Source organism: Schistocerca cancellata, chromosome 1 (genome assembly GCF_023864275.1).
Source record: "Schistocerca cancellata isolate TAMUIC-IGC-003103 chromosome 1, iqSchCanc2.1, whole genome shotgun sequence".
NCBI lineage: Eukaryota > Metazoa > Arthropoda > Insecta > Orthoptera > Acrididae > Schistocerca > Schistocerca cancellata.
In genome coordinates, this window is record NC_064626.1 from 232926848 (window position 1) to 232998936 (window position 72089).

A 72089-nucleotide genomic window follows, 5' to 3' on the forward strand; every position below is an offset into this window, starting at 1 on the left:
TGTTATGGATGTTTCTAGAAGGAACTGTAATTTATATATACTATGAAATTGGTGACAAAGGGATCACTTCGTCACTTGCACTGCATTGGCTCATTGGATCACTTCAGGACAGTCTCTGCTTTTAGGCTGCTAGAACAATGAAGTACTGTGCAATTAGTCTTTGTCTGAACAGTACGACATAGGAGATATGAAAATGTTTCTGTGTTATGTGAAAATGTTATTTGTGAAGAGTGAAGTAAAAATAAGAAGTGTTAATACCAAGAATCTGGAATCTTCAGTTTTTTCAGAGAGCAACCTGGACAATACTTGATTTCATCAGCTACTCTTGCAAGTTGATGCCAACTGCACGTTAAGTAAGAATATAGTGACTTTGCTTAGAACAACATCACATCTACTGCAAGACATGTGTGGAACACTAAATTACAGTAAAACTTTAATATGAATTATCTAAGGGGGACTTCACATAGTGAAGGGTGAACAGCTGTATCAAGCTTAGATAGTTATAAGTTTAGGGCGGGTGGGGGAGGGGGGAGGGGTCAGGGACGGACTACACATGTGTACAAAATCATATGTGAAGATGGGATAAAAGAGCTGTGAAAGGAGAGACTTGCAGCATGGAAAGGGAAGTGCTGCAAGGGCTGGGCTGGGCTGGGCTGGGCTGGGCTGGGCTGGGCTGGGCAAGTACATACTCGGACTCAGAAAAGAGAAGTGAGCCCACTGGGGGCCACAGAGAGCAAAAAGTATACATTTTATGAATAAAATTCTGTTGACTTCCTGTATTTCGGTTTTTAGGTTTTATTTCCAATACATATCAGAAATAGAATCTAAAAACCGAAATACAGGCAGAGCAGATCATTTCTGATGTGTACTGGTATCGGAAGTAAAATCTAAAAACCAAAATATAGACAACACTCAATGAACATCTGTTCTTAAAATATACTTGCATCATTGTTAAAAATGTGAAGAAAGTTGAGCATATATCCAAGCCTTCTGCTGTGAAGAGCAAAGTAGGACTTTTTTAAACAATTCTTACACTTGCTAAATGCTTCATTTCTTATGTATCTGTTGTTGTGTTTATCAGATTATGTGTGCCATCACCATTTGTTGCCTTTGTTCTTCCAATCTGAAGTGAATTTCTTAAACTTTCTTTTATGTTACATACATAAGTTTACATGAATATCTTTCATTTTATTTGTTTTGCTTTCCCATGATGCATCTCTTCAGATAACTATAAATCACACTGCATGTGTCAGGAATCATTTTGATAATAACTGTGGGAACACAACTGCACTGAATTTAGGTTCTCTTACATTCTTCCAATGGCTAGAAACCATAATGTAGCTAACAGCCCCTCTTCACAGCTTACAGCCTCTCACATGACTGTATTTTTTTTTCAATTAAGATTGGCTTGACGATGTACAGCAGATCTGAAATGCACCTTTCATCCACTCCTAGATAATTATGGAAATCATCAGCTCCCAACTCTTAAGTTACACAGCATGGGTGAATCTCTTTCTTTGCATTAGTCAGCTCTTTGTGCACAGCTAATTTTTTGGCCTTGTTATCTCTAAAATAGCCACAGGAAAATGAAGTTTTTTTCTGCTTGTAAAACAAAGCATAATCTAGAAGAATATGACTTCAGTGAACGTAAGACAAAGAAAATACAACAAGGCACAAGGGCAGCAATGTAACTTGGTTGGGGCGTGTGTAGTCTACCACTACCACATAATTGGTTGGTCAGTTCACAACTTCATGTGTGAACAGGGGTAACTAAATAGAAGTGCAGATGACTCTCTCTCTCTCTCTCTCTCTCTCTCTCTCTCTGTGTGTGTGTGTGTGTGTGTGTGTGTGTGTGTGTGTGTGTGTGTGTGTGCGTGTGGGCGCGCACGCATGTGTCCATGTGCTTATTAATATCCAATAGTCTACATTCAATGTGCCTGTCTTTGTTATAATGTTATAATTTATATTTGTATGGAGCATACCACAGTTTTTTCCATTTGTATTTTCACAACCAGTTTATAATTAAAGATCTTTCATTAGTTTCAGTTACTTGCCAGTACACAGTAGACTGATCAAGCAGGCCTTGTAAGGAAAGGACTTTCGTGAGCATGAAGTGATGGGAATGAGGCAGCATGAAACTTTATGTGTATGGGTAGAGAGTGAATGGCACTCTAATATAACTCTAGTGTAACTATGTTTCTAACATGTTTATACATTCTGCATAATTTGACATGTTTAATATTTTGTAAAATTATCCTGAGACCAATAAATAGTACTACTACAACAATTATTATTATGATTTCATGCCTACAGAATGTTCTGATCATAATGCAGCAATTAGAGGGTATTCTATATTAAAAATTAATAGAGATATAGACCAGCATCTCAGACATACATAGTTGCCTGAAATTTATATGCCACTGTTTCGTGTTTGATGAGCTGAATAAGATAGGATGTGCAAGCTACTTAGATGCACTCTATCCATTGAAAGCATAATTATGGTGCAAAGACAGATTCATAACATGATTTGTTTTATGGAAGCTATTCAGTCATAGATAATATTCTTATTCCAGAAAAGGGCAATAAGAATGATTTGTGGTGTTATTTTGAAAATTTTCTGCAAAATGTGGCTCAAGCATTTCAAAATTCTACCTATGTCATCCTTGTACACACACACTATCATGTCATTTGTGGTTAATAAAATGATTAGCTGAAACAGAGCAGCCACAGTGACTCAATGAACGGAAAACAATATGCACTTCAATATAAGTTCTTTAACCATTGTGCAGAAAGTCTTGCATTGTTCTGCAGGTTTCATTTTCAATGGATTTCCAGCTGAATTAAGAAACTGGTGTAATAATCATCAGATTTTCAAATCTATGTTCGAAGACTTCAGTGTGGTACACTTCATTTTGTACAGGTGTTTCTTTCAGTAGTTTAGAGCTTCGTGCCATAACATTATTAGTGGTATATACAGCTATACATATTTTCCATTTTCATAACCTTCTTTAGGTTTTTAAATATTTAAGAGCTTTGAGTGAATTATGTAATATTGTTTCATGACCACATAGCTTTGGCGCACAAAGCCCCAAGGAACCTGATGAATAAACTAGCACCATATTCCAACAAGACAAAAATAGCACAGATAGCCTCTGAACTGAGAACATTTGTAAAGCCTTTAGTGACGGACAACATAATTCTACCAAGCAGGCAAAAGACGTCTGTAAGCAATCCTACACAGCCTAAGGTAGGAATGACGATGGGAACTTCAGATGATTAAAACAAGGGTGCATCAACATCCTCAAAAAGTATCTTAGGCTATACACACACGAAGCGAATATTCTGCAGAAGCTGCTGCTAACACACAGAGGTGGCAGAGAATTTAGCATATTGGACTTGCATTTGGAAGGACAACAGTTCAAATCCTTATTCTGCTATCACAGATTTAGGTTTTCTGTGATTTTCCTTAATTACATAAGGCAATTGCCAGGATGATTCCTCTAGAAGGGTACGACTGATTTCCTTTTCCATCCTTTCTTAATCCAAGCACTTGATCCGTCTCTAATGACCTCATTGTCAATGGGACAATAAACCCCAATCTTCCTTTTCCTTTTTCCTGCGCCAATAAGAAATCCAAAGCAATACAACTCTGTGTGTATTATGCTAATGGCTTTGCTTGCATAGCTGTCTATTAGCCTATCTGAATACTGAAATACAAGGGAGTTACGGTGTTACGAGACGGATACTGTGAACCTGGGCAGTTGTACGAAAGATTCCCATCTCCAGTACATTTATATTCTCTTTCCTTTTTCCTCGTAATAGTGTATAGCTATATAACTGCCACTGTTACAAAACTTTCACATGAATCAAATTCCTGCTCATTATGAAGACAATAAAAGTCTTGATAAATTGTCACAAGTTAAATAACAGTTTCCACAAAATTACTTGCCATAATGCCTATATGGGTTAGTGTGTGGGGGGACAGCATCTCATCCCAAAATCTTGGTTATGGTGACAAATTTACCTGTAATGGAGTCCAAGATCTGTTATGTTGGAAGGTGGTACAACATGGTTGTGAGTTGGTGCAACCAATGAATGTGAATACATCATAAAAGTTGTAACAGATCAATCTGTAATGTAGCCCAATTTGTACATTTGTTACATACTCAATGCAATTTTAAGTGTAGGTAAAAAAATTGAGAAGTATGAAACTTCCTTCCAGATTAAAGCAGTTTTAACCTGCCTTGAAGTTTCACATTAGCAAACACACTGCTGCAGAGAGAAAATTTCAGTTTGAAGTGCAAGGTAAATTCAGTAAATCTGTATCACATATGAGTATTCCGCAAAGGGAGATCAACAGTGACAGCCTCACTGGACTTATTAAAAACGATTCAACAGAGTTTTGAAGAGAGAGAGTGTGTGGCACTGACACTCTGTGACTTCAGCTGCATCTCACACAGAACACTAATAGCCAAGTTAAGATGCTATGGTGTTGGAGGTGTTGTTCTGTCAACACTCCAATCTTATTTGGAAAACCGAAAGCAGGTAGTATCAGTGCACGGAGAAACTTCTCTTGAACAAAAACTGGAACTTGGAGTGCCCCAATGATCAGTCTTAGTACCTCTCCTATTCCTCATATATGTCAATGATACGAGCTGTATTAGTCAAATGTTGCAGTTTGCAGATGACACTGCCCATATTGCCAAAGGACATACAGCCGCAGAAGCTCTTGGTGCATCAAATTTGATATCTGAAGAAATAAAAGCATGGTTCATCATAAATAAAATGAAGATCAATGAAGAAAAAAACCCACCATTTGATATGCAGTCCAACCAACATTGAAGAGCAATAAAACATGGAGACTGTCAGACTACTGGGCTTCAAGATTGACAGAAAATTCTCCATGAATGGTCACACTGCATATGTATGCACCAAACTTTCTCGTGTGATATACCTCCTGAGGAAGCTGAAGAGGGTAGTATCTGACCAGTTTCTCACAATAGTCTACCATGCACTCTTCTACAGTCACATTAGCAAAAGACTTGACCACTGTAAGCCTATTTTCACCAGGCTAGGCATAATGACTGTTTTTAACCATATAAAGAAAATCAAAGGAATTTTAGCACATAAGACAAGAAATACACAATCATGACACTCACTGTAAGAGGAACATTGAAGTGCCAAGGTGTCGCCTATCAAGCACACAAGACAGCTTTCCAACAGTCGCCCTAAAAATGTACAATCAACTGCCTCCAGAAGTGAAATCCCTGCCACATGAATTATTCCGGACAAAAATTGCTCAGGACTTGAAACAACATCCACTATATTCCTTGGAAGAGTTTTTCAACAGTGGTTCTAGTGAATGGACAAAATAATAAATATTGTTATGTTTTATATATAATTTTGCCTAAATTTAATCTTCTTTTTATGTTCTCAGTAAACTGCACATTTAATTTTGTGTTTTACTTAAAGTACATATTTTGCCAAAACGAAACTTTATGTGTGTGGTCTACATGGTTTTGTAAACATTTTGCTTTATGGTATTTCCATTTGCTGCTATGAAGTTTTACTTTCCTGTTTCATTATATTTTATTTTCTCTATGTTCTATATGTTTTGTGCACTGCATAAATATTTTCTTTTATTTGTAATATAAATTTTGTATATGGTGTTGTATAAATGTTAGTTGATAAACATTGCATTTGTGACGCAGTCTGTCCAGCCATGGCTGGTAAACGACGATGCAGATGGGACCGGGGGGCAATGTGGTGTGGTCCACATCTCAAATCTTAATTGTGGACAACAAAAACTGCTGTCAGTCTTATGTGAATAATATTTCTGGGATTCAAGTTTACTTAAAGGCTTATTTAAACAAAAGTGTGTTCTACATTGCCAATGGCGGATAGACTAGGAGTGGTAGTGACAGTATTTACTTTTGCAGCATTTTATTAGAGCTGTCATGTGATGCGGCAGACAGTTATGTCGTCGGTGACGAGAACAGCATGGGACCCATGGTGTCGGCACATTGTTTTCCATAGGAGCCGCAGAAGTGCTGCTAGTGATTTTAATAAATTGAGATATAATTCAAATAAGCGCCACACGCTTAAACGAAGCGCCACTTGCCACCATGCAATAACTTTTTTTTACGTTGTTTTGTTTTGATTGGTTGTCTAGGTTAGTGCCATCTTGCGTTCGGGAATCTAATATTACGTTCGTATTACAGTTTTTCCAGGAGTAGCTTATCGCTTGCAGAAATTCATGCTTTCAGCTGACTGCATCAGAGAACTAGTTCACAAGACACTAACAGATCAATCGCGATATCGCTTCAGCAGGGTAAATATGCGATTCGACCATAAAACAATTACGGAATCTCCACCAAGCCTTTCCTAACCACAAACAATAAAGGGCACAACTTTTGATTCCATTTAGTCATACACAAATTTTACTTATCCTAGTGTCATTCAGCTGCCTCGTGATGCATCAGGCAACGCTAATTTTAATTCCTTTTCATCGACAACTGGACCGCTTACGGCCGAGATGAGAAATTCATTGCGGTTGAGTGCCAGTGGCTGGCAATTGGTATTCGCGTTAGTTTCATTTTCGCTAGTACTAGTACATAGGCAAATGTTGGATGTCCAGTATTGGCCCTTAAATATACCCAGCTTCGTTTAACCTATCGTAAATGAAAAATTCGGGTTTTAGCACTGAAACACGCTGCAACAGAACTGACAACTGCGCACGTCATTTCTGCTAACGCTTCATAGTTAAGACGTTTCCATGTTGCTTGCCAGACAAGAAAAAAATATTCCTATTCAAGGCGTTATTAGTTTGCGCGATGATACATCGATCCTTAAACTGGTTGGCTGATTTGGAAGAGGGGACCAAACAGCGAGTTCATCGGTCACTAAACTGGTTGAAACAACAATGACACTGTATAAATCTTCACTCTTCTTCTCGATACGTTGGTGATATCAGTTTTAGCAGAAAGATGTTGCCATGGATACAACCAAATATAGAAAGAGTTACCGTACGGTGTCTTCGAAACAGTTCTTCTGTTTCCATTCCTCCAAACCCAAGAGACAGTTCACTCCATCCCACCTCTGTGGCGGCGTTCTTTCTCTTGATCCTTTGATCTTATAATTACTAAGTTTGATGCGTCTCCAATAACTTTGACCCTTAACCTATTTTCCACAGGTTGGTGGCTCGATTTCCAACGAAGTGTCTTGAATCAATTTCTTCTGGAGAAACCCTCAATTACCGAAATAGTAAGTTAAGAGCACTATGTAAAAAGCAATAATTGTTACTACAGCGCAACCAATTTCGCGTTTAAACTGTGGAATTCATGCCAGGTCCTCGCTGTTGTCAAATAAAACACAGAAAAGACGACAATATACAATTTTAAAAACAGCGAGACCACACGCAGTACAGTAGGAGCTGATTTTGAGCAGCTGTCAAATATTTCCTGAAGCTAGCTTAGGACGGAATAAAAGGTGTGTCCCGTACCTTGGCTTCCAAATTATCTCAAACGGCTCCCAACACGACGAAGGGTATCGAAATATGGTTTCAAAACAGGATTAAATTAAATATACTAGTGCCTTTATCTTCAACTATTTCCAAAAAATTCATTTCCAAACTCCCGCGGATTCTAACGTTGTACACAACCTCGCACCACCAAAGACGTTTATCATTTCATGCAGAACAATAAAACAACTCGGACTTCGGGCGCGCGAGAGAGACCTTAATCTGTAACAGTAAATTTACTATTATAGGACAGGAAAGTCTTTTAAACCTGGACAAAATACGAAAATTTAATTGACTATAGCGTCTACACCTTTTATTAGTTTGACTGACAAAGAGAGTAGCATTCCTTGTATGTTGGCTGACCTGGGACTGTAGTTTATGCGCTATCTAGACCTTTCACCGCGGAGCTGTACGTAAACAGTAGGAAAATTTTGACAAAAGAACCAAAATATTTCTTTCGATCGTCTAGTGCTGTGTAAATACATAAAGCCCATCCCATAATGGTATGATTTTAGGAAATATAATCGTAAGAAACAGTATACATTAGTTTATATTTTGTAGGTTAGTGTAAATTACTGAATCATGTGCTATTATTAAAGGGTGAAGATTGCGGACGGAAAAATATTGACAACTGCCATTGATAGTTCGGTGTAGCTTTTTGCTGCACCCTTACTTATTTATCATGTTCTTACAAACTTTTTTGTGTAAAAGATAAAATTTTTCGCCGTGTTTCTGCAGTAGAAAATATTTCTATTTCAGGATGTATTTTTAATGATCAGGAGAAAAAAGCTCACAATTTTTACAGATGCAAAGGATACAACGTCAGTTCACGAACTTAAGAAAATAATTGAAGGTAAGTTACAGATCTAATCATCTTGTACATGTTACTTGTCTCGATTACTGTAAACTTGGATTAGACGCTCCCTGATAACAAGCCACTCAAACGTTGTTGACTGATTTGTGTTATACCTCTATTTATAAAAGGCAAAAGGAAGAAACTACCGTATATCGTGCAGGAATCATAAAATCAAGGAGAAAGAACTAAAGATCAGCATTGAACATCTTCCTTTTCTGTAGGAAAAGACAAAAAAATTTTTATGGGGATGTGTGTTTTAAATCTTTCCATTGGAGATGTTGATTTTCATATTTGCATGTAATTTAATAGCTGTGATGTTTAATATGGAATGCGTAGCAGGGTAACAACTACATTACTCACTCTGTAATTTTTTTGACAATATTATGAAAAGGAGTTTTTTTGCTACACTGAACATATATTCCAGAGTAATAATAAAATCTGTCTACTGTATTTGCAATAGTTTATTTTATTAGCTATTGTACATTTTAAAGCAGAGCTTTATCTTATAGTCGTAAACTGACTATCGAAAGATCTGTATTTGTGAGCCAGTTCGATACAAATATATATCTGATACTGATGGTATAGCCAACCATTTGATAATGTCATATCTAACAAACAAACAAAAAAATGCAGAAAGTTGTACTTAATAATTCTGCAAATATAGTCTGGAAATATAATTCTGACTTGTCAGAAATCACGTATGGGGTTTCCTGAAGTCTCAATCTTAGGCTCACTGTTGTTGCTCTTATATGTAAATGATCTTCCGTCTAATATACAACTAACAGAATTAGTTTTTTGTGGCATATGGCACTAGGATTGAGAATAATCTAAACGTATATACAGAAACAGAAGAAATGGAAAACTAGATCTTAAAATTATCATTGACTGGTTTTCCACAAATGGTCTCACCCTCAATTTTAAAAAGTCACAATATATTCAGTTCTGCACATCTAGGGGCACTACATAAATGATAAGTGTAAATTGTGATGAGGAAATTATGAATAGGGTGGAGATTTCAAAATTCTAAGAGTCTTAGCAACCAAGTAGTGCGTGAGTATTTAAGTGTCAAGATGCTGAGAGCACATCTCGCCTTTTTTTAGACTTTGGCTGTTCAGGTTGATCCATTTCTGACTACATTTCCATCAGTTGCCCCTTAGCTCCTTTTGTCCATATTTCCCTTCAGTCTATGTCAGTGAATGAATGAGATCTTTTAAAATCCAAAGTTTTGTTGAAACAAACTAGTTTCAAATTAGATCTGAATGACAGCATAAACCTGTTGCCACCATAGATAGAGGATAATGAGTATATAATAAAAAAAACGTTGTGGGTCAGTGTGACATATCAAAGAAAGATATCCTGGCAGCCCGGAATGAGTGCCTCACATTTATGAACAGTATCCAAAATTCTGCCATATTCTTCTCACTACCTTAAATCGCTTTGGTGGTCATGAGGCGGATGCTGTTGCCCATAAGTTCCTAAATCTTTCAGAGATCAGGCCAGTAAAGGAAATCCTTGATGGGATCGTGATCCCATCAGTCAGTTCCGGAGGATGGTCACTGGGCTTGGGATAAGAGCACTTATAAAGAAATTTATCAAACATGCTGCTTACATTGTCTTCCATGCCAATGTCAGCCTTGAAAAGAGGTTTTTCTGACCATCCCAGCCAAAAATTTTCACATAGTACTTCATACTGTTCACAGTACAGTCAGTGTTGCTGAAGGTGTCTGATCTGTAACCTTCACTAAGCAGTTAATACACAGCTTCCAGAAACATGTGGTAGTTACAGTGAAAAAGTAGCAGAGAAAAGTGCAGCTTAGAAATCCTCATTAGCAAGTGATAAAAGGATGAAAGAGAGTTGAGGAAAGCTAATGGACCTACAAAAAAAACAGATCCCATGAAAAACGTTGACAGAGATTTCTCAGATCGAAGTAGTAGTTCTATCACAAAAAACTATGCGCTTGTGACTCCAATTAATGTTCTTGTATGTGTTCTTATCAAATTCGTCCTTCCATAATTGTTTTGTAAAAATGTATTTGAATTTTATCCTGTAGTCTCTGTGGATCTTTTTGTGAAAATTGTATTTTTTACTGAAGTAGATGATGCTTCATTTTAAGCATTTTTGCAAATTTTGTCACAAAATCAATCAAAATAGATAAGGAAAAAACCCACAATATGATCCCGGAAAAAAAAAGTCCAGGGAAACCAGGAAAACACAGGGAATTTTTAGAGTGTCCCAGGGCATCCTGGAATGACACCAAAGTGGCTCACCTATCTTGGACTGTGGGTTGTTTTCACTGACTCAAAATGGAGGTACACACGGTGTGTTTGTGTTGTAGCTATGGTAATTGCTATTAATTTGCAGGTCCCCAAGATTATCTCTTGTCATTAACTCTCATTTATATATGTGTAGTACTATAATGTAAGCACACACAACTTTTTTAACTCATTAAACTTTGGTTACACAATAAATCATTTAAATCTAAAGGTCATAAATTCAACTGAATACATAGGAATTACAATTATGAGTTACTTAAATTGGAAAGAACATATAAAAAATATTGTGCGGAAGGCAAACCAAAGACTGCATTTCATTGGCAGAACACTTAGGAGATGCAACAGATCTACTAAAGAGACTGCCTACTCTATGCTTGTCTGTCCTCTTTTGGAGCACTGCTGCATGGTGTGGGATCCATACCAGATAGGATTAACAGAGTACATTGAAAAAGTCGAGAAAGTTCAAAGAAGAGCAACATGTTTTGTATTATCGAGAAATAGGGAAGGGAATGTTATGGAAACAATACAGGATTTGGGATGGACATCATTAAGGCAAAGCTGTTTCTTGTTGTGACGGGATCTTCTCATGAAGTTTCAGTCACCCACTTTCTCCTCCAATTGCAAAAACATTTTGTTGATGCCGACCTATGTAGGGAAAAATGATTATCATCATATCATCATAAAATAAGGGAAATCAGAGCTTGCACGGAAAGATATAGGTGTTTGTTTTTTCCGTGCACTGTTCGATATTGGAATAATAGAGAATTATTGTGAAGGTGGTTCAATGAATCCTCTGCCATGCACTTAAGTGTGATTTGCAGAGTATCCATGTGGATATAGAAATAGGGACTTGCAGTGATCCCTTGTAAAGTTGTGGGACACGATTTGAATGGCACTTTTCTGTGTTTAATTTGAGTATTAGTTTTATCCCAGAAAGCTATTCCATAATGAGTATAGTCATCTCATAGATATTACAAAACTAATTTTAAGTAGCACAGTGCTGTAGACCACAGGGATTTGCATATTAAGGAGATCTCCTCCATCTAACAAATAAAAATAAATGTTTTGCTGCATGTCATCCCATGTGGAATCAATGGCAAAGAAATAACTAATTGACAATGGAGGCACTTGACGCAACATGCTGTCCTATTTGCATGCCATTGTTGGAGTGTTGTGGCAGAGATTAAGTCTGAGTAAACTGGGGGTGGCATATTTCCATGTAGTAGTTGTGTAGTACATATATACTTCTGACCTGCCATTATATACAGCTTATTACCTTCATGTATGATTTCCTTTCCCAGTTAAGAGAACTGAACAGCACATAGTCCCTTTTACATATCAGTCATGAACTCACCATGAACTTGCACTAGATTCCTTGTCAGATCAATTTCAAGGTTTGGAAAGCTTTCTGTTCCTGAGCAATCCTTTGAGATGATGGACAGGTTGCTCTTGCCTATGCAGTAACTGTTTCATTGCTCTCATTAGTCAGGTAGCAAAATGTCTTCATCTGGGAAAACCCTAAGTTATTTTTATTAGCTAATCAGGACATACTGTTCTCTGCTAGGGAAATGCCTAACAAGTGAGCTTCTCTTCTAAAAAGGAATTTTGTTTTTATTTTTGAATTCTGAAGAACGTGTAAACTACTACCTTGGGGCATAATAACGTCAGATCACAAACTGTGGACCTTGGGTGTGGGGTGGATGCATACTTCACTGATACAGGTAAACCATAGATGTAACCATGTCAGAAGAGTATCTATGGAGAGAACAGACTAACATAGTGGTTCCTGAAGGGGTGCAGCCTTCTCAGTAGTTGCAGGGACAAATGTCTGGAAGATTCCCAGGGCCTTGTAACACCAGCCAAAACTGCCTCGCTGTGTTGGTACTGCGAACAGCTGACAGCAAGGGGAAACTGTAACTATTATATATTTCCTGAGAACATATAGCTCTACTGTATGGTTTAATGATAGCATTCTCATGGGTAGAAGATTCTGGACATGAAATACTTCTGCCATTTGGATCTCTAAGCAGGGACTACTTGAGAGGATGTCAACAAGAAAAACAAAACGGGCATTCTGTGAGCTGGAGCATGGAATTGTGCATCCCTTAATGGTGGTGATAAAAGAGAATTTAAAAAGGGAAATGGGTAAGTTGAAGTTGAATATAGTGGAAATTGTGAAGAGCAGTAGTAGGAACTACTAGATATCTAGTCAAGTGAGTGCAGAAATGTCGCCATGAAATCTAATAGTGGTAATGCAAGAGTAAGTGTAACATTGACGAAGAAAATATGAATGTAGGTAATACTATGAACACTGTAGTGACTGCATTATTGTAGCCAAGCTAAATACAAAGTCAACATCCACCACAGAGTTAAAAAGTTCGATAGTCCACTAACTTTGCAGATAGTGAAGAGTTAGAAGAAAGGAATTACTCAAATAGTTAAGAGAGATGCAAATTTAATTATGATGATGGACTGGAATTTGATAGTACAACAAATAAAAATAATAGAACAACTTGAATTGTTGAAATGGAATGAAAGCGGAAGCTATCTGTTAGAATTGTGCAGTGAGCACCATGTAAGCATTGCTAATACTTGTTTTAAAAGTCATGAAGGATTATTTTATTTGCGGGAGAGACCTCAAGACATCAGGTTTAAGGTAGTATTATGAAAAGGATAGTTGCTATTCACATTATAACAGAGGTACTGAGTTGCAGATAGGCACAACAAAAAGACTGTCAGAAAGACCTTGTTGGCCGAAAGCTACTTTCTGACAGTTTTTTTTTTTTTTTTTTTTTTGCCTATCTGCGACTCAGCATCTCCACAATATGGTGAGTATCACATTCCATTCCAGATATTCAAGGTTTAAGATAGACTGCATAACAATAAGGCAGATGTATTGAAACCAGATTTTAAACTGCTAAACATTTTCTTGGGCAGTGTGGAGTGACTACAATTTCTTGGTTATGAGCAGCAGATTAAAACTGTAGAAACTGCAGAAAGGTAGGGAATAGGAGCTAGAAGAAACTAAAAGAACCAGAAGTTTTTGAGAGTTGCAAAGGGGCTGTTGTTGTTGTTGTGGTCTTCAGTCCTGAGACTGGTTTGATGCAGCTCTCCATGCTACTCTATCCTGTGCAAGCTTCTTCATCTCCCAGTACCTACTGCAACCTACATCCTTCTGAATCTGCTTAGTGTATTGATCTCTTGGTCTCCCTCTACGATTTTTACCCTCCACACTGCCCTCCAATGCTAAATTTGTGATCCCTCGATGCCTCAGAACATGTCCTACCAACCGATCCCTTCTTCTAGTCAAGTTGTGCCACAAACTTCTCTTCTCCCCAATCCTATTCAATACCTCCTCATTAGTTACCTGATCTACCCACCTTATCTTCAGCATTCTTCTGTAGCACCACATTTCGAAAGCTTCTATTCTCTTCTTGTCCAAACTAGTTATCGTCCATGTCTCACTTCCATACATGGCTACACTCCATACAAATACTTTCAGAAACGACTTCCTGACACCTAAATCTATATTCGATGTTAACAAATTTCTCTTCTTGAGAAACGCTTTCCTTGCCATTGCCAGTCTACATTTTATATCCTCTCTACTTCGACCATCATCGGTTATTTTACTCCCTAAATAGCAAAACTCCTTTACTACTTTAAGTGTCTCATTTCCTAATCTAATTCCCTCAGCATCACCCGACTTAATTTGACTACATTCCATTATCCTCGTTTTGCTTTTGTTGATGTTCATCTTATATCCTCCTTTCAAGACACTGTCCATTCCGTTCAACTGCTCTTCCAAGTCCTTTGCTGACTCTGACAGAATTACAATGTCATCAGCGAACCTCAAAGTTTTTACTTCTTCTCCATGAATTTTAATACCTAATCCGAATTTTTCTTTTGTTTCCTTTACTGCTTGCTCAATATACAGATTGAATAACATCGGGGAGAGGCTACAACCCTGTCTCACTCCTTTCCCAATCACTGCTTCCCTTTCATGCCCCTCGACTCTTATAACTGCCATCTGGTTTCTGTACAAATTGTAAATAGCCTTTCGCTCCCTGTATTTTACCCCTGCCACCTTCAGAATTTGAAAGAGAGTATTCCAGTCAACATTGTCAAAAGCTTTCTCTAAGTCTACAAATGCTAGAAACGTAGGTTTGCCTTTTCTTAATCTTTCTTCCAAGATAAGTCGTAAGGTCAGTATTGCCTCACGTGTTCCAACATTTCTACGGAATCCAAACTGATCTTCCCCGAGGTCGGCTTCTACCAGTTTTTCCATTCGTCTGTAAAGAATTCGCGTTAGTATTTTGCAGCTGTGACTTATTAAACTGATAGTTCGGTAACTTTCACATCTGTCAACACCTGCTTTCTTTGGGATTGGAATTATTATATTCTTCTTAAAGTCTGAGGGTATTTCGCCTGTCTCATACATCGTGCTCACCAGATGGTAGAGTTTTGTCATGACTGGCTCTCCTGAGGCCATCAGTAGTTCTAATGGAATGTTGTCTACTCCCGGGGCCTTGTTTTGACTCAGGTCTTTCAGTGCTCTGTCAAACTCTTCACGCAGTATCTTATCTCCCATTTCATCTTCATCTACATCCTCTTCCATTTCCATAATATTGTCCTCAAGTACATCACCCTTGTATAAATCCTCAAAGGGGCTTTTGGGCAGAAATTTACTGAAATGGTAAAACAACACAATAGAAGATGAATGGGTAAGTTTGTGAGGTGAAATAATAAAGTGACATGAGGATCAAATAGGCAAAAACCCAATGTATGGCAGGAATCCTGGACAAGATACAAGATATTGAATTAAATAAAGAAACCTCAAAAAATTAAGTGCAAAATGGCAAAGCAGGAATGACTAGAGAACAAATCCATAGATGTAGAAGTGTAAATTAGACTTTTGGGGAGAAAAAAAACAAAAAAAAAAAAAACTTTATGAATATCACCAGCTCGTATGACGAGCTAGCAAATAATAAAAGAGAGAAGGCTTAAAAGTGGAAGGAATACATAAGGGACCTATACAAGAGAAACGAAACATGAAAACAATATCATGGAAACGGAAAATTAAATAGTTGACAAGGAAATCAGAGATACAAGACTGCAAAAAGAATTTGAAGAACACTGAAAGCTTGCCTAATTAAAAACAGGGCCACTGGAGTAGATGACAGTCACACAGAAATATTGCAATCCTTGAAGAACAAGCCCTGAAAAAATTTTTCCATTTGTTATGCAAGATGGGTGAGACAGACGAAATACCCTCTGTCTTCAAGGAGAATGCTTTTATGTATGCCATTTGCTCCTAGCAAGACAGCTTGATACGTACATAGATGTGATTTAGTTTGTGTAAATTGTCAAATCATGTGCAAGATGTAACAATGAAAACAATCAATTTTTGGCAAAATAATTGGATTGGATGTATAAAAAATCTACTCGCCGAGCGGTGGCAGAACACACACATAAAAGAGGGTTGTAATCAGGCAAGCTTTCAGAGCCAGTGGCTCCTTCTTCAGGCAGAATCTCCACAATATTCTTGACAGACTCTACACTCCTTTTGCACCCATTTCCCTACCCTATGGCTCCTACCGCCGTGATCACCGCTGCAAGACTTGCCCTATGCATCCTCCAACAACACCTATAGCAGCCCTGTGACTGGCAAAACATATACTATCAAAGGGAGAGCCACCTGTGAGACAACATGTCATATACCAGCTGTTACGTGAACACTGTTTTGCCTTTTGCATCGGCATGACTACCACCAAATTATCAATTAGGGTGAATGGGCATGGGCAGATGATGTATACTCACCACATATGCCATCTGGATTCTTCCCCCAGACAACAGCTTCTTAGAACTCCACAGGTGGGAACTAGCACTCCATCATTTCCTTGGTTCTCGCCACCCACCTGGCCTTAATTTACATTAATTTCTTCTCTCTCATAATTTCTTCACAGTAACTACCCTTTTCTTCACTCTTTCATTGTCTTACCTGTCTATTTTTCACCATCCCCTCCCACCTCTGTTGCATACAAAGCACGTAGCTTTTCACTCTTATTAACTCATGCATAATGTTTAAGCAGTAATCTCTGTTTTGCATATTGCCCTGCCTTCTAGCATTAAGCTCTCAGGTTTTCAAATCTCGTCCGATGCAGTCCCCAACAATCAGTCTTCCCTTCTCATCCCGTACGGCAAGTCTCCCCTTACTTGCAGTTCTGGGTGACTTTCCTGAAATCCACCCCTTTTCCTTGACCTATCCAGGCCTTTTGCTTCACCTGTCTTCCTTCCCCTTCCGTGATCTGAACTGTTCAAGGCAGGGTTCAACATCAGGTTTGCTGTTGCCCTAAACCTGCATTTTATCATGCTGTTTTGGTGAGGGACCTACTTTCCTTCACACATAATGTCATTTGGAAATATCACTTTCCAGCCAAATCCCAAAACCATTCCGACAGCAAATCTGACATCTAACCCTGCTTTGAACAGTTCAGAGCATGATCCCAACTTTGTCCACCACCACTACTTCAAAATCATCCCTTATTAGCCTTCCAAGAATTTCTCACATCCAGCATTGCTTCACAACCCTTCCTCATGGTCTGTACCACATGACTCTAACCTGTCCTCTGCATAACTCCAGGCTCTACATTCTCTAAAAGCTGATGACTCCATCTTTATTCTCCCAGCAGACAAAGGATCTACTGCTGTAGTACATGACTGAAAGGAGTATGCTGGTGAAGGTCTACACCAGCTGTCTGACATCTCTACATACAGCTTCTGCCATCAAGATCCCATCCCTCTGATTCAAACTGACCTGCAGTCCCTCCTTATGGCCCCTCACAAGGACTAACTCCTCGATCCCTAGAATTCTCTCCCCACCCAAAGAATGCACCTCCACCTTTTACCTTCTTCCTAAGATCCACAAACCCAACCATCCTGACCATGCTGTAGTTGCTGGCTTCAAAGCACCCACCGAACGTATATCTGCCTTAATTGATCAGCGCCTGCAACCTGTAGTACGAAGACCTCCCTTCTATAACAAAGATACCAACCATACCCTAAATCACCTGAAATCCGTGCTCGTCCCAATCCACCACACTCCTTGCTTGTCACCATTGATGCCATCTTGCTCTGTACCAACATCCCCCACATACATAGCCTGTCTGCTGCTGAACATTTCCTCATCAGCACCCACCTAATTACAAACCTATGACATACTTACTACTCACCTTAATCAACTTTATATATACTATTTCACCTTTGAGGGGCAGACATACAAACAGGTCAGGGGTACGGCATGGGAACCAAGATGGTTCCTTCCTATGCCAACCTCTTCATAGGTCACTTGGAGGGGGCTTTCCTGGGCTTCATAAGTCTTCAACCCCTGGACTCGAGGTGAGACTGACCTGTTAAGATTCCTGGATTCTCTGAATAACTTCTCCCAATTAAATTTCACATGGTCCTATTCCAAATCCCATGCCACTTTCCTTGATGTTGATCTTGTCCTCACTGAAGGCCAGCTACATACTTCCATCCAAATTAAACCTACCAACGAACAACAGTACTTACGTTTTGACACTTGCCATCCTTTCTATGTCAAACGTTCCCTCCCATACAGCCTTGAAATTTGAAGCAAACATGTTTGTTTGGATGCAAATGCTTTACTGCAATACACCACAATTCTCAGCTCAGCCTTCATTTCACATAATTACCCCACCAGCCTAGTTCAAAAGCAGATTTCCTAGGCCATCACATCTAATCCTGATACTGCTGATCCCTCCAATAAACAGCTTCGGAGCACACCAATGGTGACGCAGTATTATCCTGATCTGGAATCTATTAATCAGCTACTTTGACAGGGCCATGACTTCATAAAATCTTACCCTGAAATGAGATCCATTCTGTCTGAAATCTTGCCCACCATACCTAGAATAGCTTTTCATCGCCCTCCCAATCTCAACAATATTCTTGTAAGACCCTAGGCTCCTTTTGCACCCACCTGTCTACCTTATAGCTCCTACCCATGTGACCATCCCTGCTGTAAGACTTGCCCTATGCATCCTCCTACAACACCTATAGCAGCCCTGTGACTGGCAAAACATATACTATCAAAGGGAGAGCCACCTGTGAGACGACACGTCATGTACCATGTAAACATGGTTTGGTCTTTTACGTCGGCATCACTACCACCAAATTATCAGTTAGGATGAATGGGCATAGGAAGAGGGTATATGCTGGCAACACACAATATCCTGTTGCAGAACATGCTCTATAATGTGACAGTCTTGACCTTGGTGCCTTTTTCACCACACACACAATCTGGATTCTTACCCCAGACAACAGTTTCTCTGAACTTCACAGGTGGGAACTAGCACTACATCATGTCTTTGGTTCTTGCCACCCACTTGGCCTTAATTTGTGTTAATTTCTTCTGTCTCATCATTTCTTCCCAGTAACTACTCTGGTCTTCAGTTCGTTTTAGTTTTCTGCATCTTTCATTGTCTTACCCGTCAATTTTTCACCACCGCCCTCCCACCTTTGTTGCATACAAAGCACTTAGTTTTTCACTCTTAGTAACTCATGCAAGACGTTTGAGCAGTAATCTCTGTCTTGCATATTACCCTGCCTTCCACCATTAGGCTCTCAGGTTTTCAAATCTCGTCCGATGCAGTCCCCAACAATCAGGCTTTCCTTCTCTTCCTGTGCAGTAGGTCTCCCCTGACCTGCAGTTCTGGGGGACTTTCCCAAGATCTACCCCTTTTCCTAGACCTCTCCAGTCATTTTCCTTCACCCCTCATCCTTCTCCTTCACCCCTTCTGCCTGAAGAAGGAGCCATTGGCTCCAAAAGGTTGCCTAATTACAACACTCATTAATGTGTGTGTTCTGCCACTGCTTTGTGAGCAGATCTTTCTTGTGCAAGATGTACACTTTTGGACATGTCATGGCATTATGCTCCTATGAAGAAGGTATTGACATGACACCTGCTAAAGCAGTACTAAACTTCTGAAGATGTCAGATTAATTTATCAAAAATTGTAAAGTAAAATAAAAATATTTTTGTTACTGATGACTGAATTTTATTCTGAAATATGTACTACAGTTGCTTGAAATGACAGCTATGAATAAAATAAGTATGTAAGAATTCAAATTCCAGAAAAGATAGGTCTGAAAGATATGAGTACTTCTGAACCAACACTTTAATAAGTCATGATTCCAAAGTACTGACACAATTTATGTGCAGAAGAATGGAAAAACTTATGTAAATCAACCTCAGGGAAGATCAATTTGGACTTCAAAGAAATTTAGAAACACACGAGGCAGTATTAACCCTACAACTTATCCTCAAAGGGAGATTGAAGAAAGTCAATTCTATGTTTACAGTAATAGAAGATTTAGAGAAAGCTTTTGATAGTGTTGACTGGACTCCATTCTTTGAAATTATACATGTAGCATGGATAAAATGTTGGAAATAAAAGCTTGTCTAAACTCATACAGCAATCAGACTGCAGTTAGAAGTGTTGGATGACATGAAAAGTAAGCAATAATTGAGAAGAGACTAAAAAAGTGTTTTAGCCTATACTTGAGGTTACCAATCTGTACATTCAGCAAACTTTGTAGAAAACCAAAGAGAAATCTGGCATGGGCAGGCATCCATTGTCTCCTCCACCTCCCACTGATATCGCTCTTTCTGTGGTTCGTGCCCATGGACGTGTGCTAGCGACATCTCTACTGTTAGTGTGCCTGCCCCCCCCCCCCCCCCCTCCCTGCCAGCCCCCCAAAGTCTGCTCATTGTGGGATATTGCCTTGCATTTTTTAATCTTCTTCATACTGAGCTAAGCAAATAACATAGTATACCTAGAGGGGCACCAGAGTACCCCAAAGCAAAATATAATCATGTACAATGACACAGTAATAGAAGAAGAATAGTCTTCTACTATAACAATGTAATGACAAAAAAAATCGTTCAAGTGTGTTGGTAACTAATCATGTTAATTATTAATTTTTTCTTTCTTTTTGCCAAATGTGTATCTATTGGTAATTACAGATATTTGAGTTCGAATCAACACAATTTTTGCATGATTTCTCTGTTTTCATGACTGCATGTTCACTCTGCACAAAAGAATAACCCTCACCACATGTTGTTTTACACTTCTGGTCTTATTTCCTAGGACACAGTTTACAATGCCCAACACTGGCAGTCTCTTGTAGAAGTTCCATTGAACTTTATTGCTGTGTCTCTGGGCTCATCTTCACCAAACAATAATTCCTTCATTATTGTTCATGTGTTTGTGAGCATTCCATTCTGCTTCTGCATTCTTTGCCCCAGATGAGGATTTAGAAGTTCTGTCCTAGGTCTAACAAACATTTTCTCTTTCAGTTCTGTGTAAGAGCCTTCCAGTCGGGATTTTTTGTCATCCATATAACGTACGTGCTTATGACTGCTGTATCAGCTGTGTTCAAGAATAGCAAAAATGGTCATCACTTGCTATTCCTATTACATGTATACTCATTTACCATTTAGTTCAGTGCATCAACAGAACCGTTGGTGTTGTATTGTAGTGTAGAATAATATCGGGTCTGAACTGTTCCTTTTCTGTGCCTCAGTTGTCATCATAATGTTCAGAACTCGGAGGATTACTGCCTTGTTCTTTTGGTACATATGATACTATGGTTAGATTTTCTTTTAGTGCAAACATAGATGAAAATGTGGTTTTAGTGGTATTGGTCAAAGTTCAGATGGGATTTTGAGGTTCTTTTTTCTAAGAGCACCAGTCAGAGTTAGCCCTTTTTTCAAAAGCTCCTATGCAAATGAAACATCCATAAAAAAGCTGTCAGTTGTAATACCATATCCACATCCTAAAGGAGATGCAAGGTCCATTACAACTCTAGCACCTTGATTCTTTTCCATAGATCATTCTTTTGCTGTGTATACCTACAGGTTGAAAGCATATGAAGATTCAACATTGTAAAGGGCCAAATTTTTTTATGTGATATCTAACTGATTTGAACTTCACGTAAACCCTAAATGGGCATTTCCACAAAAAAGCTACCAATTGGTCGTCCTCTATCAAATGACTGCTTGAATAATAGTGTACACAGCATTCATGTCCAGAAGTTGTAGATATTTCTCTAAATGCAGAAAATTTGTCCATTTGTCTCTGTTTCTCTCCAGTAATCATGCCATCGAATCTGATGTAAAAGAAGTTCAGAAAATCTTTTTATCGAAAATTAAAGTATTAATATTTTTCTTTGGTACATGGTGTCCATGGACCATAACACAAAAAGTGGTTCTCTTTTTAGCTTTCAGTGTGCCATTGTCACAAGAAGCGCTATGAAACTGAACTGTTCTGTAGTATTTATTGGGAACAATTTATGTTTGGATGAAGGGTGAGTTACATTCTGTAAACTCTCTGATCTTTGGTTTGTGCATTTAACAACTTTGTTCACTATTTTAGGCGTAAAGCACAATGAGTGTCTCCATAGTTAAAGACACACTTCTGGAAATCATTGTGAAATGCTGAATTTAGACAAAACTCCTGTTTCTAACAACTGCTTGGTAGTTTGTACATTGATCATCATATCATTCAGTTTGTGCTGGTAGGTAAAGCTGTCTCTGGCATTTGAAGCTCCATAATTTGTACAATGTGCATTTATATTTGCTTGTTTTCTTCACACACAGAATACCTAGTGGGACACAACAGGACCCCAGTCAACATTTTAATTATTATTTATTATATAGATAAATATATTCAAAAAAATTCAACATTGCTAATGTTTAGTGGGGACAGTTAAACATCATCACAAACTATTTGAAACAGCTAACAGCTACGAATAATAAAATAGTTACGTTGGGGCCTTGCAGTACCCCGCTTGGTATGCAGAAGGTTAATCAGACAAAGCATGGCTTCCGAGGTCATAGTAAAGATGTAGCCATTATCATGATAAAGCACCAGTTCCCTTTCTAGTATCTCAGTAGGTTATTTAGTGATACAGTCCCAGAAATTAAGCGACTCTGTCAGAACCTTAGTTAGGTCGTAATCCATTCTCTGTTATTCTGATGGACAATATTCAGCAACTGTCAACTTGTTAGGGGCCCGTGATGTTCTTGGCAGCAGTGTTCAGCAGTACATGCCTTCTAACCTGTATATATCATGCCACATTGGCAGGATATCCGATAAGACTCCAGGTTTCCGTAGTCCAAAGTTGTCCTTGAAACTATCAGGCAGTGACCGTGTTTTGACTAGTGAGTAGTAGACTGTCTTCACTTTGTGTTTCTGGAGAATTCATTCGATCCTTCCGGATAAATGCAGCACAAAATGGAACAAACTTAACGACCACATCCTGCTTAGATTCTTTTTTTTCTCCCTCCAGTTGTACAGTCAGTGAAGGTTGTAAACGTCTGTGCATTTGCCACTCCTTGAGTCATTCTTCTGGAACACCAACCTCAGAAGTTCAAGTTCTGGGTTGAGACTCGTATTGTCGGAGAGAATGCAATCCCTACGTACCAATGGTTTGAGCGCCCCATCCTTCTGCCTTGGGTGGTTGTAACTGTGTACATATACGTATAGGCTGCTATGCATCTTCTTACAGTAAATTCTGTGGTCCAGCATGCTGTCTGCTCTTCTCTTTACTAGGACATCCAGAGAGGGGAGCACATCATCCATTTCAACTTCCACGGTAAATTTGCTGTTCTTATGTATGGAATTGAGGCATATGAGGAAATCATTCACCTTGTCTCTTCCATGTGGCTATAATATGAATGTGTCATCAACATAATGGAAAAAAAACAGGTAGGTTTCCATTGGGCTGATTCCAGGGCTTCCTCCTCAAAAAATTCCATATATATGTTCGCAACAACTGGTGAACCTTTTCAGGTATGTCTTGGCATCCACATACTTAGTCTTATACCCACATGGAAGTGTCAAGCTGAATACAGTAATTTCCAGATACATTATGAATTCCATACACCAAACCTCCATTTTACTATGGAAGTTGAGGACGACGACATGCTCCCCTTCCTGGATGTGCCTGTGGAGGGAAGAGTTGACAGCACTGTGGGATACAGCTTGTACTGTAAGAAGATGCACATTGACCTGTACTTGCACGCACCCAGCTGCCACCACCCAGCACAGAGGTATGAGGTGCTGAAAACATTGCATCCTCTCTGACAATGAGTCAGCCAAGGACTTGAACTTCCAAGAATGGTCTTCCAGAAGAATGACTAGATGGAGTGGCAAATTCGGAGAACTCTACATTCTACACTGACTGTGCAGCTAGCAGAAACAGAACTGCAGGAGGATGTGACTATTGTATTTATTCTCCAGAAACATTAAGTGAAGACAGTCTTCTGCCCTCCAGGGAATACACACACACTGGTAATGTCAAGGACAACCTTGGACTGTGGTAATCTGGGGGTCTTGTCAGATACCCTACTAATGTTGTTTGACATACATAGGTCAGATCATTGTAGAGTACATCAACAGCACAGCAGACTGCAACAGCCTAACAAGTAAACAGTCACAGAACATTGCCATTGGAATTACACAGAATGGATTGCAACCATACAAAGGTTCTGACAAAAACATCTAACTTCTGGAATTGTCATTAAGGAATCTATTGAGATTAAAGTATGGGAACCTCTGATCAATCATGATAGTGGCTACATCCTTAGTAAGGCCTGCGGACCTGGATTTGGTTTGATTTAGAAGCAGAAGAAGGGGAGATGCTACAACAAATCAACTTCAATGGCAGACACAGCAACAGAACAGCAGCATGGAGGGGGGAAGAGGAGCGCTGCTTCAGCTCCTAAGCAGTCAGTTCATCAACGCACCTGGCAATATGTTCACTTGTTCCATATTGTGCTCATTGGCCACTGATATTTGGCCATTCACCCATGTACTGTTTAGTCTTTAAAACTTTGGTGTTTGCAGGTGGCATTGTAATTCTGTTAAACACAGCAAATTACTTGGGAGATCAGTTGTCTCGAAAAGAGGTTATAATATGAACATAAATGAAAGTAAAACAAAGGTAACGGATTGTAGTCACATTAAATCAGACAATGCTGAGGATATGTTAAGAAATAAGTCATCAAAAGTAGTGAATAGTAGCAAAATAACTGATGATGAGCAAAGTAGAGATGATATAAATAAGGCTGAAAATAGCAAGAAAAACATTTCTGAACAAGCAAAAATTCTCAACATTTAATATAAATGGTTAGGAAATTTTTCTGAAGGTATTTGTTTGAAGTACGCCTTGTATAGATTTGAAATGTGGATGATAAACAATATAGTCAAAAGGGACATAGAAGCTTTTGAAACATGATGGTACAGAAAAATGCTGAAGGTTATGTGGACATATCAGAAAGCTAAAGAAAAGGTTCTGAATCAAATTGATGATATTAAGTGTCTGGCACTATTTGACTTAATGGAGAAATTGCCTGATAGGAGGTGTTGAGAAATCTTCCGCCTGGTAATGGAGAGAAGTATGGTGGTTAAAATTGTAGAGGGAGCTCATGGCTTGACTGCAGTAACCAGGTTCTTCTGGATGAAGGTTGCAGTGGTTTCATGGAGATGAAGGGTCTTGCACAGGATAGACTAGTTTGGAGAGCTGCATCAAATGAGGCTTCAGACTTGAAAGAAAACAAAATCCTATGGCAGCAAATTTCTGACAGTAGAATTGACAGTCAGATAGTTAAGTATGATATTAGATACAACACATACAAATTTCCAATAACTGCTGTTGTGCACTCTCTAAAGAACACAACAATTGTCTGCCATTACTGTGGACAGAAGGTTTCATGTAGGTGTTATGCACAAATGAAGCTCACCCACAAGGGACCCTTTCCCTTATCACAGACTGTCTCGCCAATTGACAGAGACCCAAAGGGAAGCATTTGGTGGAGGGAAACTACATAGGATATGTAGCAGACAGCATTTCCAACCACTCAGTTCTACTTAGCTAGCGCTAGTAAGGGAAATCCAAAGAGGGCCCTGATTGCAAAACAGTTTACGAAGTCAACCCTGTTCTAGTCTGAGTTTCTGCTGTGTTTCTCATTTTGTCCTCCCCCTCTTCACCCTCTCAATAATTCTGATGTGTTCTCATATACTCCAAGTGAGGTACCTTGTTTCAGTCTAGGTCTTTCGGTATTCTGTTAAATTCTTCTCACAATGTCACTTCTGCCTCTTCATCTTCTCCCATTTCGTCTTCCATTTCCACGATATTGTCATGAAATTTGTTTCCTTTGTATAGTCCTTGTTTATGTACTCTCATCTTTCAGCCTTCCCTTATTTTCTTAGTGTTAGCTTGCTATTTGAGCTCTCAATATTCATATAACTGCTTCTCTTTTCTCCAAAGATTTCTCTAATTTTCCTGTAGGTTAAAATGCCACCCTTAAATGTGTGAAAGGAGGGAAGCATTTTAATTACCACTGATGCTGACTGAGAATAAAATATACAGTTTCTGTAGTTCTATCTATAAATGGAAGTGGTATTAGTGAATTCTCAATCATACCATTGGGGCAACTTAATATTTTGGGTCTCTGCTATTCACAAATGCGAAGATGAGTGAAAACTAGAAAATCTCAATCACAGTTAATAAAAGTTCACGTAATAGCTTAGCTGCTTCATATGACGAGACATTCAACTTTGATATCCTCGGAGCTTCATGAATTCCTATTACATATACTTAGCTTCAACCTATTGTTTGCTCTTTTCAAATTCTCTGGACATAGCATTCCGAGATTGAATCCATGTTGTTGTTGTTGTTGTTCCCAATGAGAACATTCTCCTGAGGAGTCCTAGCCCAGAGATCATATTTCTTTCCCCCCCCCCCCCCCCCCCCCTCTCTCTAGAATATTTTACGTATGGGGATACCATTGTCGTTAGATTGCACACTAGAGTTGCATGTCCTCAAAAAATATAATGACTGTCATTTCCCGTTGCTTTTGGCCATTGGCAGTATTAACATAGCAAGCTCTTCTGCAGACTGGTTCGCAGTAGAGCTTCTGTGAAGTGTGGATGGTAGGAGACGAGGTACTGGCAGAATTGAAGCTTTGAGGGTGGGTCATGAGTCGTGCTTGAGTAGCTCAGATGGTAGAGCACTTGCCCGCGAAAGGCAAAGATCCCAAGTTTGAGTCTCGGTCCAGCACACAGTTTTAATCTGCCAGGAAGTTTCATATCAGTGCACACACTGCTGCAGAGTGAAAAATCTCATTCTGGAATTTTTCGGGTGTTTAGACCTGGAATGTGTTGCAGCAAAGTTTGTTCCAAAATTGTTGAATTTTGACCAAAAACATCACATAGACATTGCTCAGGGATTGCCAAGTGAAGTTGACAATGATCCAGAACTTCTAAAGAAGGTTATAACAGTGGCAAAATGTGGGTGTATGGGAATGGTGTCAAAACTAAGGCCCAATCATCCCAATGGAAACTGCCTGAAAAGCCAATACTAAATAAAATTGGACAAGTTCAATCACATGTGAAGGTTTGTCACAGGTTCTTTTTTTTTTTTTTTTCGATACAGCAGTATGAGTTCCTGCGTAATTGTGCCAAAACCACTCACGGAAATTGGATCATAATAATGCTCCTGCTCACCCTTCAATGCATGGTCGTGATTTTTTGGCAAAAAACAAAATCGTTTTGTTGCTTCAACCAGCGTGTTCACGGGACATGGCCCCCTGCGACTTGTTTCTATTCCCGAGGTTGAAGAAAACCATGAAAATATGTCGTTTTACCACCATTGATGAAATAAAAACAGAATCAGTGAAGGAGCTAAACACCATAAAGAAAAGTGAGTTCCAGAAGTGCTTCCAAGATTGGAAAAAGTGCTGTGTTATATCTGAGAGGGATTACTTCAAGGAAAACAAAAAAATCATGTTACTCTTTATCACTCCTCGTAATTAGTCCAGTCAATCATATATTGTTATCTGTTTGCAATTTCTCCCTAATTTATAGTAACAAATTGTAATATTGCTCTACCATGAAAAACTTGATTTTATAGTAATCAAATGTTTAAAAAGTTGTGTTAATGTATAAGATCTCTTCAAGGTTAACATTTAATTGACATAGAGAAGAACTGTTGAAAGTAGTATGTACCTTTGAGCAGAAAAAAGAGAAAGACATGTCTTAAGAAACAATCTTGATCATGTTGAGCACCACAGGTGATTGACATTAATATTAATGAGTAATGAAAACCACCTCAGCTCATTATTACACATTTATTGTTGTACAACCAATTTCACTCTTAGTTTCTCAGCAGAGTGTTTGTGATTATCATCTTCGGATTTTGTCTTTAACATTGTATATTACAACCAGACCATCTATAATAATAAAGAACAACCCCCTTCAGTCACAAATTGTGATTTTTATTAAAGTGTACGATGCATTCCAAGCAATGGGGACTTATCTTCAGGTGCTTTGTTAAAGCACCTGAAGATGAGCCCTCAGGGCTCAAAATTCATTGTGCATTTTACTAAAATCACAATTTGTGGCCTAAGGCAGTTGTTATTCATTATTATGAAAGCAATATAGTCATGGAAGAAACACTACAAACAATGGATAAAATTATGATGATTTGTATCAAGATTTTTGGCACATCTCAGCAACCTGAAGGTATTGTAAGAGCAAAGTTAGTCATAATGAAATAGATTTGCAGTTATACAGCTGAGGTGATTTTCATTCATATTACCTCTATTAAGTTTTCCAGACATATGGTAAAAATGAAATAGATCATAACAAAATAAATGTGTAATAATACAGCTGAGGTGAGTTTCAGTAGTCATAAAATTACATCTTTTTAAGTTTTCCAAATTTACAGCTCCTCCACATAAAACATATATTACCACAGTTTTGCAATATGATGTGACACATTTTACATAATTAAAGTGGTATAGGTCCCACTGCAATAATTTTCGTGCTCCTTCATCTCGGTTCCTTTATATCGCTTTCTCATACTATTTTGAAATACTGTGCATTATTGTTACATACACACACACACACACACACACACACACACACACACACACAATTAAGGTAATGCTGTGTGTGAGTAATAGATATGTTTGGTGGAGGAGAGGAGAGTCCTGGTGTGTCCACCTGATCCTCACCCTTTCGTGTCTGGATCATCATGGTGAATCCTATATTTACCACCCATGGTAGGACAGCTTAAAAACTGATTTCAGTTGTCCTTACATATGATAATTTTCATTTCAGTGTGATGCCAAAGTAGCGAAGTTCTTGTAGTGAAGTTCTTGTAGTGGATGATGGACTTGAACATGCCAACCACATGTTTCACTTAGACATCAGTTCATTTCCCTCATAACTTCAAAGGTTGAATATGCATCCTCAGAGTGATACTGTGCCATTACTCAACCTACATAAACTTCTTGTTCACACTTACACTATTTTTTCTCTATAACCTTTGCACTATGAGTTATGTCTGTGTGCATCCCCAAAGAGTAAAATCTACTCTGTGCACCAATCTATCACTTCCTACTACAGTCCTGTGACAAGGTACCTTTCACCCTACTAAGGATACAGATACCTTTAAGAATACTTTATTTTCCTATTATTTCCATTGCAAAGACTATGAAATTCTTTTGGACAAGGCAATCAACCAGGTGTTCACCAGATGGTAACTGCCAAAGTGTGACATGTATAAGTGTCGCCCAGTTACAGAACTTGCAGGTCATCAGAAAATTATGAATTTAACATCTGTTTTGCAGTCTGAACCATTTCCCTCCAACCCTATATCTGACTTATCTGAACACCACAGATGAGAACTGTTTCTTCAACAGATCGTGTGGTGGGGGGGGGGGGGGGGGGGGAGGGGGGGGTGCTGCTGTCATATCTCCGGACATAAATGCCACTGATTCCTGCCTTGCTTCTGCTCCCTTTCTACCCTTCTACCCCAGAATTGCCTCCCTTCCATATGGTTTCTTTTCCATTTTTATTTCTCCCCATTATTAGCTTTGAACATCATAAACATGTCACTAATAGAGGCAGTACAATGGTTGAAACACCATGCTCAGGTTTGAGAGTACCAGGTTTCAGATTCCTGGCTAAGTAGCATGTTTGGGTCATCTTTGTCACTCCAGGCCAGTGCTGGGATAGTTCACTAGATAGATGATAACCTCTTTCTTCCTCTGATCTCCATCTCTGTTCGTAATGACCTCTGCATCAATAAGTTGGTAAACTCTTAGTTTCCCTCCATCCTTTTCTCAAATTTTATGTACAGTAGAGCGTCGATTATCCGAAGTAATTGGGGGAGATGGGTGTTCGGAAAACTGGTTTGTTCGGATAATCGAATTGTACATGTTTATTTGCCAAAAAGAAGTACTGTACAGTAAATTCATTCATAAAAACAGCCATCTCTTTTAGTATTACAAAGTAACATACAAAGGCAACTTCAGCAGGACTATATAGTATGTGGCACAGTTTATTAAGCAAAAATATATACATATTACATACGCATTGTACATACAAAATTAACGTTTAAAAAATCCTTTATTTTGGTCTGTCTAAGCAAGCCTACACGCTTACGAGCAGCTAAGTCAAGTTCACTTCTTCACGCAGCAGCACACAAGTGGTCGTAACAGAGAACAGAAGGTGACTGCACCGTGAGAAGCTCTTCTTGGGGGCGCGCTCCTTCAAACTGCGAGGAGCGGCACGCCTCAACTCTAAGCTGGCGCAGCTGTTGCTGTGAGCAGCTTTGATACTGCCGCTACTTCTACTGCCAGTGCCAGGCCGACAGAAGTGTGCCGATTGTTGAAACACAGCGACTGGCGGCTTGGCTGGTCAGCAGCACCCTGTGAAGGCCCCATTAGAAGCAATGTTCCGCCAGCGGTGGCCCAGTGCAGCGGCTACTGTGGGAAACTTGGTTTGGGAGTGAGGGGGATGATGGACGGTAGGGTGGGAGAGTAACAGGTGCGAGCGAGTACACAGTTTGGTTAAGCGGTCGTTCGGTTGACCGATGTTTGGATAATCGACGCTCTACTGTATTCTAATTTTATTTACCATTTTTTCTTTGCCTTTCATAAGTAACGTTCTCTTTCTCCTCGATACCTCCTTCTGCCCCCCCCCCCCCCCCCCTCTCTCTCTCTCTCTCTGATTTCTGCTGGTTGTATTCTTTACATTTACCATTCCTCTCCCTTAGTGCAAAATTAACCAAACATTCAGCATTCATTCATCTCTAGAAACTGCTCCTATATTTTGAACCCTCCTCCCCCCGAAAGCTTAAGTAAAACCTTTTTTATGTGTGTGTTCTCCTGCCACTGCTGTTTTTTTATCTATACAATTACTGTATATTGACAATTTAACATTGTATGACACACCAGGAGCCTGACCTTCCCTACCCTTGTATGTAATGCTCTTGCATACTGTGCCATCCAAGTCTGACTCACAACTTGCTGTCGCAACTTGCATTCTGCCAAGTAGCTGTTTCTTGCTTTCCAAACTTCCAGGAACCTAGAACTCGTGTGAGAAAGGATGTTGTAAAGAAAGAGTTAAACACTACCTTGAGTGTATTAGGAATAAATGTTTCACTATGCACAGACTGAGATGGTGCAGTGGTAAGAGACTGAACTCACATTTCGGTGGGTCCACCAAGTCGTTAACCTTTTCTTCCCACCAGTCACATAATTTTGTTATTTATAACCAGACAGGTGTTAATACTGAAGTTAGGAGGAGCTCTATCATCCATCAACGGTTTGTGAAAATTTAAGGTCTGATCACATTGAAACAATGCCTTATCTGCGAACAGCACAGTTTTACTAAATAAGGGTTTACACCAAACTGAATAAACCATTTGCATTAATGCAGGAAAATCATCTGCTAATAGTGCTTGCATGTGTTAAACAGTAAAGGTATGTACTGTAACACTGTTATGTAACATTAACCAGGCAGCTGTGTCGTCAACTGCATGAAAAATTGTCTTTTCCAGTTGCCATTGCCCTCACCATTCTAGGTCCCCACAAGTCACAGGTTGCAGCCTTAAATATCCCATTACATAAGACAACTATTTATTACTTCAAACATCTTTCCATTGGGGCACCTTACTCTAGAAAACTCTTCCAGTATAAACACAGAGTGGCAAGGAAGTTACCATATGCTGATGTTTTCATTAAATGGATGTCTTTGGACTCTGGCTATGTGTACACTTTGGTTGCACTCACTGGAAGCAACATTGAGGATGAACAGTAGCAGTTAGTTTCATTGAGGATGAACACTAGCTAACAGTTTTGTGCTCATCTATCTTGTAACGAGTGCTTAAACAGCTGATGGTAGATGTTAGAAAGGAAGTGAGTCTCATGTCAACACGAACAGTGATGCAAGTTGTGTGTCGATGTTACCTCTGGTGAAATGGAACACAAAACAATGGCTGGAACCAGAGAATTACAACATCATGTGCTATAAAGATTTGTAGAAAATTAGTTTTGACACGGAAATAAAGCATTTTTCAGCCCATTTCTATATAACATATAGTTGCTTCATGTCCATATGTTAATCTGTAAATAGCCCACATGTGACCCCTGAGTGGTGCTAAGCAAGAAGCAGCATTGGTTGGTAGACAGCCCTCATGTTCTAGCACAACACATCACTGTGGCTCCTATCATCAACAATAGTTCTTTAAGAACGAAAGATGTAGATTTTTGGACCAAATACTAGAATTTTACAGGTTAACCTATAGAGTATTAGCAGATCTAAATCCCAATATTTATCAAAACTTTACCTGAAAAATAATGTTGATACGATCACTATCCAATAAACTCATGCAAATGATAACCCTCTCCAGCCAAGGGATAAAATACCAGTATATGACCCCCTTGGTGCCACATATCACCCAACCTATGGGGTCATCACATGTGTGCACAATACAACAGAGAAAACTTTCTTAATCTCAATTGGAATATCTAACAGTATCCACAAACGTGTTATAAAAATTGCAGATTTACATATGGTAAACATATACAAACCTCCATCAGTTCAATGGCCATCTCAAGCCCTTCACGCACACACCTCAGCTAGGTGTTTACACGTTTACTTCAACAGCCACCATGAGCAATGGAAGTATAAATCCAATGACTGCAGTGAGAAGCCTTAATTTCATAGTTAGAACAACACAATGTTTACCTAATTTATGATACCAAGGACTGATCAACCTGTAGATCAGCTACATGGAGGCAAGAGTACAATCCTGATGTATATTTTATATTTTCAAACAACCACCTCCAGCCATTAACAATCACATGGACAGTTCTGCCTTGACATTCCACTCCATCAGCACTGCCCAGTAATACTGGAAGCAGGCATGCAAATGTCATTGGTAAATGTCATTCCCCACGCACGCTGGAATTTTCAGAAAGCAGACTGGTCTTACGTCTCTAAAACCTTGATGAGCTCTTGAGATGGGTTCCTCCCTTGAGCAATAACTATGGAAGATTTGTGGGTTCCATATAAATTAACCAAGGAAGTTTGTTCTTGGAGAATACTGGAAGGGGTACATCACTGAATCGTCTGAGTGCAATAAGGAACTGTAGGAGGAATTCCTCTCAACTGGAAAGAAAAAGTAGCAGATGTACTGCTGCATAGTCTTGACACTACACATTGCCAGAAATGGCTGGATGTTGTTGAAAACCTTGACTCCAAATAATAAAGCAGGGAAGCTTGGTCTCTGTTTTGTAACTTGGGAGGTGGAAACTTAGTAACATGCAACAACCACCTCTTAAAACCAAATACAGTTGGAAGTGGGTTTATAGGTAACTTTTTTTTTTATAATTTTCTTGAATAACTTAAAAACTGCAGCTTCTAGTGAATATGTTGTTCAGTGCAAAACTAAACTGCATTAAATTAGTACATAGAAGATCCTATTCGTTTTTCCTCTAGGACTCATAATTTCCATGTTCAGGGAAGGGAGAAATCACAGGTTATTAGAAATATTACTCTAACAGTATAAAATCAGTGTTTGTTTTTAAATTAAGTAGGTTAAAAACACGTGTATACCACTTCCAAGTGCAGTAAAGGCACATAAAGGGGTGAATTGTGTTCTGGGTGTGCTAAACAAAACATTGGTAGTGGGAGATGTGTGGGCTAGAAGAATGAGGGAAGATAGGTCACTAGAGTGTGGTCATGCACTTCCCTCCATAGGTCGCAAACTGAAATTTGAACAGGTGATTCCCCAGTCTGTGTACCCCACTGTATCACAAGAAGCAACTAGAGAATGTTTCACAAAGTTATATGAGCCCTCCATAATGCACCAATCGCTGGTGACAAAGTGCACAGATATGCCTGGGTTGCATTTATTTTGCGCAAAATATGTTAACACTACGTGGAATGTAGGTATGAGCTACTAATGACACCAACACAGGTAAGCATATGGACAGAATCTCTCTAAATATCTGCACACTGTTCTACACTATTAGAGAAGAAATGGTTTCCTAGTCATCCTGTACAGCAACTATAGTGTTCCTCTGGGAAAGGCAACTTCCCCCACCACAAGCTCTGCTAGCTTTTTAGTTTACAGACAGACTACACCTCCCCAGCATTTCCTGTCTAGTTCACTTATGTGACTAGATGAAAGAACTTCACTGAGCTTGTACTGAGATTAATAAGTGAGTACTTAATTGCAGTTGTTAAGTGAACTATTGTGCAGAAAATCTCAAACTGTCAGCTGTGTACAACACTGAAAAGCCTTTTCCAAATAAACCTTACTGTCAATATGTATTCAACAATGTCATTTTCATTACTTCCACTATCCCTGTCTGGAATACTTTTCACAGCATGAGAGGTATCAAATGCATCACCCCAGCCTCAGCTCTCACAGATTCCAAAGAGGTCTTCCTCTGTAACAGAAGTGGGTTACCTAGGTGTTATAGAAGTTAAGATAGTTCAACATAAGTCAAGCAGTGCATTACAGCAGATTACTGTACTAGACTTGAACATGATCAGTCCCATTCCATCAGACATATTCACACCCATCCTGGAAGATATACTGTTGATATATGGTAAGTGGCTCCACTCGGTACAGTCCACTCTGTAAATTTCTGAATGGAAAAGATTTATTCAGTGTACCAGTAACACAGTTAATGGTGAAATAAATGCAGTAACTTTTTGGACATTCATTAATTCATCATCAAGTGATTACAACACATTTACATGGCCTTATAATATGCTGTCAACTATAGGCAGCAAGGTGTCACATTCACCCTCCAGTCTCTTTCCCAGCAACATCACATAGATTACTGACATCACATGTACAAAGTAAACATACAGAAACACATTGTACATAGTAGTTCACTTAAAAACTGCAAATAAATACTCACTTGATAAACTGAAAATAACTTCACTATATAAACACAAGTTATTTTGTCTGCTTGCATAAGAGAACTAGACAGGAAGTGCTAGGAAGGTAAAGTCTGTCTAAACTGAAAAGTGAGCAGCACTCATGGTATGGAAAGTTGCCTTTGCCAGAACAACACCACAGCTGCTGTACAGGATGACTAAGAATCAATTTCTGCTCTAGCAGTGCAGAACAATGTGCAGAGATTTGTGTAGATTCTGGTCATATGCATTAGTAACTCATATATAGATCCTTGCAGTGTTAATACATTCTGTGGAAAATAAACTCTCCCTGAGCAAGTCTTCACACTGTGTTGCCAGTGATTCGTGAGGTGAGCTGTAGAGGCCCCGTATAATATCCTATAGCTGCTTCTTGGGACACAGTGGAGTACATAGAGCTGGGAATCATCTGCTGAAATTTCATTTAGCAGATCTATGAAGGAGGAAAGTGCATGAGCACAATCTGGCGATCTCCCTTCCCTCATTCTTCAACCCTCCAGTCTCCCTCCTCCAACGTGTTACTCCACCAAAGCACAATTAACCCGTTAATATGGCTCTACTGCACTTAGAAGTGGTACACATATTTAATATTTGTTTTTAATGCACTTTGTTTAAAGATAAACATTAATTTTATACTGTTAGGAAATATTTTTAATAATCTGTGATTTTTCCATCCCATGAACATGGAAACTATTATTCCTAGAGAAAAAATGAATAGGACCATTTTTGTTGGAAATTTAACATAGTTTAATTTTGTACTATGGTACATTTTCAAAGAATCTGTGGTTTTAGAGTTATACAAGAAAAATATTAAAAAGTGATTTTTAAATCCACCCCCACCCCAACACTCACATCCCACCAGTAAAGATTTTTTAGTATGTTGTTCAGGGCACTCTCGCCTAGCACTGTGCAAAAATTTGTAACTACGTGATTTTTTCCCCCTAGTCACTCTTCACTGTTCTTATTTGGCTGGGCTAAATGGTGCATGGTAGAGAGTAATATGGTATATTTAAAATGGCTGTTCAGCTAAAAATCACAGTACATTGATGGGCAATGGCACTCATAGTGAGGTTTTCCAGGAAAAATATTCTTTCTCTGTAATTAAATAGCAAGGTATCAATTTAAAAATTATAAAATTGTTGTGAAGTCTTAATGTTTTTCAATTAGTATTGTTCAAATGAGCTCAAAATGAGAACTGGTGACAACACGACAGACTCAGAAGAAAATAAGGGAAGTTACCAGAGAGTATAGCCAGTGCTTTACAACAGTTCCAAGTTCAAGAATTTTGCTATTGATCAAGGTGGAGGGAAGAGAAATTGCTTCAATTTTGCGTGGTTGTTCATATGTGTAATACTTCAGACTTTCATTTCTTTTCTGTCTGTATGCAGCAAAAACGATGCAAGAAATTGATTTCCTATGTTTGAACTAGCAATCCTTAAAGACCTTGTTATGATGAATTTGTAAATGCAGCTATGCTTGCATTGAGAGGAGGAGGAAAAAATAACAAGTGAAAATAATTGAACAAAAATTCCACACATGATAATCCAAGTTAAAAGCAGACACAGCTCAATTATTGAGGGAAATAAAGAGGCTTTGTGTTCCCAAAAGGTATTAGAGAAAAATGAGGTTACTCTTATTTAAAATATTTTGTTGCTCCTCTAGAATTAGGGAATTTCACTAAAACACGCCAAAATGGGGAACAGTACCAGAATACTAAGCAGTGATCAAAATACTAAGCAGTGATTAGGCTTCACTGCAATGAGTGATGTGAATATTTGCATTGCATAGCAAATTAACTGTAATATATTAACACGTTCACTGTCCTCGGCGCACCAGCGCACCCAGCCGATACTCGTGCACATGCCGTGGATGCACTGGTGTGGCGAGTGAATCAGATGTTGCGAGGCATCACGGTTTAGTCGGGTACAGCTGTTCAGTGTGGTTTATTGTGCAGGCACTCTAAGAACTTATTGTTTTCAATTTTTACAGGCGCAGTTAGCATTTTTTCCCTACAGTATTTCTCTGTTGTGAGACTGAAAATGGAAAACAATCGTGACACGGTGGGCCCTTCAGAACCTATGAAACGTAAAATACGGGACACAATAAACGTACAAAAACTAATGGATGCGGAATTATTACGAATATTAGAAGAAAGTGATTCGGAAACAGAATTGGCCAGTGGAGAGGACAGGTGGGAATCCAGTGAAGAGTCTGACAGAGACAAGTTTGCTTTAGATGAGACTGTAGAAATGGCTGTAAATCCAAGCGACAGGGAAAGAGGATGGGTGGGAATCCAGTGAATAGTCTGACAGAGCCGAGTTTGCTTTAGATGAGACTGTAGAAATGGCTGTAAATACAAGTGACAGGGAAAGGGCAGAAGAAGTGGTAACGTAGCTGATACAAGTGTTGCATGGGAAAGTGAGCCAGTTGGAATGGTAAATTCCCTTTTATAAAAAATGAGGGACTGCTAATTCAACCAATGGGAAACACTCCCTTAGATTATTTTCGTCTTTTGATGATGGACGAATTTCTATTGAAAGTTGTAGAAGGAACAAATTGAAACGCAATTGAATTATTCCCTTTTGTGGGAACCGAAGAACAATCACACATAAATTGTTGGAAAGATGTGACTATTGACGAATTGTTAGTGTTCTTGGGAGTTTTCTTGCACATGGGAAATGTAAAGATGAGGAAGTTGCAGGACTATTGGAAAAAGAACCTTTTATTTCACATGAAAGGAATTGCCGATGGTATTTCACGAAATTGTTTTCTTCTAATACTACGTGAATTGCATTTTTCTGAAAATCCAAACAGGGCGAACCAAAACCATCCGACAGGTTGTATAAAATACGTCCAGTTATCAATTTTTTCAATGAAAGGATGTGCCAAATGTACTACCATGGACGGTAACTGTCACTGGACGAATCAATGATCCTTTGGCGTGGAAGATTACTTTTCCGCCAATACATAAAAAATAAAAAGCACAAATATGGCATAAAGCTATATATTTTGACAACTCCCACTGGAATGGTCCTAAAATTCACGGTATACACTGGCATGCTGGACGATTTAGGAGGAAGAGACCATGCGCAAGAAATTGTTCTTCATTTACTGGGTGAAAAGTTGAATGCTGGTCACCACTTGTACATGGACAATTACTATAATAGCTTCGCATTTGCAAAGTTGCTCCTGGATAAGAAGAGTCACTGCACGGGAACTCTGAGGGCGAATAGGAAGGATACACCCAAAAAATACAGAAGGCAAAATTAAGAAAAGGTGAAGCCGTTGCCAGATTTGCGGAAGGAGCTATTATAGGTAAGTGGCGTGAGAGGGAGGTTTGGTACATTTCTAATGCATTAAAAATGTAATGGTTGAGGTTGAAAACAAAAGAAAGGAGAAGAAATCTAAGCCAAGGGCCATTGTAAACTACAATAAATTTATGTTGGGAGTTGATCGGCACAATCAGATGTTATCATATTACCTCTCGGAATGAAAAACCATACGCTGGTACAAGAAACTTTTTATCCAGGTTATGGAAATGATGCTGACAAAGGCACATGCCCTACACAAAAAATATTCTGGCACTAAAATGCCCCTCCAAGAATCCAGACTCAGTATTATAAGAGCACCATTGCCACAAAAGCAGGTAGAACAGCCAGTCAGAAATCCCCAACATGTTGTGGTAAAACGAGAATCAACTGGAAAATCAAAAACACCGAGAAAAAAGTCCAGATTATGCGCCAGCCGAGGATAACGAACAGACACGATTTACAAGTGCCCAGATTGCCCAAATAAAGCAGGGTATTCTAGAATGAAATTTTCACTCTACAGCGGAGTGAGCGCTGATATGAAACTTCCTGGCAGATTAAAACGGTGTGCCGGACTGAGACTCGAACTCGGGACCTTTGCCTTTCGCGGGCAAGTGCTCTAGCAACAGAGCTACCCAAGCACGACTCACAGCCCGTCCTCACAGCTTTAGTTCCGCCAGTACCTCGTCTCCTACCTTCCAAACTTCACAGAAGCTCTCCTGCGAACGCGAAAGGCAAGGGTCCCGAGTTCGAGTCTCGGTCCGGCACACAGTTTTAATCTGCCAGGAAGTTTCAACGCAGGGTATTGTTTGAATTGTTGTGTTATTCACCACCTCTAAAGGCAGATAGCACTTTCGTTGTTCTTTCATTTTTCGACAGTTATATGTAGGTACTATTCTTGAAATTTGTATTTATTTTATTTGTTTGAGTGTAATCGGTAAATTCTTGGTTGTATCTTTTCTGAGATTTGACATACATTGTATTTCAGAAGTTTCTTCAAGATCTTGTGTTTGGTTTTGATTGCTGTTTCTATTATTTTTTTGTTCAATAAATATGTCATTTGTCAGTAGGATGTTTTGCTTTATTTTTTAATATAAAATAAAAAAGTAGTACTCTAAACTGTCACAATTTTCAGGAATAATTAACGAGATGCACTAGCGCGTCCATGGTGTTAAGGACATCCAGAAACCCTTTCCATATCAAATTGTGGGGGTTATGTCATTAATATTGTTGATTACTTGTATAATTTAAAAAAAATGGAAATATATTCTTTGCAATGCCTTGTAATAATGAATATGATAAAATAATTTTGTTATGACAGTGTAATACTATAATAACAAAACAATCATTTATTCCAAGTTTAGTAGTGACTAGTGCAAAACAACTGAACTGGTAAATTATCATCTGAGTTTGCTAAAAATGGAAAAGAATAAATTCCTGAGAAGTGTAAAAACCTGGCATGATAATAGCCTTCAATACAATGAATTTTAATGTAATAGATACAGATGGTCACTTCAAAGTCACACCAGTACTCAAATAATGATGTGCTGCAATTCACGTTAATTGGGTATAAAGATTTAAATAATTAATAATTTCTATGTAGAAAATATGTTCCTGTACTTCATGTCTTCCGTGTATCATCATATTCCATTTTGTCTGATACTTCTGCAAGTTGCACATACTGCAGCAGGTTCATGGCAACAGAGGAGTAATTTTTGCTACACCACAATAACCTGCGCAGTTAACATTAGTGTTTTGTAGATATAAGTTTTGCAAACATTGTGACATTTTCTTCGTTCCAGGAATTATTAAAGTACCACCTGGTAATCAACAGTTATTTAATAAAGATAATCAGATAATGGAAGATGATAAAATGTTACAAGATTATGGGCTTACTTCAAGTGTAGCGAAAGCTCAGAGTCCGGCAGCTGTGGGACTAGCTCTGAGGTGAGTAGCAAAATTAAACTCTGTGTCTTCGAGGTTGAAAGTCAGCATTGTTGCCCTCTAACTGTAACTAGCTATAATCCTGTACTTACAATGCCTAGGCATACTGTTGCTTTTTTTTCTGCTTGCTCTGATCAACTCACGCAGTTCACCACATATCGAAGGCTAAACTGGCAGTTTAATAACTCACAGTTCCAAGCATTTTGTGTTTGGGAAACATTTAATAGGTAATATACTGAAACAGGTAGGTTCTGTCAGCAATACTTGTGCCATTTAGAGGCCAAACTGACTAACTCAAGTGCAATAGAAACTGGAAAAAAAAAAGATTAAAGTAAAATGCAGATTGAAAATTCAGCTTTAACTCAAATTTATTTTCATCATAATATTACTATTCTAATTATAATTTTGTGTGATGTATAAATTTTATGGTAAAACAACACAGATTACCATTGAAACATAGAACACTGTAACATTTGTATTTTTTCACAAGTTAGTCACACTGTCAGCTGAAAAAATTCACTTTTTATTTCACTTTTACTCCCAATGTTTCAAATTATCTTAATAAATGACCTCACACTTCCCCGACACTTGATTGTTGTGTTCCTGACAAGTTGTCACTAGCTTCTTGTAGTATTCGTGGTCCACAGGACATTAGATCTGCCCTCTTTCCCTTGCTAATGGGACAAATACTACTCAGCTGCCGACAGATGTTGTTGATATACCTCTATGGGGACAGCTGAAAATATGTGCCCCGACCGGAACCCGAACCCCAGATCTCCTGCTTACGTGGCAGACGCTCTATCCATCTGAGCCACCAGTGACACAGATGAATAGCACGACTGCAGGGACTTATCCCTTGCACACTTCCCGTGTGACCCACTTTCCCAACTGTCCACAATCTACAAACGTAATGTACCTAATAGGTATTTGCCCATCCACTCATTACTCATACACACTAAGGTGAATCGTCACCTTAGTGTGTGTGAGTAATGAGTGGATGGGCAAATACAGCTACATTACGTATGTAGATTGTGGACAGCTGGGAATGTGGGTCACACGGGAAGTGTGCAAGGGATAAGTCCCTGCAGTCGTGCTATTCATCTGTGTCACTGGTGGCTCAGATGGATAGAGCGTCTGCCACGTAAGCAGGAGATCTGGGGTTCGGGTTCCGGTCGGGGCACACATTTTCAGCTGTCCCCACCGAGGTATATCAGTAACACCTGCCGGCAACTGAGGGTTTCAATTAATTATCATTTATTCTAGAGAAGCTGCATGGTCATCAATGGTATCTGGTCTTTCAAGAAAGTTACTATCTTCATATAAATACTTGAGAGTATAGGGCATCCTGGTTTATAGTTGCAAATTCAGATTGTCAAACTGTTGTAGATTTCATAATTTTCATAAAACGTTGTCTTGCACTGTATAGTATAAGGTAGTAACTTCTCCAGTTGAATCCATAGTAAGTCAAGCCAGTTTACTGGTAAGCCGTCGACTATCATCTTCCGGCTTGTCATGGTATCTTCAAGAGTCTTTGTAGACAAAAATTTATTGTGATTCATTGCACCTACTAGAATGTAGCCCTTTGTTTTGCAGTTACAAATTAGATTGCACCAGGCTTCTGGTGAGATGATGATTTACATGTCTTTCTCACTATATGAGGTGCATTCAAGTTCTCAGGCCGCCGATTTTTTTTCTAATTAACTACTCACCCGAAATCGATGAAACTGGCGTTACTTCTCGACGTAATCGCCCTGCAAACGTACACATTTTTCACAACGCTGACGCCATGATTCCATGGCAGCGGCGAAGACCTCTTTAGGAGTCTGTTTTGACCACTGGAAAATCGCTGAGGCAATAGCAGCACGGCTGGTGAATGTGCGGCCACGGAGAGTGTCTTTCATTGTTGTAAAAAGCCAAAAGTCACTAGGAGCCAGGTCAGGTGAGTAGGGAGCATGAGGAATCATTTCAAAGTTGTTATCACGAAGAAACTGTTGCATAACGTTAGCTCGATGTGCGGGTGCGTTGTCTTGGTGAAACAGCACACGCGCAGCCCTTCCCGGACGTTTTTGTAGCAGTGCAGGAAGGAATTTGTTCTTCAAAACATTTTCGTAGGATGCGCCTGTTACCGTAGTGCCCTTTGGAACGCAATGGGTAAGGATTACGCCCTCGCTGTCCCAGAACATGGACACCATCATTTTTTCAGCACTGGCGGTTACCCGAACTTTTTTGGTGGCGGTGAATCTGTGTGCTTCCACTGAGCTGACTGGCGCTTTGTTTCTGGATTGAAAAATGGCATCCACGTCTCATCCATTGTCACAACCGACGAAAAGAAAGTCCCATTCATGCTGTCGTTGCGCGTCAACATTGCTTGGCAACATGCCACATGGGCAGCCATGTGGTCGTCCGTCAGCATTCGTGGCACCCACCTGGATGACACTTTTCGCATTTTCAGGTCGTCATGCAGGATTGTGTGCACAGAACCCACAGAAATGCCAACTCTGGAGGCGATCTGTTCAACAGTCATTCGGCAATCCCCCAAAACAATTCTCTCCACTTTCTCGATCATGTCGTCAGACCAGCTTGTGCGAGCCCGAGGTTGTTTCAGTTTGTTGTCACACGATGTTCTGCCTTCATTAAACTGTCGTACCCACGAACGCACTTTCGACACATCCATAACTCCATCACCACATGTCTCCTTCAACTGTCAATGAATTTCAATTGGTTTCACACCACACAAATTCAGAAAACGAATGATTGCACGCTGTTCAAGTAAGTAAAACGTCGTCATTTTAAGTATTTAAAACAGTTCTCATTCTCGCCGCTGGCAGTAAAATTCCATCTGCCGTACGGTGCTGCCATCTCTGGGACGTATTGACAACGAATGCGGCCTCATTTTAAAACAATGCACACGTTTCTATCTGTTTCCAGTCCGGAGAAAAAAAAATCGGAGGCCTTAGAACTTGAATGCACCTCATAGATCAATCATGCCCAAGGGCGTAATCATTTGGCTGATAGCTGTGTCCAGGTATTAAAAATTTTAAATCAATAATATCTGCATTGATTGCAGAAGCTTCATCATTGTTATTTTGATTCAAATTTGAGCTGTGCACGAATCTGAGTAAATCTGAATATGGTTGTGGTCTTTTGCATTTTTTGTTATGTGCTGTTTCAGGCACATAGTTATTTCTTGTGACGTCTGTGAATTGTCTGTTTCAGGCCATACTTACATAAACCCTTTGTTGTTGTTGAAATTGTGACAGCCAATATTGTATACATCATTTATAATACACATTTAATGATGTTAACTCTACATGTAAGTATTTAGAGGTATTACAAAGAAGCAATATGAAATAGGTCAGTCAAGTAAAATCAGTAGTAAGGAGGGTAAATGGAATACTTGGATTATATATGCAGAAACAAATACTATGAAAATACAAACAAGAAAATTGGAGTTAGCCAGTCACTCACTTTGACCTCCAAAAGCTGTAACGAAGTTTTCAGTTGCCATGTAAAGAGTTCTCATGTACTGGTGCAAGAATTAAGCAATAGAGTTAAATATTTTGGCCACTGGAAACATACATGTTTGCGAAGTTTTTTTAAATGAAAAGTAGAAAAGCTATTAAAAATGGAGTTAGTTCGTTTGGCTCTGAGTGGCACGATTAGCCCAGTTATACACAGTCTGTGAGAAAAGTAATGAGACTGTCAACACTGCGAGCAATCTGGCAACACTATGTTGCTCTGCTTATGTAGACCAGTGTGTTCATCCTTTCCACATGGTCAGTCTGAGTCTCCGCTGAGTACATCCATAACATGATTTTTGAGACCACCACCTGTGAGGTTGTGTTCTTGTTGTGTGTGTCATGCAGTTGGTACAACAGAATTTAGAGCAATGGTATGCCATCAATTTTTTAGTTAAACTTGAGAAATCAATGAGGGTGACTTTTGGAAAGATGAAGCAGGCCTGTGGTGAACATTCCTTATCAAAAGCACAAGTTTTTCACTGGCACAAATCATTTTTGGAAGGCTGAAGACACATTGAAGATGAACATTTGTCAGGGATATTTTCAACTTCAAAAACTTACATAAACACACAACGTCTGCATGCTTCAGTGAAATCAGACCAACATGTAACAATTCCAACCAAGTGTTTTACAAATGTGTCCTAGAAAGGCTCAGGTAAAGGGACATGTGAATGCTGCAGCATGACAGCACCCCATGTCGCATGGCCACTTCCCTCACGGAATTTTTGACCTTAAAAGGAATTCGTATTGTTCTGTAGACCCCTGCTCATCTGATATAAGTCCTTGTGACATTTTTCTTTCCCAAAAATCGAAAAAGCTTAAAAGGATGTCATTTTGAAACTCTGGAGAACATTTAGAGGAATGTGACCAATATGTTAAAGACCCTACTGCCCTTTCAGTGTTGCTACCAGGACTGGGAATGACTCCCCAGTGTATAGCTAAGGAATTACTCTGAAGGGGACAATATAATTGTTGGAAAAAAAATAACAACTTGGTAGATAAAAACTCAGACTTATTACTTTTCTCACACACCTCATATGGCACAGCAGTTTCCTTTTGATGTTTATAATTTCTGCAGCCATCTAAAGTTTCTGCATCCACCAAATTTTTAATGAAGAGATGACAGAAGTACACTAGACATGTTTCCTTCTCTGTGAAAATAGTACATGTCATACTGTAATAGGACAGTTTGCCATAATCACTGCCGGCCGCTGTGGCCAAGCAGTTCTAGGCACTTCAGTCTGGAACTGCGCTGCTGCTATGGTTGCAGGTTCAAATCCTGCCTCGGGCATGGATGTGTGTGATGTTCTTCGGTTAGTTAGTTTTAAGTAGTTCTAAGTCTAGGGGACTGATGACCTCAGATATTAAGTCCCATGTGCTTAGAGCCATAATCACTAAGTACGAGGCTTGCACAAATCCCACTACTCATTGTTTACATTTATTTCATTGTAAATTATTTTTGTCTTGAGGAAGCTGCAGGGCAACGTGCATTGTAGATTAGTTCTTCATTGTGTAAGCAGAGGAACAGAATTTTTAACGTGCATTTCATACCTAAATTACCCACATAGAGGTTTCATTTTCAAAAATGCTTTCATGATGAGTGACCACATCATGTAACATATCCTCCCTCAAAATTTCACATTTTTAAGACCAATAGTTGAAACTGATCAGCGATATGCCAACTAAATGTTGAACGCTCCTTTTTTTTGCATTCTGGGTCAATTTTAGAAAATTCCTTTCTTAGTAGCTATGTACATCACATAAAGTATGTCCCCCCCCTCCCCCTCAAAGTGCATGTATCTAGAACCAATGGTTTAGGTAGGACATAGGTTCTTAGATTGTATGGCATTGCAACCCCTGAAATTATATTAATGCGAATTGCAGTTCCTAGGGTCTGGGTTATACAAAATCATTTCTCGTTAGGACCTTACAGTGAATAATACATATTGCTACCAAAATGTATGTATCTAGTACCAACAGTTGAGGCTGATCTCAGTTGGGCGATTAGCTTTGAACTCCCTTTTACCGCCTTAGTGGATGGATTTAAAAAAATAATTTCTTGTTGATTCCCTTCGTGACACAAAAAATTTTTCGTCCAGATTTTGTTTCTCTTGGCCCAACATCCTAGGCTGGGTGGTGTTGTATTTTCCACCATCTAGTCAAAACAGTATTGTTGTCCATACCTATACCACCGTGCTCCCATCCCATTGCCTCATGGTCCATATTCCTATAAAAATACCTATCTGTCTCCCACTGCCACCTACTCCAGTCCTGTTATAGGCATTTCCTACATAATCAGAGACCAGGTTTACACCTATGAAAGCAGCCATGTAGTTTGCCAGTTTAGCTACAATGAGCAGTCTGTGTGGGCACGACCACCAACAAGCTGTCTGTCCTCATGAATGACCACTTCCAAACTGTGGGCAGCAGACAGACCAGCCAGTTGCCGAGCTAGCCACAAAGCACGTGCACATAACTTCAATGGCTACTTCACAGCCCATGCAATTTTCATCCTCCCTGCCAACACCAGCTTTTGTGAATCGCACAAGTGGGAACTCTCCCTGCAACGTAGTAAAATACCCTTTGTTCCCAAAACCCACCTCTCCTCAGCCTTTTCTAGTCCCTGTCCACTATTGACCAACACAAATATTAGAATCAATGAAACCAAAAGGCAGCACCAAAAACAGACAGTTGAAAACTGTGGTTTGCTAAACTGGTGATCCAATGGCATGAAACGAATTGTTTCATGTGGTACACTGCACTAAGTCTCACCAGTGTGACAGACAAGATAGTAGCCATGCTCAAGTCACTTGCTTAGAGCACTTCAAGATAACTGACCTGGTTGTGACTTTACTGAGCTGCAGTAATGCTTCTGAAATGCTGACAGTTGCTTTGCGTGACATGACTCTATATTTATTGAAGCTTCCTTCTAAAGATTTTTGCCCTAGTAATGTTTTATTTTGGGCAATATTTATTAATCCAGTGCTGGCTGTAATCAAAAACATAGGTATTTCTTGTTATGTGTGAAAGACATAGTTTAAGCTCCTTAATATGGAACTATATTTCTTTATTGGAGTGTATATATTCCTTTTTGCACTCCTAAGATTACACAGTTCAATTGATGAAGTGTATTTTTTTTTATTATTATTTTTTTTTATTTACATTTCATGTGACTGTTATCTCTGATAGTGTTTTATGTACGTTAAAAGCATCGCCTTCCAGTTCGCATTCAGAAACAAAGATTAATGAGAAGAATGGAGGTATCTGTGTAATTATCTGATTGCCTTCTCTCATCAAATATTGACTTCTGTAGCACTTTAATGTACTTAGTTTGGCTTCTGTAGCATTTGAATGCACTTAGATAATCACAGTTACCTTTTCCCTCCTCATTGCTTATACTCGAGTCTCTTCCTCAGCTGAAACCCTTAATTAAATGCTTCTTTTTACTTATTCCCACATCTTTTACTGTTTTCCTTTTCCTTTCACTGTCAAGAAAACAATGTATAATGACAAGTTTGTGAAACTCGCTTTTTATTGGTGGATGTTCACCAACTTGTTAATGTTCTGTGCTGAGTAGGTTCTATGCATCATTCTACCTCTTTCCTATGTATATACTTCTGTTACACTTGTTATTTTCTTGCTAAACTTTACTGTAATATGTGCAAGGAAAAATGCTTTGATAAGTGAAATGGTCTGACAAAAAATAATTTCTCTTTATTACAGGCAGGAAACTGGTGATTTTGAACCACTAGAAATTACACCATTTTCATCACCTCCAGATCTTCCTGATGTAATGAAATCACAAGAAAGCAATGGCCAGGAACAAACATCATGAACACAAAAGATTGATTACATCTGTTTATTTAAGATGAAGGCCTCTGTAATCTCTCTAATAAATCACCAAAGACAGGGATTCAAATGTAGCCAATACAAATCACTGCAAAAGTGATTTATTCATATAGGACAGAATGTGTTAATTTATTGTTGTTTGTATGACTTTAATATTTATTTTTTCCTGTCAGAGAATTATGACCTCAATAATAAGTTAAGTAGTACCTCGTACAATTTTACTGTGTAAGTGCTAATACGCATTTAAAATTGGTATCACTCCGTTACAGATAAGTGAACTTAATATGTAAAACTTAGCTATCTTTACTGTTCTTTTTGTTTTTTTCCCACCCGGGACCCATTGAAAACCAAACTACTGCATTACTGGAATGACATCTCAGTTGATACTGTAATTTTGTAACACACTGATAGTACTGTTATCATGGACCTCAGGTATCTTTCGTGAATAACAGCATGCACAATGTGACTGAGAGTAAGTTTTTTAATTGTTTTGTAAGACAACGTAGCACCCTTTCAAAAATTAGAACTTTTGCAATTGTAAAACCAAAATTATTAGAAAACAAATTCCCATGAATGACATTTGAGATGAAAAAGGTGACTTTGCATTGTGTGTGCCTATGAAGTTACTAATGCATTTAAATAAAATGAGTTACATAATAGGCCAGTCTCTTATTACAATACAGTTTTCAGTCATTTTAAAAACACTCCTGTTTTCAAGTTTACATTTATTACAAATTATCTATAGTGGATTCAGATAAACCAAGCTAAACATATTTATTAAATTTTAGCTGAAAATTATTCATGGTTGTGCTTTTATTTCAGAAGGCTGTTAACAAACTGGTTTAAGCAGAATTTGTTACTTTTCTTTGAATAAACACTATTTGTAAATATCAAAAAACTTAATGATTTCTTTTCAGCTTTAAAATTGTCCTTCATATTAAATAAATATTTGCAAATTAACAATGTAGAAAGGTTGGATTGCAACTCACCACATAGAGGAGGCATTGAGTCGCAGATAGACACAATGAGAAAGACCACTAGAAACGCTACAGTTTTTTGGCAAAATCCTTCTTCAGCAGTAGAAAACACATGGCCACTGTCTTTAGGTGCTAAGACCCAGCTCCATCCTAAGTGGTTGGAGAAAGTGGCCATATGTGGGGTTGCTGTGTGATTGTATATGTTTTTCCTGCTTTATGGACTTTGTCCAAAAGCTAAAATATTTTTAGCAGTCTTTTTCATTGTGCCTGCCTGCTCTTAATGTGATGAGTAGCAATTATCTTTTCCATACTGGTGTTATTCCTTCTTCAAATTTCCATTATTTGTTTGTATATTATGTTGGAATAATAAATCAGAAAAGGTGAAGAATAAGAGCGGCTACATTTACAGGACTTCGAACTGTGGTATATTTCTACACTTCATATATAATGCTCAAATTGGAGAGTGTAGCTGTATGCTTTGTCATTGCTGGCTTTTGGTATATTTCAGTTTACGTTGTTCAGCTATCACTGTGTCAACACTTCTCTTCATAATTCAGATATATGATGACCACCACCACCACGTCGTCATCTTGCAGGTGGCTGCATGAAGAATTGCATAATGATGCATCATTTTATAGACTGAATTAATAACCTGGCAAAGCTCTGCAATTGCTTAATACGTATGGCAACTGGATTTATGTCCTAATCACCTCTTCCCCCTCACTCTGTCCATCACCTCTTCCCCCTCTCTCTGACCATCTCCTCCTCCCCCCCCCCATCCACTCCACCTCCTCCTCCCCCCTTCTCTGTCAAATCTTCTCCTTCTCCCTCTCTATATTCATTTCCTCTCCTCCCCCTCTCTCTGATCTTGAACCTTGTTTACCGGCATTGCAAACGAAATCTTGATTGGGAACTGAAGTCGCTTAAAATGAATGGGTGAATCAGTTGGGATCATTGGTACATAGAGAGAGACCTCGCCATGTGCTAGATCTGTGAGGATAGAAGTATCAATGACAGTACTTTACTTAGCTTTAATCAGTGTTGGAGTTGGATTACAACGTTTTGGACAATTCATATTCTGTAGTCATATTCTAATCATAAGCCATAAATACAGCTTCCCGTGTTGTCTCTTAAAATAAAATGTGAAAAAGAAAACAAAACAGCACCTTGTGAGACTGATGACCCCATAGTTTGGTCCCTTTACTCCCCAAACCAACCATCCAGCACACTGTTGTATATATAATTTTTGTTTAAAATTGTATATAGGTGAAAGAGTATATGTAGAAGAAACAATCTGTCTAATGTTTTAAATCCCCTGATATTATAGTTAAAACTGATTACAATAAAGTAAATGAAACCACACATTTTCACAGCGCAGCATTTTTTTGTCCTTTATCAGTTTTAAACCTGTACATTCTCTTTTAAAAATATATACAGGGTGATCAGAAACAGTCTGAAATATGCAAGGATGTTGCATGATGGTTTGTGCTGAGAAATAATTGATAAGAAAAAAAAATCGATATGTTGCACTGTTTCCGAGTTAATTAGCATTGAAGTTGCCCAGTCAGGCTGTTGCATGCGGAAATTTCTACAACCTGCCAGAGACCATGTCACCAAACATGTTCTTCATTTGGTTTCCTAAAACCAAACAAAAGAGATACAAAAATTGGATATGGGACAGTAGTAAGGATCAAACCGGATCCAAAGCCTGAGCAGTCTCGTGCACTATCGTCTACAGTATGAGAAAGACCGACACCAATTGTATCTGGCAGGGCGCTTGAGTCCATGTGCACAGTGGCCTGATTGGCTAACTTCAATCCCAAGTAATTCAGAAATGGTGCAACATATCAGATTTCTTCTTAATGGTTATTTGTCAGCGCAACCTACCCTGCAACACCCCTACAAGCTTTTCAGACTGTTTATGACCGCCCTGTATAGCCCATATCTGTTAGAATGTTTATTGGACTATTGTGCAAAACTTTGAAGTAAGTCAGTCAAGAACTTTTCGAGATTGTTGGTAACACTATTAAAAAGCATCATGTTTTTATACAGTAGTATACACTGAACTGACAAAAGTCATGGAATACCTCCTAATATTGAGTCTGACTACTTTTTGTGTGGCATAATGTAGCAATGCAACATGGCAGGGACTCAACAACTCATTGGAAGTCCTCTGCAGAAATATATAGCCATGCTGTGTCTATAGCCGTCCATCATTGTGAAAGTGTTGCTGGTGCAGGAGTTTGTGCATGAATTGACCTCTTGATTATGTCTCATAAATGTTCGATGGGATTCATGTCAGGTAATCTGAGTGGCCATATCATTCACTTGAATTATCTAGAATGTTTTTCATACCACTCACAAACAAATTGTGGCCCAGTGACAAAGTGCATTGTATTCCATAAAAATTCCATCGTTGTTTGGAAACATGAAGTCCATGTGATTTACTAGTAGTAGGTTTAAGTAGCCATTTCCAGTCGATGATCTATTTCATTGGGTCAGAGGACCCAGTCCATTTCATTTAAACGCAGCCCACACCATTATGGATCCACCACCAGCTTGCACAGTCTCTTGTTGACAACTTAGGTGTATAGCTTTTTGGGGCCCGCACCACACTGAAACTGTATCATCAGCTCTTACCAACTGAAATCAGGACTTACATGGCCAGACAACAGTTCTCCAGTTGTATAGGCTCAAACAGATATGGGCATGAGCCCAGGAGAGGCACTGCAGGCAATGTTGTGCTCTTAGCAAAAGTACTTGCATCAATCGTTTGCTGCCATAGCCAGTTAGAGCCAGATTTCACTACACTGTCCTCATTGATATGTTCATCATAAGTCCCATCTTGATTTCTTTGGTTATTTCACATGGTGTTGCTCATCTGTTAGCACTGACAACTCTCTGCAAACACTGCTGTTCTTGATTGTTAAGTGATGGTTTTCAGCCTCTGTGTTATCCATGTTGGGAGGTGATGCCTGAAATCTGGTATTCTCAATGCTGTGGATCTTGGAATACTGAATTCCCAAACAATTTCTGAAATGGAATGTCCCGTGCATCTCGCTCCAACTACCATTCTGCTTTCAGAATCTTAATTCGTGTCATGCAACCATAATCAGGTCGGAAATCTTTTCACATGAATCACCTGAGTACAAATGACAGCTCTGGCAGTGCACTGCCTTTTTATGCCTTGTGTATTGCATCTGTACATATACATATCACTATCCCTGAGTTCTGTCACATTGGTGTAGATCAGTCACAAGTTTGTTATACATCCTGTATAATTATTGTAAGCACATGAAAGACTAATTCTTATGCAAGATGTTACATCACCTTTAAAACAGCTAGAAATATCTATTGTATCTTTTATCTATATTCAGTGTTACATTAATAGACCAATAACACATTAGCATGCACACAAATACGAAGATATAGGGAGAGAAGAAAGTGTTAAAAGTATCTTATAAAAACATATAAATAGCCAATTGTTGTGGCATTATTCAATTAGACATTGAATGTTGAATCTAGATGTTTACAGACATTGCTCACACTCCTGAAGATAATGAGGCATACCTAATGCCATGGCTCAAAGTTCACATCTGGCAATAAATAAATACCAAAACCTTAAAATTTACAACCAGAAAAGCACAAAGCTCACATTTGTTTATGTAATAAAGGTTATTGTTTCTCTGTGCAAAATTATCATTCTGAGTCATCATTAATGTGCATGCTTCTTTCCATATAGCTTCATACATTTCAAGCAAGACTGCTGTGAAACGTGTGAAGAACGTTACATTTCTGACTTCTGACATCACTGGATGATTGTCACACTCCTCTGTCCCAACCTTGGCAGCTGTATTTGAGAGATATGAGGAATTGCCATATGTGTTTTACACTTGACAGCACAAAAAATGGCCATGGCTTAAATTTAAATTATCCACCATGTTATGCAGGAGGCAGTCACATTACGGGATGTACAATTCTCATCATCAAAGCAAAGACCACTTGTAATCATGAGTGTAGTAGGATTAACGCCTTTTCGAAAGCATACTTGATACTGATACCAAATATTTTTATGTCTTTATAAGTATTACATTATATTGATTTATGCTGAGGGTCAGCAGCTGTCACAGTTGTCACGTCAGCACATTTGCCTGCACTTGCGGCATTGTCTTTGATGAAATAGGAGTTGCCTGTGACTCACTTGCGGAATGGAGTATCACCTGGGGGTACAGTACAAGTCTTGCAACTGGGTTGTCCACAGGTAAAACAAGCCATCAGGTGCAGGATTGTGAGCACAGTTGGTGGATTAGAATACTGCTTCAAGTGAGTATCATAATTCACTTGAGGCTAATATAGAATCTCAAATCATCATGATGCCCTCGTGAAGAATTTAGTTGAGTTTTTCCAAGGCATGTGTGATAAGGGGAGCAGTGGTTGGTGGATTTATCATAGGGTGAGTTTCATGGTGTGGTTTTCTCTGTAGTCAGTTTGTGGCAATGGGTGTGAAAACGTCTGAAACCAGTGAAGAGCAACTAAATATATTCAAAAATCAAAATAAGGATAGGTTGCTGTAGTTCCTCCCTCTGTAATTTGTTGGTTTCACAGGAAAAAATTATCTGTGAAATCCAGTTTAAATGGCAAAATAGATTGGAAAGGCTAATGAGTTATAGTTGTCGAAATGGAGGAGAGGATGGTGGTGGCTGGCGAGTATAATATGGGCAATTTTGTTTGTTTTTTTTTAACCTATGAGTTAACATTCAGGAAGGAGCTCACTGATCTGGGAAAGATTAGACTAAATGGAAACAAGTTCAGGCACTGACATCATGGAGGAAAGAGTGAAGATGGCCTTCTTCATGCATATCATGTACTTATCATCAAGAAGCTGAACCAGACAAAGAGTTTTGGTGGTGGGAGAATAGATTTCTCTATAAATCATATGGCCAAAGAAAAACTGTGACTGTTGAAGTATTCTGCTTGTGGCTAGTTCACGCACCTACCAAGCCCAATTATGGAATGCAATTTTCCTTATGTGTTTATCATAACACCATAGTGTTGTGGCAATTGTTGTTCAAAAGGTATAGGTGTGCTGTGTTATATATCTGTCATGTAGAGTGATGTGTAACTCTACCTATAAATTGCCAACGAATGTTGCTCACAAACCATAAAACAATAACATATTTAGGAGAGTGGAACTGTTGTGAATTTTTGGTATGTATTTTTTACATGAAGAGTCATCTCAAAGCACGATGCATTTCTTTCAGGTTGGACGGCATTCAAAATAACTTACCTATAGGGGCATTTGTGCTCCTTCCATGGATCATCGTCCCAGTTTAGTGAAGTGCATCGGTTCCTGGAGCAAGAGCCACAAATGATGATGTGAAAAGCAGCTTAAGCAAATGAAAAAAATGTGGTGTCACCGCCAGACACCACACTTGCTAGGTGGTGGCCTTTAAATCGGCCGCGGTGCGTTAGTATACATCGGACCCGCGTGTCACCACTATCAGTGATTGCAGACCGAGCGCCGCCACACGGCAGGTCTAGAGAGACTTCCTAGCACTCGCCCCAGTTGTACAACCGACTTTGCTAGCGATGGTTCACTGACAAAATACGCTCTCATTTGCTGAGACGATAGTTAGCATAGCTTTCAGCTACGTCATTTGCTACGACCTGGCGAGGCGCCATTACCAGTTACTATTGGTGCTGTAAAACATGTACTGTCAAGAGCGATGTTCACCATTTATGGATTAAAGTTAAGTATTCCACAGCTACGTCCTTTTTTGCTAGTCTAATTTCCTTGACCTGTTCCAGACCACACGCCAGCCTGCGTGAGCTAAAACGCGTGCCTTTCGGCTTCCTCTCATGCCGGGTTGGCTCTCTTGCCAATCCACAACAAAAGATATATATATATATATATTTAAAATATTTTTCATTCTCTTGTTATATTTCAAACTGTCAGCCTGATATTTACTTTGATATTCTGGTAGATGGGTCACTGTAATGTTCCTGCACAAAAAACTATTCATCATGAATAGAACTGTGCAATATTGCAAGACTATTCATCATATTGATGGGCAAATTGTCTTGTTTATTTATGCGGTTGCATATCCTGCAGAATTTGAAGTAGTAGTATGAATTTTTTAGTATCCACAGTCATGAAGAGAGAAAAAGGTCATTTAAATAATATGAAGTAATTACAGCTCATAAGCAAATTACTCACCAACATTAGGAACACTGTAGGGTTTGCATATATTCCACAAATTCTGCAGGTGTGTGTGTGTTAATGTTTGTGCAGAAATGACTTTTGTGACACACGGAGGAGTAGGTTTGGAAAAGAGGTCAAGCATCAAATTTAAGCTAGGTAGCTGGTAGTTTGATCGTATCAATATCTATTGACAGTGTACTCTGGGTCTGAGGGACAGGAAAAGGTGGAGGGGGCAGTCGATGTTACATGATAGTTTCACGGTGAATGACAAAATTGTTTTTAGATTTCATGACAAACGGCTCTGAATGAACACTTGTTGTTGGTTAATATCTATTACTAATTAATATCTATTTCTTCAAACTCATATTTAACATGTCTCTTTGCTTGGTGTTACAGGATATGAGTTTCATTATCAAAGATTTTTTTCTATGGGGGGCCTCTTGACCTCAGAATCATATGAGTGTCTTTCAGCTACATTTATCACCCAGCTGATCACTAAGTTCAAGAAGAGACCAAAGCAACAACCTTACCAGTTGAGGCAGAGACAATTGGTCCATGGTAAATGTCACATCTGTGCCAATTGTGATAGCAGTGGGGCTACTACAATCACCTTCTGCACTGCTGGCATCCCTCGGGGACTGAGGGTCTTTGGTTGTGAGCCCCTGACTAGCCCCTCTCTCCCCTTGTGGCAGGCAGAATGTCTGACCCTGATAGGGTCACAATCTCTTAAGTTGTCAGGTCTGATATATTTCCTGAATGGTACATGCTATCATCTCATGCCATCTGCTGTAGTGGTGGTAACTGTAGCTGTGTCTGTTGCCAGTATTTGTATGATCCTGATGTTACTCGACTGATATTGTTGTGTTTATTCAATTATGCCACGGAACAGACATTGTGTGGCAAACTGTGCTGCAGACGACCTAACACAACTTTAGTCCATACGTAGTATGTAGACAGGAACACAGTTGCTATGGAGGGGTATCTCAGACCACTTTTTTATTTTTTATGTAAAACCATTGTTTTCATGAATATATTGTTTCATGGCATCCTGTTGTTCATTACACTTCTTGAAAATAGACTGCAGAAATTTTAAGTTTTTGAAAATAATGCAGGATGTAAAACGCATAGATAACTAAAACAGAACAAAATTTGCTGTATATTTTTATTTTATGTCTTACAGAAATAACAGTAGATAGTTAAGTTTCTAATCGTTCACCGATTATTGCCAGGGAGACAATGTTACAGATTCAAAACATAACTACACGCCTTTCAGATCACCCATTAAATTTGGAATTGAAATTTAGAAATCAGTAGGAGTTTGATACAAAAATATTCATAGAATGTTATATCAATGGATAAATTTATATTTTTTCAGTTTCACAAAAATTAAGGAGCCTACCCACTGTGTGGATCTGGACTATCTTACACATTTAGATAATTTCTTAAAGTGTTATTCATGATAGCAGTTATGTTTTACAATTATGTATACAAACAAGACAAATATTACACTTCAGACATCTTGTACTTGTCCTCTTGGAATTATTTTGCCTGCAGCGAAGAGAGGAATGAAAATTTTCAACAGTAGGCCAGAGTTGATCCCATGTACCTTCGTATCGTCACATGATGTATTTGCTGGTTTATATTTCTGTTTGGCGGCTATTCATCAGATCCACATACATGTTCTTTACCAGAAGATCAAGAAATAAGCACTTCTCAAGCCGCCTGTCAGAAAGTTATTGAAGTCTTCCACTTTGTGTTAATCTAATAACGCTAGAATTTCATCGTTAGTAACCTCTAAAAATAATAATAATAAAATTTGTGGTCAAACAAGGCAGCAGAGGTGGTGTTGATGGCACTCTTTCATAAGTAGACACTTCAAACTTAGTTAACTAAGAGATAATGGATATCAAAAGTTAAGACCCTCAAAATTTCAATCACTTATTTGGCTACAATGGCTGCAAGATTCTGAACTTCCACAATATAATTTTATTGCTGTAATATTTCTGAATCAGACATCTGTCATTAATTAATCCAGTTGGTAATAAAGATTTCAAATGATTTAGGATCATAAACTGTTTATTTCCAGGAGGATGCCATACGTGTAAATAGGGGATTCCAAAAATTGTGTAGTAATAGTGTTCCATGTACTTTGTAAATTACTAACATTGAAACGTTTTACATAAACCAAACAATAGTAAAGTCTTTTAAGAGTCCAAGTAAAATCAAAAAATCTAACTTAGCCAAATTTCAAAGCATTATATAGTTTTAAAATTCACATCGTGTTTTTATGCCTCTCCTTAATTAACCACTCCCCCCCCAGAATTGGCAGTCTGCACCCGAGGATCAAAAATGTAACATAATCTGCTGTTTTGAGTAAGGAAGTCCATATTTGACCAGTACGCCATTAACATCTGTATGTCGGATAGCATTAGACCGGTCCATGGGTAACATATATAGGGTTGGGGAGACGAGTGGATACAATCGGAGGTGAATGTATGCATATAACCACACCACGTGTACATCTACCATGTGATCCGTACCAGTTCAGAACTTAGTGTGGACTGTGTTAATGTGAATGGAGCAGTGCAAAGGGGACGACGATGCTCACAGTGGAGCAGTGGATGTTCATTGTGGAAACATAGGTAACAACAAAGTTGTGAAAATGGTGTGGTCTTTTGTCTGCTGAGAAGTTTAATGGTGTCAAAGTGCCAGCAAATAGAGCCATGCAACACTTAGTCCGAAAATGACATCAGACAGAATCTGTTTTGAACAAGTCGAAAAACATTCTGAAACCTGTCCGCACACCAGAAAATGTAGCTGTAGTTCACCTGAACATGCTTCAGAGTTCTACCAAATCAACTCGGCACCTGTTGCAAGAGACAGGAGTACCAAGTCAATCATGAGGATGAGGATAAATACTCCACCTGGACCTGCACGCAATTCTGCACCAAGTGTGTGCTATTCACGCATTAAAATCAGCAGATGCTCCTCAGTGCCTCCAGAATTGCGAGTGGCTGTTCACTCGGATAACAGTGAATGGCTTGCACATGGCTCTGTTCTTTATGTCTGATGAAGCCTGATTTCACATGAGTGGTTATGTCAACTCAGAATCACAGGTTCTGGGCAGCGGAGAATCCACATAACTTCAATGAAACACCATTGCGTGATCAGAAAGTTGGGCTTTGGTGTGTAAGTGTCTGCACATCGCATTATTGGTCCCATCTTCTTTGATCAGACGCTGTATTCAGTACGTTACATTGCCACCATTTTGAAGCCATTTGTGGTAGCATTAACAGAGGAGGAAAAGAGCTACAGTTACTTCAAAAGGATGAAGCAACCCATACAGCCAGCCAAATCTTGGAGCACATTTACATAATCTTCGTGCCTGACAAAGTTGTTAGCAGATGTCAGTCCAGTCACAGCCATAGCTGGCCACCCAGATCACCTAATATCTGTGTTTGATTACTTTGAGTGGGGAGCCCTCAAGTCTAAGGCGTATTGCAATAACAAGAATTGCAGCAGAACGTTTTGGATGAGATTGCAGTAGTTCGAGCAGTCCAGCTTTGATCCACTTTCAGCAACTTGCTGACCAAGGCCCAAAAGTGCCAAGAGGTGAATGGTGGTCACTTTCAACATTACTGTATTTCTTGTCCTCTGCTGTGTTTTTTCGTACCATGGAAATCTGTTCTCCGGGCCACTTTTTTTGCCCCACCCTGTATATGTCAGTTTGCATTAAAAGTTTGTGTCTGGTGATCACACATATAACATCATTGTGTTGGTTTGTGTGAAAGGCTGAATACTATTAGGCTGATGCTCACTATTTTTTCTCAGTTAAGGTGAAATTCTGTGTCTCGATATGGTACGCACAATGAACATGTTTGCAAAGAATATGAAACTGTGTGCTACCTTGTTGTCTTAAAAATCTCAGGCAAACTAATAAACGCTGAACTTAAAAATACTAATGATCTGCAAATGTTAGTTAGATGAAGGTGTTATAAGTTCTGGTGGCAATATTTTGAGTTATTCCATGTACATCACTTCCAACAAGGTGGAGCAACTGCCCGTACACCCGGCCGAACCATGGAGCACATGTTTATGTCATTTTATGTACATATATACGGAAGGAGAAGCACCTGATTATTAAGCAGTGCAATGTTACAGGTTTATTTAAAGCTCTCAGTGGCAGAAAATTGTATATGGGGTGAGTCACATAAGATACCCCTTTTATTTTGTGACACACACACACCAAACTGCGGTTTTAGGCAAATAGTAGAGTGTCGAGAGGCACCTATGTTTTTGATTGGTTAACACTTTCGCTGCGGCTGATGCTTATAAACGTCACAACAAGCCACGAGCCAGTACGGCTGACACTTATAAGTGTCCACGCTCATTGTCGGATTACTCAGTCTAGTTGCAGCGTCTAAGCTAGCATCAAAGGGTGTAAACTTTTGTTTTGTGTGGTCAGCTATCGAACGTATATTGTTCGTAATGGCGGTTAATGGACCTTCCAATGTGAAAAGGAGCAGGAAAAGTGTTTCGCTTACTAATTTCTACACATCCGGGCACCCCCTGGGCGTCTATGATAAATGTTGACGGCTAATTCTCTCATCCCTGGAGCAAAATTGCTGCTAAATTGACGACCTCTGTCAGAGTCAATCTTAAAAATGCGCATTTAAAGTAAATATAATTTCAAATGAATCCAGTTTCCTTTTACCTTTTTTTTTTCTTCTTAAGAATCTGCATTTTGGAATCCAAACTGTTTTTTTTTTTGTTACATTATCAACAAATCACGAACATCTGAATGACACCTGTGACCACAATACAGTCGAAGCTTATTTGAAGTAATGTATCTAAGGTGCCACCATTAGGTCAGTATAGAACATAATCCTACAGATCTTACAAGGTCTTGACGTCAGCCTGTAGCTCAGGTGTGCTGAGGAGCGTCGGCTCCGAGCGGTGCCTGCCATTTCAGAGTGTTACCAGCCCGCACTTGACCATTACCAGCCCACACTGGCACTTGCCGGGCCGCACTGGAGAGTTGCCTGCCTGCACCGATGCCGCAGCGAAAGTGTTAATTTTTTTAGTGCTGGTATCAACTAAGATAGTGAAGTATATTCTGTTTTTTTATTAATTGAACCGTATAAGTGCAACTGGGGAGGCAGTGACAGTGGTATAGCGTTTGCTAATGTTGACACTGACACGTCATAAAAAAATTTGATAAATGTCCTAGAATGTGAGAGCATGGAATTTTTGATGCGAACACTGCCAAGCCAGCATTTCGGACCAGGCTGCATAGTTGTATAACGTTAGGAAGGTGTACACTCGAGAATAAAGCTTCATTTCCCCTTGAACCAACTTATGACCTAAATGCATCTTCACCTACGAATGTTGTATGTGGAAATATGACATAGGCTAGAATATAGTGTATCACAAAGGGCTTAGGAAAACTATTTCATATTTGTGTATCCTCCCAGGTTTCTGTGTGCTGAAACAGAGAAATCGACTGTTCATTCCTTAAAAGTAAAGATATCTTATACACTGCAAAAAGCAAATACTGTATTAAATATCTAAATGATAAATGGGAGATTTGACCTATCTTTTCCTGTATGTGCCTGTGTGTTATTAGAGGTAAAAATACATGTTGTCGGACAACTGTCTGTACCTACACTGCTCTAAATTATATCATATGAGATACATTCATTGAGTTAAACATTTTATGAAAAATACTTTGGTGACCACCTGTACATCACAAAATAAATATTCTTCTTAACAAAACATTTTTTCATGTTGAACGTAAATGCGTGTAGTGACAGTGTCACCAGCTATGTGCAATACATGCTGTCCAGTGGCATAGCAAGCATGGTGGGCACCTGGGGCGGTGTCACCCCACTAAAACACTGCAGTCACAGTGGCACCGATATTGGTGGATTCCGCCGATGACCAACATCGGCTGAAGATGGCTGATATTTTCAAATCTGTTCACCACTATGAGCGCAGTCACACTATAGCCGATCTCATCACCCAAATGTGTAGGCTTCAGTCGACAATAGGGGGTGGTGATTCTGTTACATGTAGTGATTTGCTAATGTGGTGTCCACTTTTCAGTGGTTTATGTGTACAGAGTATCTTATTCTAAACTTTATTTATCTTTCAGGTGCCTGCTAAATGACAGTCATTGAAGGTTGATTAACATGTGTCCGCACAACATCAAATAAATTCAGCAACACAGCGTTTGTAATCTTGCTTTTCAGGGTCACCACTAATTATCTTGAATATGTAAAGCCGAAGACAAATGCGTGAAACACTTTTGGATAACAAAAGCTAATTTCAAGTACACTATGTGCTCATAACCTCATTGGCAAACCACAGATGTTCACATGCTACCACTGTAGCTGTACTCGGAACAACATGCTTGGGAGAGATCCTTAACACAGCATCTCATTGAAACTACATATTTTCATAATATACACATATAAATATGAAGAGCATCAAGAATGGGATGTCAAATTCAAAGGTAGTGGCTCCTTCTAATGCTAATCGTTGGTGGTAGAAGGAAAATGGTGTCACAAAATTAAAGCGTTTCTAACTTTTCTGGGATGACATTTTTCCTTCATCTCATGTATTCACTAAACTTGTCTGGTAATTCCAATAACTGATGACAGAGTGTGTAGTACTTGCCACATATTTTCGAGACAGATATAGCTTATTTACTTGCATTCAGCATCTTTTTAATAGCAAATGCTGCACTGCAGCATTCGTCTCCAATCACAGAGGTGTTGTAATATCCATCCCACTCTAGGAGGTTAAAATCTAACCTACTTCATGCATGGAATAGATTCTAATCCAACCTAACCTTGACCCTTCCACAAACTGATGGAGGAGATCGGACACACTGTGACCATGCTGTTGGCCCATGTCATCGAGAGACCTCTGGTGATGGAGTCGGACGAGTGTTGTCAATGCCACTGTGAATGCAGGCTAATGCAAACTCTTCAAAACTAGATACATGTCATGTATGAATTTAAATAAGTGAAATAAAAGACTTAGAGTCATTAATCTTCAAATTGAATATATTATAGTACTTTTATCATATATTACTATATAATAGTACTATGTCCGCCCCAGTAGCTGAGTGGTCAGCGTGACGGATTGCCGTCCTCCGGGCCCGGGTTCGATTCCCGGCTGGGTCGGAGATTTTCTCCGCTCAGGGACTGGGTGTTATGTTGTGTTCATCATCATTTCATCCCCATCCGGCGTGCAGGTCACCCAATGTGGCGCCGAATGTAATAAGACCTGCGCCAAGGCGGCCGGACCTGCCCCGCGAGGGGCCTCCCGGCCAATGACGCCAAACGCTCATCATCATCATCATAGTACTATTATTGTAATAGTACCATCAAATGTGTGGTTCCTGAAGAGGGGCAGCAGCCTTTTCAACATCTGCAGGGACAACAGCCTGAATGATTGACCGATGTGGCCTTGTAAAATCAACCAAAACGGCCTTGCTGTGCTGGTACTACGAATGGCTGAAAGCAAGGGGAAACTACAGCCATAGATTAGATTAGATTAGGTTAGATTTACTTTCATTCCAATTGATCCGTAGTGAGGAGGTCCTCCAGGATGTGGAACATGTCAGAAAAAACAACTATACATGACAAATATTTACAACTAAAACAAATAAGCTAATGTACCATTCCACAGGTCCCAAGTGGAATGATCGTCATTTTTTAATGAACACTAAGAGTCATTTTACAAATACTAATGCACTGAATTTAAAATAAAAAAGTTTTTTATCTATTTATAAGGTAATAAATATGGAATACAACTACTGTAATACTTATTTACAATGAACACAATACTACACTGAAATGGTGCAGAAGTTAGATTATACTTACACACACACACACACACACACACACACAAATTTTCAATGAACACATTACTGCACTGCATAATTTTTCCCGGGGGCATGCAGCTTTACTGTATGGTTAAAAGATGATGGTGTGATCTTGGGTAAAATATTCTGGAGGTAAAATAGTCCCCCATTTAGATCCCCGGGCGGAGACTACTCAGGAGCATGTCGTGATCAGTAGAAACAAAACAAGGGTTGTACGGATGAGCATGGAATGCCAGATCCCTTAATCGGGCAGGTAGGTCAGAAAATTTAAAAAGGGAAATGGATAGGTTAAAGTTCCAGTGTTATGAAAAGGAAAGTTACTACTCACCATATAGTGGAGATGCTGAGTCACAGATAGGCACTAGAATGGGAACAGCTTTCATTTCAATGACTGCTTCATATCCTGTGCCATATGGATTCTTCTCACCAACACCAGCTTTTCTGAACTGTGCAGGTGGAACCTTCCCTGCAATACATCCTATGTTCCCATAACCTCCTGGCCTCAACCTTTGTTAGTCACTGTCCTCACCCATACATCCCCTTCCCTGTTTCCATTCCAGCACTACACAGTCGTCATTCCACCATCACACTTCTCTCCTTTCCCGATACTTCTGCCTCCCCCCTCCCCACCTCTCCCCTGACCACCATCTAACCTGCAGCATTTCACTGTCGGCCACGCCCATCATTCTATCCCTCCCCTCCCTGCCCAGTCACCATCCTTACCACCACTCAGTCGCCACTCCCATCATGCACTGGTGCTGCTGCTTGCAGTGTGGTTTCAGTTGCCTCTATTGTTGATGAAGGCGTTAATGGCCGAAATCTTTTATTTGTGGCAGTGTTTTTGTTGTGCCTATCTGAAAGTTAGAATAATGGGAATTAGTGAAGTTCGGTGGCAGGGGGAACAAGACTTTTGGTCAGGTGACTACAGGGTTACAAATACAAAACAAATAACAGTAATGCAGGAGTAAGTTTAATAATGGCTGAAACAATAGGAATGCGGATAATAACAGCATAGTGAACGCGTTACTGTAGCCAAGATAGACATGAAACACATGCCTACCATAGTAGTACAAGTTTATATGCTAACTAGCTCTGCAGACAATGAAGAGATCGAAGATATGTATGATGCGATAAAAGAAATTATTCAGATAGTTTAGGGAGACGAAAATTTAATAGTCATGAGGGACTGAAATTAGATTGTAGGAAAAGGAAGAGAAGGGAAAGTCGTAGGTGAATATGGACTGGGGTTAAGGAATGATAGAGGAAGTTGCCTGGTAGAATTTTGCACAGAGCATAACTTAATCATAGCTAAGAATCATGAAAAAAAGTTGTATATGTGGAAGAGGCCAGGAGATAGAGTATATAATGGTAAGAGAGAGATTTAGGTACCAGGTTTTAAATTGTAAGACATTTTCAGGGGCAGATGTGGACTCTGATCACAATTTATTGGTTATGAACTTTAGATTAAAACTGAAGAAACGACAAAAAGGTAGAAAGTTAAGGAGATGGGACCTAAATGAAATGAAAGAACCTGAGGTTGTAGAGAGTTTCAGAGATAGAATTAGGAGATGGTTGACAAGAACAGGAGAAAGAAATACAGTAGAAGAAGAATGGGTAACGTTGAGAGATGAAATAGTAAAGGCAGCAGAGGATCAAGTAGGTAAAAAGATGAGGGCTAGTAGAAATCCTTGGGTAACAGATGATATATTGAGTTTAATTGATAAAAGTATAAAATCTAAAAATGCAGAAAATTAAGCAAGCGAAAAGGAATATAAACGTCTCAAAAATGAGATCGACAGGAAGTGCAAAATGGCTTAGCAGGGATGGCTAGAGGACAAATGTAAGAATGTAGAAACATATATCACTAGTGGTAAGATAGATACTGCCTGCAGGAAAATTAAAGAGACCTTTGGAGAAAAGAGAACCACCTGCATGAATATCAAGAGCTCAGATGGAAAACCCATCCTACGCAAAAAAGGAAAAGCAGAAAGACAGAAGAAGTATGACAAACTGCCTATTGGCTGCTGTCTCGGGTTCTTCGGCCAATGTTTGTCTGATGATTTTACTGATGTTTCACCAGCACGAGTGGTTGGTATTATCAAAGCTTCACCCTCCATTGCCGGTGGTGAACTGGAGCCTAGCTCACGGCCGCAGGCTATATGTACCTGGTGCGCCAAAATCAGAGGGCTTCTCCACGCTTATTTCTGGTGCGGTTCTCTTCTTTCTACCTGTGATGGTTATTCACTGCAGAACAGGAAGCCAGGATCCATTTAGCTTAAGGCTTTCTTATGTCTTGTTGAAGCTATTCTTGTGTTTTCGCACTTCTACAGCTTCTCTGAACAAGTGAGTGTGATAGTGCTTCTCTACAACCAGAACTTCAGTGTCGGCAAATTTTGTTATGTGGTTGGTCTCACTCAGCATATGATTTCTCCACCTGCCCCAACCTGCAATGTCGCTTATGTTCTTTGATTCTGGTGTTGATTGATCGCCCAGTTATTCCGACATAAACTTTTCCGCATGTGCATGGTATGCGGTGTATTCCCGACATTGCAAGTGGGTCCCTTTTTTCTCTTTGATCTTCCTTGTTGGTTTGAAAATCACCTTTACGTCATGTTTGCGCAGTATATGGCCGATTCACTCCGTATATAGAGGGTCTATACAAGGGTGATGTACTTGAGGGAAATATTATGGAAGTAGAAGAGGATGCATATGAACGTGAAATTGGAGATATGATACTGCGTGAAGAATTTGACAGAGCACTGAAAGAACTAAGTCGAAACAAGGCCCCAGGGTCGACAACATTCCATTAGAGCTACTGACAGCCTTGGGAGAGCCAGCCATGACAAAACTCTTCCATCTGGTGAGCAAGATGTATGAGACAGGTGAAATACCCTCAGACTTCAGGAAGAATATAATAATTCCAATCCAAAAGAAAACAGGTGTTGCCAGGTGTGAAAATCACCATATCAGCTTAATAAGTCATGGCTGCAAAATACTAACATGAATTCTTCACAGACGAATGGAAAATCTGGTAGAAGTCGACCTCGGGGAAGATGAGTTTGGATTCCATAGAAATGTTGGAACACACAAGGCAATACTGACCCTACGACTTATGTTGGAGGATAGGTTAAGGAAAGGCAAACCTACGTTTCTAGCATTTGTAGACTTAGAGAAAGCTTTTGACAATGTTGACTGGAATACTCTCTTTCAAATTCTGAAGGTGGCAGGTGTAAAATACAGGGAGCGAAAGGTTATTTACAATTTGTACAGACACCAGATGGCAGTTATAAATAGTCGAGTGGCATGAAAGGGAAGCAGTGATTGGGAAGGGAGCGAGACAGTGTTGTTGCCTCTCCCTGATGTTATTCAGTCTGCATAATTGAGCAAGCAGTAAAGGAAACAAAAGAAAAATTTTGAGTAGGAAATAAAATCCAAGGAGAAGAAAAAAAAAATTTTTGAAGTTTGCCGATGATGATGTAATTCTATGAGACAGAGCAAAGGACTGAGAAGAGCAGTTGAACAGAATGGACAGTGTCTTAAAAGGAGGATATAAGATGAAGATCAACAAAAGCAAAACTAGGATAATGGAATGTAGTTGAATTAAATCAAGTGATGCTGAGGGAATTAGATTGGCAAATGAGACACTTAAAGTAGCTGATGATGCTTGAAGTACAGAGGATATAAAATGTGGACTAGCTATGGCAAGGAAACAGTTTCTGAAGAAGGGAAATTTGTTAAAATCGAGTATCAATTTAAATGTCAGGAAGTCTTTTCTAAAAGTATTTGTATAGAGTGTAACCATGTATGGAAGTGAAATATGGCTGATAAATAGTGTAGACAAGAGGAGAATAGAAGCTTTCGAAATGTGGTGCTACAGAAGAATGCTGAAGATTAGATGAGTAGATCACGTAACTAATGAGGAGGTATTGAAAAGAATTGGTGAGAAGAGGAATTTGTGGCACAACTTGACTAGAAGAAGAGTTCGGTCAGTAGGGCACATTCTGAGGCATCCAGGGGTCACCAATTTAGTATTTGAGAGAAGCATGGAGGGTAAAAACTGTACAGAAAACCAAGAGATGATGAATACACTAAACAGATTCAGAAGGACATAGGTTGCAGTAGTTATTCAGAGATGAAGAGGCTTGCACAGGATAGAGTAGCATGGAGAGCTGTGTCAAACCAGCCCCAGGACTGAAGATCACAACAACACTACCACTTTTATTATGTATTATACATTAGCATATAGTATTGTACACTAAATTAGTATATCATATTATACTCTATACATTTATATACATTCTTCACAAAACTATTTGCTAAAGCCAGACACAAATACCAGAATTTCCTTTCTAGGCTTAACAGCCAACTCTGATATTACATCTTCAAAATTAATATTTTGTGTTGCCTCATGTTCAGTAGTTAACATGCCAGGATTATTTAGCTTCATGTTGCTCATTGTTAATCGTAAGTAATTTTTAATTACTTTCAATTTAGTAAAGCTCCTCTCACATGAACCAACTGATACACAAATTCTCTTTCGAGTAGGCATAAGTTTTGGGAAATAAACTTAAAAATCCCATTCCACTATAAATTTCAAGAAGTGAAGACATGTCCAATCAAAAGCTGTAACATTGCCACTTTTAAATGCCTTCTCAGTGTTGAAAACTCATAGAGGAGTTCTCCTTCTGATACTTTATCATGAAAACCAGCGAATTTTGATATAGCTTATTTCAACTCGTCCTTGTTGGTCAAAATCAAAGTCTTTGGTTGCATAACCTCAAACAATGGCGCGAAGTCTTGAATGGACTTTGATATGGTTAGGGGTTCAACACTGAATCGGTCAAGACATTTCAACATGTCCTTTTGACACTCTACCCTCAGTGTGATTCCTGTATCGGTAGCTAGTTCACCAGCCATTCATTTTTTACGACGTATTCTTCTCTCTATTGGAATGTTGTATCCTGCTGAGTTTTTCACAGCAAAATTTATTGCCTCTTCTTTAATATGACTTTGTTTCTGTTCATTATACAGATGAAGTGCCTCTATTTTTATAACTGACCGAGACTTAAGCCTTTACTATTTCTGTTATTATTCTGTTTATCTTATTTTATTTATTATATTATTGTATTTATTATTTTATATTTATTATTTTTATTATTGTATTTATTATTATTATATTGAATATTATATTATATTTATTATAGTTTTTATATTATTCTATTTATTTCTATTATTATAGCAACGAAATGTCAAATTATACACTGAAGAGCCAAAGAAACTGGTACACCTGCCTAATATCGCGTAGGGACCCCGCGAGCATGTGCTGTAATAGTACGTGGCATGGACTTGACTAATGTCTGAAACAGTGCTGGAGGGAATTGACACCATGAATCCTGCAGGGCTGTCCATAAATTTGTAAGAGTACAAGGTGGTGGAAATCTCTTCTGAACAGCACATTGTGAGGCATCCCAGATATGCTCAGAAGAGTGTTCGTGGAGCCATTCTGTAACCATTCTGGACGTGTGGGGTATTGCATTGTTCCGCTGGACTTGCCCAATGGGCATAAATGGATAGTGGTGATCAGATAGGATACTTACATACATGTCACCTGTCAGAGTCTTATCTAGACATATTAGGGGCCCTATATCACTCCAACTGCACATGCCCCACACCATTATAGAGCCTCCACCAGCTTGAAAGTCACCAGCTGACCTGCAGTGTCCACAGATTCATGAGTTTGTCTCCATACCGCCCCCCTTCCCCCCTCCCCTCCCCCGTACACATCCATCCACTTGATACAATTTGAAACAAGACTTGTCCGACTAGGTAATATGTTTCCAGTCATCAATAGTCCAATGTCGGTGTTGACGGGCCCATGTGAGGTGTAAAGCTTTGTGTCGTGCCGTCATCAAGGTACACGAGTGGGCCTTTGGCTCCAAAAGCACATGTCAATGATGTTTCGTTGAATGATTTGCATGCTGAAACTTATTGATGGTCCAGCATTGAGATCTGCAGCAATTTGCGGAAGGGTTGTACTTTTGTCAAGTTGAACAATGCTCTTCAGTCGTTGTTGGTACCGTTTTTGCAGGATCTATTTCCGACCGCAGCGATGATGGAGACCTGATGTTTTACTGGATTCCTGATATTCACAATACATTTGTGAAGTGGTCATACAGGAAAATCCCCACTTCATTGCTACCGGTATCTCGGAGACGCTGTGACTATAGCACCATGTTGAAATTCTCTTAAATCTTGATCACCTGCCATTGTAGCAGCAGTAACTGATCTAACGACAGCGGCAGACACTTGTCTTACATTGGCGTTGCCGATTGCAGCGCCGTGTTCTGCCTGTTTGTATATCTCTGTATTTGAATATGCATGCCTATACCAGTTACTTTGGCGCTTCAGTGTACAGGCGTCTAAAGCTAGCGAAATGAGGGATGCTCAACTACCGGTCCTACCGATAGATGGCTCTACCAGCTGATTACTGTCGTCTGTATTGCCCGCCATATTCGAATTTGGCAAGAAGTTTCTCTCGGTCTGTACGGTGTATAAGGAACTACGGATTATCGAAATGGTGATTTCTTGTTCCGCTTTCAATTGTACGAAACGATGGAGTAAGGAGAGTGACTTACCATTTCACAGGTAATACGACTACTGATACAATACGATAAAAATACAGACTTAGTGCGTTTGCTAATTCGATGTTTTTGAACAGGTTTCCTCTAAAGCACCCAGAGCTACTAAAGACGTGGATTACTTCCGTGAAGCGGAAAGATTTTAATCCTACGTCTTGCAGTTTTCTTTGCGGAAACCGTTTCCGACAAGATGATTACGTAGTGAGCCCTGGAACGTGGAAGAAACGTTTCAAACCCGAAGCAGTGCCATCAGTTTCCGACACATTTGATGCACCAAATAAACAGCCATGACGACATGTTGTTAGGATTTTGAGTGACAACGATGATTCTCCATTTGAGGTAGCTAATTACTTTCCTTGCTGTGTGTGCGCTTTTTACTTTTGTGAATTTATTTCGTACGCTACATAGGGGTAAGCAATGTTGTAATACAGGTCCATATTTTTGTTTTTAGCGTTCTGTCATGGAATCCGTGCTCGATTTGTCCATTGCAGACGCTACTGATTGCGTGGAAAATGTTGTCAATGAGAATTCTTCCGTGGAAAGCATGTCCCACTTATCCAATGCAGAAGCTGCGAATTGTGTCGAAAACGTTAGTATAAGGATGTTTTCACACCCCCAACGTTTTCTTATAATATTTTTTCATCAAGCCTTGAGTTATTTCAATCGTATATAACGAAATTATTTCCTTATTTAGAGTGCAGTTGGTTCTTCAGTAATTGATTGTGGTATACAGTCGAAAGTAGAAATGGAAGACAAGGCGACCGAAACTTGCATTTTTTTTTTTTTTCCTCAGACATTGTGCACGAAATAAAACGTAAACTGAAGTGTGTCCGTGAAAAACTTCGAAGAAGAAAGTGTTTTCCGTGGATGACATCATAAGTTCATTGAAGGAGAAGGGGCATCTTCCTGAGAAGTTACATAACTTCCTCAATCATCAGAAAGGAACACAAGTGGAATTAGTGTGCAATTTAGTGAACAACTCTGTCTCATCAAAGGGTAATAGATACACAACAAATGTGAAAATGATTGCGATGACTGTGTACTTTTATTCACCAGCAGCATATGAATACCTGAAAAAATTAATGCCTCTGCCCCATACTATATTGATTTCAAAATGGGTGGCAAGTGTAGACTGTGAACCTGGCTTCTTACAAGATGTTTTCAAGTACATTGTAAGGGACCAGTTCAGCGATTCATGTCTAATTGTAGACAGTATGGCAATTAGGAAGCAAGTAGTTTGGGACCAAGGAACTAAGCAGTACAGAGGTTTTTTAGACTTTGGTGGGGAAGTGCCTCAGTAAAAGAAGTAATAGAGCCATCTGAGGTTCTGGTTTTCATGCTTGTCTCTATTAAAGGCAAATTTAAATGCCTGCTTGCATATTTCTTTATCAACGGTGTACAGGCAAATAATCAGGCCACACTGATAAAATCTGCTTTAGAGAGGCTGCATAGTTCTGGCATTAGGGTTTGGTGTGTTACATGTGATAGCTGTAATGTAAATATAAGCACTTTACGTTCACTTGGCTCTACTTTAAATTTTTCCAAGGGTGATTTTAAAAGCTACTTTCCTCATCCTGTGGAAAAATACAATGTTTAGTATCTTGGACATGTGTCATATGGATTAAGTCTGCCAGAAATGCTCTAGCAGAAGTATCTGCTATTGAGTCTCCAACTGGCATTATTACATGGCATTTCATTGAGCAATTGAACAAGGTACAACAAGAAGAAGGTATGACATTTGCCAACAAACTATCAGGACAACATATAAGTAGTGTAAATAGAAAAATGAATGTTTCATTAGCTGCACAGACTTTGAGTTCTAGCGTGGCAGATAGTATAGAGTTTTTGAGGAGGGTTGGTGATCCAAATTTTAAAGGAAGTGAAGCAACAGTAGAATTTTTGTATTATATTGATAGGATTTTTGATATTCTGAACTCCAGAAATCCATTAGGTAAAGGGTATAAGAGCCCCCTGAGACTTGACAACAAATCTTATTGGCTTGGTATTTTCAGACACTGAAAATTATATCAAAAGCTTAAAAATCATTGGTGTTCCATTGCTGCTCCATGCAAGAAATGTTAAATCTGCATTAGAATGTATTTATCTCTATGCTTTTCCCAATATGGCCAATAAAAATGCATTTGTAAATTTTGTTAACTGGGGAAAACTGTTTAAAACAAGTGACTGCGTGTACTCTGTTGTTGAATACTCAGAAACTGTTTCAGATGTTTGTGATTGCTGGGGATATGCGACAGAAATATATACAGGCCAAGATTTTGCATTGTGTTAAAATTAAATTTGTAGATTACCCATTTCCTGCTCCTGCTCTTGGTCATGATTACCATTATGAAATTGGGATTGATGATTTACATCAGACTCAACTTGTTTGCAAGATTGCATCCTTGTACTCCTGCACATGCTTAAAAACATTTGGAAAAAAATGCCTGCTGAGAAAATTTTAAACAACAAATCAAGTATAAGGCAGAAGTTAAATAAACTCATATTGTTTAATCATGTGTTGTTGTGGTCTTCAGTCCTGAGACTGGTTTGATGCAGCTCTCCATGCTACTCTATCCTGTGCAAGCTTTTTCATCTCCCAGTATCTACTGCAACCTACATCCTTCTGAATCTGCTTAGTGTATTCATCTCTTGGTCTCCCTCTACGATTTTTACCCTCCACACTGCCCTCCAATGCTAAATTTGTGATCCCTTGATGCCTCAAAACATGTCCTACCAACCGATCCCTTCTTCTAGTCAAGTTGTGCCACAAACTTCT

The 72089-nt window shown here is 39.1% G+C and overlaps 1 protein-coding gene across 2 annotated transcripts; it reads left to right on the top strand.

The window, feature by feature from the left end:
• The first annotated feature begins 7716 nt into the window (after positions 1–7716).
• LOC126169914 (elongin-B) lies at positions 7717–48500 on the top strand. Of its 2 annotated transcripts, none has more exons than XM_049920682.1 (4): positions 7717–8045; positions 8279–8372; positions 40091–40235; positions 47477–48500. In XM_049920682.1, the coding sequence occupies exons 1-4, from the start codon at positions 8025–8027 to the stop codon at positions 47586–47588; spliced, it is 372 nt and encodes a 123-aa protein (XP_049776639.1). In that variant the 5' UTR covers positions 7717–8024; the 3' UTR covers positions 47589–48500. The 2 variants fall into 2 exon arrangements, with proteins under 2 accessions (XP_049776639.1, XP_049776640.1); XM_049920683.1 differs by having other exon boundaries at positions 7724–8022.
• Positions 48501–72089: the final 23589 nt, after the last annotated feature.

Coding starts and splice junctions, on each gene's coding strand:
- LOC126169914 (XM_049920682.1), top strand. CDS start 8,025: ATGATTTTAGGAAATATAATC. Junction 8,046..8,278: donor TGATTTTAGGAAATATAATC/GTAAGAAACAGT, acceptor TTTCTATTTCAG/GATGTATTTTTAATGATCAG. Junction 40,236..47,476: donor GCTGTGGGACTAGCTCTGAG/GTGAGTAGCAAA, acceptor TCTTTATTACAG/GCAGGAAACTGGTGATTTTG.